This window comes from Phoenix dactylifera, chromosome 12 (genome assembly GCF_009389715.1).
Source record: "Phoenix dactylifera cultivar Barhee BC4 chromosome 12, palm_55x_up_171113_PBpolish2nd_filt_p, whole genome shotgun sequence".
Taxonomy (NCBI): Eukaryota; Viridiplantae; Streptophyta; class Magnoliopsida; order Arecales; family Arecaceae; genus Phoenix; species Phoenix dactylifera.
Window position 1 is genome coordinate 13072397 of NC_052403.1, and position 68515 is coordinate 13140911.

Here is a 68515-nt window from a genome sequence, read left to right on the forward strand (position 1 = left end):
TCGTTATTTGCTGGGTAGATCTTGAATACTTATACAGGATCAAGTAACCCAAATAATATCGTTCAACTAGTCATTTTAGATGAGGACCTCAGTTGTTACAAACCTAGTCAACGAGTTAGTTACCTTTTCGAATATATGGAATATTTGTACCTATTGAAAATGTCATCTGATTCATTAGCCCGGAGTAGAAAAGAATTATATCTGCTAGCATATCTCACATCAACCATGCAATAGCTATATTGGAGTCACCTTCTATATAAACTCTTCTCCCCATCTTCACATCTTTTTCTTATCCTCCTCTCCTCTTCCTCATGAAACTACATCCCTTCCTAGGCTATCATCATTCTATATTGGACCTTCTACCCATGTATGTTGGCCTAGAGTTGGACATTACATTCATTGCATTATGAGCCCTCTACTGCCATCTTCCTCAATTTTTCTTATCTTTTTCTTCATCAGGACACTATCCCCTTCCTTTCATGATATTCCCATCACCTCCTAGAGCTTTGGCAACTCCAATTTTTTCCCATGAAGGAGAACAAAAGAAAGAAGACACTAGCTATCGTGGTCTTAGCTCATGCACGTGGAAAGCAACCCTGTCCCATCCAACCATCGCCGAATACCTTTTCTCGAAATCCAAAATATTAAAAAGCAATCATCTCATTGTTTGGAATGTGTTGATTTCATGCACAACGAAGAGCTTATACAACAACTCAAATCTTAATTAGTGTTGTGTTGCTGGGAGTCCAAACCGAGAACGATTGGCACAGCAGTGTGAACGGGGTTCCCTTTGAATTGCTTTGGTTGCGCTCCGCCCTTCGCCGGGAAACCTGCAAGCAAGCCCCGCACCACCACCAGGGTAGTGGGGGCCCTCCGACGATCAAGTCAGGGGAGATCGAAGGAGAAGGAGAAGGAGAGGTAGCAGGTAAGATGATACTCTGGAAAATCTTTCTCCCCCTCCTCCCTTCCCCCCCCAGCCCCATATATATCAGGCTGGGGGGTTTTTCTGGGGATTGGTCATCGTGTGGCACGATGGGGTTGCCACTGACGTGGCCGTTACAGGGCGTCGTGGGGCAGCGCTGGGTACGGCCATGGCAGGGCGTAGTGGAGCTCCGCTTTGTACGGCTGTTACAGGGAATCGTGGGGCAGCGCCGGATTCGGCCGTTGCAGGGAGTAGTGGAGCAGGGGGCCGCGGCGTGCCTCAGGGGAACAGTCTGTTGTTGTCAAGAGATTGCCGACCCGAGGTCGGATTGCTGGATCAAGGGGCAACCGACTCGGGGTCGGACTGCGGAGCCGAAGATATCCGACCCGAGGTCGGATTGCTGGATCAAGGGGCAACCGACTCGGGGTCGGACTGCGGAGCCGAAGATATCCGACCCGAGGTCGGATTGCTGGATCAAGGGGCAGCCGACTCGGGGTCGGGCTGCGGAGCCGAAGATATCCGACCCGAGGTCGGATTGCTGGATCAAGGGGCAGCCGACTCGGGGTCGGGCTGCGGAGCCGAAGATATCCGACCCGAGGTCGGATTGCTGGATCAAGGGGCAGTCGTAGTCTTCCTGGGCGCGCGTGCCGGTCACGTGGGGCATGGTGGCTAAGTTCCCTCGTAACAGTAGCCCCCCACTTCCGAGCCTGGAACCAGGAGGGGAACGGGTGAAGGGAGTGACGCTTCGAGATTGCCGCCATCCCTCGGAAAGGCGCGCGCGCTCCGAGCTCCCCGCCTTCTTTATGGCGTATGGCGGTTGTCGCTGATCTGGCAGTCTGCGGATTTCGGCGGACATCCTTTCTTAATGGCGTCGATTCGCCTTTGGGGCGCGAACGATCCTTCGGCAGCCAGGCGTCCTCTGGCGTCACCGAGGCGTCACCCGCCTTTCCGCCTATTTAACCGGGGGCCCTCCCCGTCCGCCTTTCTCTCCACAGGCATCATCGAGTTTCTCCCTTGTGCTGCTGCCGTTGCTGTCGGATTGTTCGTTCGCTTCTCTTTTTAACTCTTGGTAGCGTCTCGCCGACTCCTGACTCTTGAAGTTCCTCCGGCACTAGGCCAGGCATCCGAGGGTTAGGCCTCAGGAAATTCTTCCGGCGCTAGGCCAGGCATCCGAGGGTTAGGCCTCAGGAAATTCTTCCGGCGCTAGGCCAGGCATCCGAGGGTTAGGCCTCAGGAAATTCTTCCAGCGCTAGGCCAGGCATCCGAGGGTTAGGCCTCAGGAAATTCTTCCGGCGCTAGGCCAGGCACCCGAGGGTTAGGCCTCAGGAAATTCTTCCGGCGCTAGGCCAGGCATCCGAGGGTTAGGCCTCAGGAAATTCTTCCGGCGCTAGGCCAGGCATCCGAGGGTTAGGCCTCAGGAAATTCTTCCGGTGCTAGGCCAGGCATCCGAGGGTTAGGCCTCAGGAAATTCCGCTCATTGGTCGGCCAAGGCTGGCGCAAGCCGAGGCGACCGGTCGGGGCTTCAGGCTAGTCTGCTCCCGGGATGATCATCGGGTTAGCCTGGCATCCGAGAACTGAGCCTCGGGGAATTCCGCTCGTTGGTCGGCCAAGGCTGGCGCAAGCCGAGGCGACCGGTCGGGGCTTCAGGCTAGTCTGCTCCCGGGATGATCATCGGGTTAGCCTGGCATCCGAGGGCCGAGCCTCGGGGAATTCCGCTCGTTGGTCGGCCAAGGCTGGCGCAAGCCGAGGCGACCGGTCGGGGCTTCAGGCTAGTCTGCTCCCGGGATGATCATCGGGTTAGCCTGACATCCGAGGACTGAGCCTCGGAGAATTCCGCTCGTTGGTCGGCCAAGGCTGGCGCAAGCCGAGGCGACCGGTCGGGGCTTCAGGCTAGTCTGCTCCCGGGATGATCATCGGGTTAGCCTGGCATCCGAGGACCGAGCCTCGGGGAATTCCGCTCGTTGGTCGGCCAAGGCTGGCGCAAGCCGAGGCGACCGGTCGGGGCTTCAGGCTAGTCTGCTCCCGGGATGATCATCGGGTTAGCCTGGCATCCGAGGGCCGAGCCTCGAGGAATTCCGCTCGTTGGTCGGCCAAGGCTGGCGCAAGCCGAGGCGACCGGTCGGGGCTTCAGGCTAGTCTGCTCCCGGGATGATCATCGGGTTAGCCTGGCATCCGAGGGCCGAGCCTCGGGGAATTCCGCTCGTTGGTCGGCCAAGGCTGGCGCAAGCCGAGGCGACCGGTCGGGGCTTCAGGCTAGTCTGCTCCCGGGATGATCATCGGGTTAGCCTGGCATCCGAGGGCCGAGCCTCGGGGAATTCCGCTCGTTGGTCGGCCAAGGCTGGCGCAAGCCGAGGCGACCGGTCGGGGCTTCAGGCTAGTCTGCTCCCGGGATGATCATCAGGTTAGCCTGGCATCCGAGGGCCGAGCCTCGGGGAATTCCGCTCGTTGGTCGGCCAAGGCTGGCGCAAGCCGAGGCGACCGGTCGGGGCTTCAGGCGAGTCTGCTCCCGGGATGATCATCGGGTTAGCCTGGCATCCGAGGACTGAGCCTCGGGGAATTCCGCTCGTTGGTCGGCCAAGGCTGGCGCAAGCCGAGGCGACCGGTCGGGGCTTCAGGCTAGTCTGCTCCCGGGATGATCATCGGGTTAGTCTGGCATCCGAGGGCCGAGCCTCGGGGAATTCCGCTCGTTGGTCGGCCAAGGCTGGCGCAAGCCGAGGCGACCGGTCGGGGCTTCAGGCTAGTCTGCTCCCGGGATGATCATCGGGTTAGCCTGGCATCCGAGGACTGAGCCTCGGAGAATTCCGCTCGTTGGTCGGCCAAGGCTGGCGCAAGCCGAGGCGACCGGTCGGGGCTTCAGGCTAGTCTGCTCCCGGGATGATCATCGGGTTAGCCTGGCATCCGAGGACCGAGCCTCGGGGAATTCCGCTCGTTGGTCGGCCAAGGCTGGCGCAAGCCGAGGCGACCGGTCGGGGCTTCAGGCTAGTCTGCTCCCGGGATGATCATCGGGTTAGCCTGGCATCCGAGGGCCGAGCCTCGGAGAATTCCGCTCGTTGGTCGGCCAAGGCTGGCGCAAGCCGAGGCGACCGGTCGGGGCTTCAGGCTAGTCTGCTCCCGGGATGATCATCGGGTTAGCCTGGCATCCGAGGGCCGAGCCTCGGGGAATTCCGCTCGTTGGTCGGCCAAGGCTGGCGCAAGCCGAGGCGACCGGTCGGGGCTTCAGGCTAGTCTGCTCCCGGGATGATCATCGGGTTAGCCTGGCATCCGAGGGCCGAGCCTCGGGGAATTCCGCTCGTTGGTCGGCCAAGGCTGGCGCAAGCCGAGGCGACCGGTCGGGGCTTCAGGCTAGTCTGTTCCCGGTATGATCATCGGGTTAGCCTGGCATCCGAGGGCCGAGCCTCGGAGAATTCCGCTCGTTGGTCGGCCAAGGCTGGCGCAAGCCGAGGCGACCGGTCGGGGCTTCAGGCTAGTCTGCTCCCGGGATGATCATCGGGTTAGCCTGGCATCCGAGGGCCGAGCCTCGGGGAATTCCGCTCGTTGGACGGCCAAGGCTGGCGCAAGCCGAGGCGACCGGTCGGGGCTTCAGGCTAGTCTGTTCCCGGGATGATCATCGGGTTAGCCTGGCATCCGAGGGCCGAGCCTCGGGGAATTCCACTCGTTGGTCGCGCGCCTATCACTTGCCGCTCGACGGGGTTTCTCCGTGGCCAGCTGCGATCGTATTTCTCCTCCTCTCGAAGCGTCGCCTGGGGAACACCAGAAGGCTATTAAATGCTAATTGAGGCGTTACCTGGGAAATCGGATCGGCCAGTTGCTGCTTGCGAGGAGTGCCAGTTAAGCGGCCGCGATACGCGCGTTCTTCGAGGCGGATGCGGCCTGGGCGCGTGCGGAGATACGTGGGCCGTGGGATACACGCCGCCCGAAGTGTCCGAGTTCTACTGCCCACTTCACCAGCCGTCCCGCATTCTCGGGGTTGCTGAGGATCTTGGATGGCCTTGATTTTGTCCGGGTTGGCTTCGATACCCCGCTGGTTGACAATGAAACCAAGGAACCTCCCGGCCGAAGCGCCAAAGGCGCACTTCGCTGGGTTCAGCTTTATGCGAAACTTCCGTAAGGTGATGAAAGTCTCCTCCAGATCCACGATGTGCTGGTCTGCCTGGCGGCTCTTCACCAGCATATCGTCCACGTACACCTCCATGTTCCGGCCGATTTGCTCTTTGAAGATTTTGTTGACGAGGCGCTGGTAAGTGGCGCCAGCATTCTTCAGACCGAAGGGCATTACCTTGTAGCAGTACAGCCCCCGGTCTGTTATAAAGGCAGTTTTCTCCTCGTCCTGTGGGGCCATCATTATCTGGTTGTAACCGGAGAAGGCGTCCATGAAAGACAGCAGCTGATATCCGAAAGTCGCGTCGACCAGTTGGTCTATCCGCGGAAGCGGAAAGCTATCCTTAGGGCACGCCTTGTTCAGGTCGGTATAGTCGACGCACATCCTCCACTTCCCGCTCGCCTTCCGGACAAGTACGACATTTGCCAGCCACTCGGGGTAACTCACCTCCCTTATGAATCCTGCCTCCAAGAGCTTGTCTACCTCCTGGTCGACCACCCGGATCCGATCCGGGGCACAGTGTCTCTTCTTCTATTTCACTGGCCGGTGGGTCGGGTCGACGTTGAGGGCGTGAGAAATGACCTCCGGGTCGATCCCAGGTACATCGGCCGCCGACCAGGCAAATACATCGGCATTGGCTCGGAGGAATTCCACCAACCGGGCCCGAGCTCCCGGGTCGAGATTGGCGCCGACCCGGACCGCCCGGTCCGGGCGGCCTTCCTCGAGGGGAACTTCGACCACCCCCTCGGCCGGCTCCCCCTGCCGCAAGGCCACCTCGTCTCTGGCATCCAGGGACTCGACGCTTAGGGCTTCCGCGGGCTTCTTCCCTTTGAGGGTCGCTAGGAAACATTGCCGTGCGGTCGGTTGGTCGCCTCGGACCTCTCCGATCCCGACCGCCGTGGGGAACCGCATGAGCAAGTGGTACGTGGAGACCAGCGCGCGAAGGGCGTTCAGCCCGGGTCGTCCGAGGATAGCGTTGTAGGCTGAGGGAACACGGACGACCAAGAACCCGAGTCGCACCGTGGCTTCTGCGGGTGCGACGCCCGCAGTCACAGGCAGCTCAACGACACCTTCCGCCGGGACAGCGTCACCGGTGAATCCTATGAGGGGGGTGGATATTTTGTGCAACAATTGTTTGGACAAGCCCATCTTTTGGAAGGCCTCGTAAAACAAGATATCAGCTAAGCTTCCACTATCCACAAGAACACGTCTTACATCATAGTTTGCCATAGTGAGGGAGATCACCATGGCGTCATCGTGGGGGGTCTGAACCCCCTTTACATCCTCATCACAAAAGGTGATTACATGGCCGACCCTCTGCCTCTTTGCGACGGCCGCCCCTGACGCTTCCGTCGAGCCCCCTGCGTTCCTCACGGGCCGGGGGCAGCCCCCAGTGATAGTGTGGATCACGCCCGCAACGGGTCGATTCTGCTCCCGAGGCTCCGGAGGGGCCGGGTCGGCCGGACGCGGGTCTGCGGGGGGACGTCGGTCGCTCACATATCGACCGAGACGCCCCCGGCGGATGAGAGCCTCGATCTCGTCCCGAAGCTGGAAGCAGTCCTCCGTGTCGTGGCCGTGGTCTCGGTGGTACTCACCGTACGCCCGGGAGGGCCTCTTCCCAGGGATCCTCTGCATCTGTCTCGGGGCCGGGAGGTCCTCCCGCCCCTTGATCTCCATAAGGATCTGGGCCCGGGGAGTCAGGAGAGGGGTGTACCGGTTGAAACGTCGGGGCGGAGAACGAGGGCATGGGGCGCCGTGGTTCTTCGCCGGCGACGGGCTTCTGCGCCGACGCTGAGGCGTCGGGCTCCTCCTCTGGCGTGCCTCTTTCCGCCTTTTCTTCCCAAGCTTTTGAGGGATCTCGGCGGCCTCCTTGCTCCGGTGGGCGGCCGCCTCCTCGGCGTCCGCATACTGGTTCGCCCGGGACAACAGCTCTGGGAAGCTCCGCGGCAGGCGTTTATCCAGGGAGAAGGTGAGTCTGCCCTTCCGGAAGCCACGCTTCAGGGCTGAAAGAGCTACCTCCTGACTCAGGTTCCGGACCTCCAGCGTAGCCCTGTTGAAGCGGGTAAGATAATCCCGCAGGCTTTCTCCCTCGTTTTGCCGGACATCAAAGAGGGAGTCGGAGACCAGTCGCCGCCGGCTACTGACGGCGAAATGAGTGATGAAGAGGCGAGTGAACTGGTCGAAGGACCGGATTGAGTCAGCCTCCAGCCCGGCGAACCACGCCCTCGCCGGGCCACGGAGGGTTGCCGGGAAAGCCTTGCAGAGAAGGGGATCTGATGCTCCGTGGAGGAGCATAAGGGTCCTGAAACTCTCGACGTGATCCCGCGGGTCCGCCGCCCCGTCATAGGGCTCGATCGCCGGCATTTTGAACCCCGGCGGATTCGGGGTCCGCAGGATCCTCGAGGCGAGCGCCGGCTGGGAGGAGATCTCTAAGTCGGCGAAGGGATCTTTGGAATGGCCCTTCAGGACCTGGAGTTATCGGTGGAGATCGTCCACCCGCCGGTCCAGGGAGCGCGACCGGTGGGTGGGAGACAAGGAGCGGCGAGAGGGGGATCGACTGGAGCGCGGGTTCTTCGAGGACTGGGGGGTCTGGGAACGCGCCCGGGCCCGCCTCTCGTACCCCGCGCAGCTCCGGTGGGAAGGTCCCGGCAGAATGGAGCGTGCTCGAGAATCCTCCTTGCGCCGGCGCTCCTCCCCATGGGAGAGGAAGGAGCGCGGGTTGAGGAGGACAGGCGAACGCTCAGGCAGCAGCGGCTCCTGAGCCCGCTGCGGCGCCCGGGACATCGCACCCTGCAGATTCTGCACCGCCTCCGCGAGGGTGCGAACCTGCTGGGCTAGCTGGTCGAACTGGGCGGCTTCGACCGTCTGAATGGGCGGTGGGGCGGTGGAGTGTTGCTGAGAGTGTGTTGGAGATGCAGCGGCCTCCCGGCCAGAGGCGCGAGAGGCCCCGCGACCGGAAGCATTGGAAGCTCCACGACCACCTCGCCGTGCCATTACGATCGCTCTGAGATCCGGTCCCTTCCTCTAGCGCCAACTGTTGCTGGGAGTCCAAACCGAGAACGATTGGCACAGCGGTGTGAACGGGGTTCCCTTTGAATTGCTTTGGTTGCGCTCTGCCCTCCGCCGGGAAACCTGCAAGCAAGCCCCGCACCACCACCAGGGTAGTGGGGGCCCTCCGACGATCAAGTCAGGGGAGATCGAAGGAGAAGGAGAAGGAGAGGTAGCAGGTAAGATGATACTCTGGAAAATCTTTCTCCCCCTCCTCCCTTCCCCCCCCAGCCCCATATATATCAGGCTGGGGGGTTTTTCTGGGGATTGGTCATCGTGTGGCACGATGGGGTTGCCACTGACGTGGCCGTTACAGGGCGTCGTGGGGCAGCGCTGGGTACGGCCATGGCAGGGCGTAGTGGAGCTCCGCTTTGTACGGCTGTTACAGGGAATCGTGGGGCAGCGCCGGATTCGGCCGTTGCAGGGAGTAGTGGAGCAGGGGGCCGCGGCGTGCCTCAGGGGAACAGTCTGTTGTTGTCAAGAGATTGCCGACCCGAGGTCGGATTGCTGGATCAAGGGGCAACCGACTCGGGGTCGGACTGCGGAGCCGAAGATATCCGACCCGAGGTCGGATTGCTGGATCAAGGGGCAACCGACTCGGGGTCGGACTGCGGAGCCGAAGATATCCGACCCGAGGTCGGATTGCTGGATCAAGGGGCAGCCGACTCGGGGTCGGGCTGCGGAGCCGAAGATATCCGACCCGAGGTCGGATTGCTGGATCAAGGGGCAGCCGTAGTCTTCCTGGGCGCGCGTGCCGGTCACGTGGGGCATGGTGGCTAAGTTCCCCCGTAACATGTTGTATTTTTGAATAACATTTGCACATATTCGTTAAAGTGCGATTTTAGAAGTATACTTGGTATCATGATAAGTTTGCATAGATTTTAAGTTAGCTTGTAAATTTATTAAAGTCTGATTTTTGGATTGTCTACTTAAAAAGGTTACGTAAAGTGACTAACACCATTTAACTAGCATTAAAAAAAAAAAAAAGCCTACTTGGATTGCAAAGGAAACTTGCAGTCAAATGAAAATGATGGCTTTTTTTTTTGTAAAATGTATTTATCTTGTCTATCCTTTTCATTTGTTTCACTAAAACAAATGAAAATGAAACAACCAAAAACTACAATACACTTGTTATCTAATATAAAATAAAAAAATATAACTTTGAAATCACAACCATTCATGCTACTTCTTTTACATGATTGGCATGCACTCAATTGTTAGAATTTGTAATGATGGCCGTCTAACATGCCAATTGTTCCTCATGGACACTGTAAGCTAATGTGACACACTTTCAGAGTAATGCTAGTTAAAAAACATAAATAAATTCATCACCAAAAAAAATAAATAAATTATCTCAAAAAATAAAACATCAACATAGCTTACTCATAGCATACTAAACTTGCATTTGCCAGGAATGGCCTCTATTTTTCCCTTGCTCATCCGGTCAAGAAAAAAATAATAATCAAAAAGTAGAATTTTTGTCTCTCCTTCATCCACTATAATGGAGAAAGAAATTGCTAATGCTATCAAAGTTTTAAATTCTATGGAGCAAACTATTCTATTTTTTCATAGAATTGGATGTGTTGTCATCCAAATAGAACTCGATGCGTTGTCATTCCATTGTGCTGAAGATATCTTAAGATGTGTCTACCAAGATGTTGGGATAATAATAGAATAACTCTATTCACGACGAGATGATATCTAGTTTGGATGCTTTGAAAGGTGCCTTGTCGAGACTTGAATCTTTGATTAGAAGTATTTGGGGCCTATTGGGGGCATATATTCATCGCCAATGTGGAACCCTACATTCTGTTATTATGCCACGAAGATGCCACATCATCGTATGGTTTTTTATTGGCGCCATGTCATTTTTTAGGTTTGTTTTTTTCTTTTTGGCTAGCACGAGCGCGTCATATTATACGAATACAAATACATCCAATGAAATTTAAAAATAAAATATCATAAAATATCTTAGGCAATTTCGTCCGCTTGATTTAGAGAGTACCGTCGAAAAGCTTAGTCATATAAGCAACCATCCAATCTACGGCTCTATGAGCATATGGGGGCGGAAGATTTCGTCGCTCCTCTTCTAAGGCTGCAAATGGGTCGGGTCGATCCGAGACCCGACCCAGCCCGATCCGCGTAGATCCGGCCCGATCCGAATTTTAGGACCCGCGGGTCTGGGTCGGGTTTGGGTTCACCGAACGGACCTGGTCCGATCCAAATGGATTCGAAGAGAGAAAGAAAGAGGGAGAAAAAGCAAAAGAGAGTTTTTTTTTTTTTTTTTTTTTTTTTTTGTATGGGTCGTAGCACTATTGATCCGTGAGGGTCCTCTCTCGGTCTATTACACTGTTGATACCTCTGGTGTCTAGCTTTTTTTTTTTTTTTTTTCCTTCTGTTTTTTGGTTTCTGTTTTTTTTTAACTTTTGTAGGGAGGAAGTGAGGAAACACCGAACTGAATATGGGTCATGTGCCAGTTTTCTGCAATGGAATTGGATTTTGGAAGAAGGTCTGGGATTTTTTTTTTGTCCTCGTGAGTGGGGAGCCGGGAGACACCAAGTTCCGTCCAATCAATCATATGGACAAAAAATAGTGTGATATGAAATTTGGCTTGTAGGCCGACTTAGCCAGGGGTCATCTGTTCTGACTGGAGGTCAATTGCAAGTCTTTCGAGTCATGGGCCACCCAGCACCTCATAATTGTGATATGACCAAATTAGATTTGTCCATATCCTTTCCAAAAGCACAATTTTTTGGATCCGATTTGGATCCAAATCCGATCCGACTCGGAGCCGGATCTGATTCGGACTCGACTCGGACTCGATTCAATCCAATCCGATCTTCAATCGAGTCGGATCTGAATCTAAAATTAGAATCCGAACAAAAAAACGATCCGACTCAGCCCGATCCATTTGCACCCCTATCCTCTTCGTACCCGAGATATCTCGAAACGCGTCCCACTCGGGCTTCTACATCCAACCTATCACCGGTGCTGGGTCACCATCAAAAATCTGTTTGTTCTCGACCGTCCCATGTGGTCATCTTTACGAAGGAACCGCCCCCATCGAATTTTGGATCGAGAATATAGCTTCATTTCCTCTCCGTCGCCATCTCCTCATCTATCAGCATCGGGAGGCGGAAACTCACCTGAAAAGCCCGACCTTTAGCTCCCAGCGATCAAAATTCCGAGCCCTAATCTCCTGGAGCCGCAGCGAATCGATCAATCTACCCGTTGGTAATCTCTCCACTCCATCTTATCTCCCATCGGCTTCACTTTGGCTTCTACTTTTGCTATTAATTTGCTCGTTTTCCCCCGTTTCCTCAAAAATTAAAGACTGTTTTCTCAGTTTCTTTTTTGGCTAAATGAACTTAATAAACCGATAATATATTATTTTTTTGATCGAAAGATTGGGGGGAGTTGCTTAGTTTGAAGCTAATTCCATTTATGTTCTATTGTTGTTTTTTTTTTTGGGGATATCTGTATGATTTCTCAATTTCTAGAGTGCTTTGCCCTTGCTGATACTCAAAAAAGAAAAAAAAATAATAATTTTAAAAGCAAATCGATGTGCCCCATTGATAATCAGGTTTTCAGAAAATTTGATAGGTTGTTGCTGATACTTGAAAACCCAAATTTCATGATGAAAAATCCAAATCTTCGTGTCGACACTCGAGAAACAAATTATGAGGGAAAAAAAGGACATTATTGCATTCTCTTGACACTAAACAATCTAATTGCTGTTCTCTGCAGGGTTTTGTGTAGTCTTCCAAGAAAATGAATAGGCTCAATGGTCCTGCCCGTCTCATGATTGTTTCGGATCTTGATCATACGATGGTGAGGTCTAGATTCAGCCTCATCCACTGCATGGATTCAATTGTAACGATGTCCCTTTGATGTCACCGAAGTTCTTTTCTCTTTGCAGGTTGATCATCATGATCCTGAGAATCTCTCCCTGCTAAGGTTCAATGCATTGTGGCAGTCCCTTTACCGCCACGATTCTCTGCTGGTTTTCTCGACCGGCCGATCACCTACGCTTTACAAGCAGCTAAGGAAAGAGAAGCCCATGCTGACACCAGACATAACAATCATGTCGGTTGGTACGGAGATAACATATGGTGAATCAATGGTGCCCGATGATGGCTGGGAGAATGTTTTGAATCAGAAATGGGATCGGAACATTGTTATTGAGGAAACATCAAAGTTTCCGCAACTGTCATTTCAGGTAAAATCATGTAACTTTTAGTCTTTTTATGTTGTTCTTTTGCATTATATTGTCGATGAGCTTCTGATCATATTAGAATTTGGAGGTTGATATATTTGAAAAATGCATGTGCAGTCAGAAACAGAGCAGCGCCCCCACAAGGTTAGCTTTTATGTTGACAAGGGGCATGCTCAAGAAGTGATAAAGTCTCTTTCACAACGTCTGGAGAAACGTGGGGTAATACTACTTGAGACTGGAAGATGGCAGTCTCATTTTATAGCATAAACATTTTCCTTGGACCAAAGATTTTTTTTTTTTTCCTTTGAAATGCTGCAAAATTCCTCTAACTTGACACCTACCTTTTCTTTTGCTTTTTATTTTTCATTTTTATTGTCAATCAGTTGGATGTGAAAATAATTTACAGTGGTGGAATGGATCTTGACATATTACCTCAAGGTGCTGGCAAAGGACAGGCTCTTGCTTATTTGCTTAAAAAGTTCAAGTCAGATGGCAAACCTCCTGTTAATACTCTTGTTTGTGGTGACTCTGGCAATGATGCTGAATTGTTCAGTATTCCAGATGTTTATGGTGTCATGGTGGGTCGTTTGAAAGAAATTTGCTAGATTCTTCAATAGTGTAGAGTTTGCTGCATGAACGGATGTTATATCAATTTTACAATATTTACCCTCTTAAATTTTAGGTCAAAAATGCCCAAGAGGAATTGTTGCAATGGTACGCGGAAAATGCCAAAAACAACCCTAAGATAATTCACGCAACTGAAAGATGTGCGGCTGGTATTATCCAAGCTGTTGGCCACTTTAAGCTAGGTCCCAATACATCCCCGAGAGATGTTCCAGACTTGTCGTGTTGCAAGCCAGACAATGTCAGCCCTGCTTGTGAAGTAGTCAAGTTTTACTTGTTGTATGAAAGGTGGCGTCGGGCAGAAGTTGAAAAGTCGGAAGAGCATATCCAAAATTTGAAGACTGTTTGTGTAAGTATGATAATTATCAAATTTTCTCTCCTTTCTTCTTTTCTCACTGTACTTGTAGTGTATGCCTTTCAAGGATTGTCATTTTGTGTTTTCATAAGAAGAATCTTCTCAGATACATCTTTTGATCACCTACTGACCATTTGAGGATTTGCCATTTTGACTCTTTGATAGCTTTATAAAGTTATAAGTTCATTTTTACAACATCCAATGGTTATGGCTGTCATTTCTGGCTGTTAAAACAAAATGCAATTATAGGTTTCTCCAGTGCTTTAAAGTTATGATCTTTCTGGGTATCCCATCTGCCTATCGGACAACTTGTATAAACTAATCACTGCCTATATGGGTTTGACAGCATCCAACGGCAATGGTTATTCATCCCTCTGGAGTTGAGCATTCTCTTCAACAATTCATCAATGCATTTGGACCATGCTATGGTGATAAACAAGGAAAACAGTTCCGAGTGTGGGTTGATAAAGTTTTCACTTCACAGATCAGTTCAGATGCTTGGCTGGTGAAGTTTGATAAGTGGGAGTTGGCTGGTGAGTTTTAGAAATTTAACCAACATTAATTAATTTTGTGTTACTTGATCTTTATTTTTGACAGATGACTTTTATGTAATTCTCATTTTCCATTTGAAACTATGAAGCTATATGTTTCAATTTTGTGCATAAACTATTCTTAAGCCTTTACTAAATATCTAGCATCATGAGTAGGGGTAGATGGAATTGTTGAACCTATTTGGGAAAAGGTACTTATGTTTTGCAAGTACACGCAACCGTATGCTTTCCCTTAAGATCAGCCTTTCACTGCTGAGTTGTATATTTGTGCTTTAGAAGAGGCTTATTCAATTTTTAATTCCTATTGGGAGATAATCACCTTTTTCTGTCACATATGATAGGAATAAAACAAAATAATGCATAATGTATGTAGTAAGCAAAGGAGATATCATATTATAAAAGATAAAACTAGAAATAATAGTCAGGTTTGCTCATGGAAATTTTTCTAGTATAAAATCAAATTCCCTGAGACTGGCTCAATATAATTGATGGATCACTCTAAACCAAAGCCCATCCAATATATGCAAGACAAAATTAAAGAAATAAAAGTAATAAATAATATAAAATTTAACTACAACTAAGATACGTATTTGTTAGAGACATTTATAGGAGTAGGGAAGGCAGTGAGGGACTTGTAGTAGGTGGATGGAGACCATGTCATGGTGTTGAAGGAAGGGAATTGTGGTGAGTTTGCACAGAATTTGGCACCTGCTGTGTCTTGGTGTTGAAGGAAGGGAATTGTGGTGAGTTTGCACAGAATTTGGCGCCTGCTGTACTTTAGTGTTGATGGAAGAGAAAAAGTCCATGTGGAGTGATCCAACAACTTCTATGATAGTTGTGCCATGGATTTTTTTAGGACACATGGGATGATGTGTATTTTTTGGCTTTATGAGTTGAGTGCTGATAACAATCCAATGACTTGGCAAACAATTATCATTTGAATGAGCGTGAACAGGCAGACATTTTTTTGGTAAGGAGGAGATCAATGACAATATTGGAAAAATGTTTCATGGAAATGATCTAAAGAGTCCTAGTATCAAGTCACCAGCTTGATAATATGACTTAATCAGCTACAAGTATTTATGCTGTTTCTCTTTTCATTCTTCGGGCACTCTAGTAATCCTCATGTACCTATCATATATATGCATGCATGTATGTGTTTGTGTGTGTGTGTGTGTACATGTCGCTGTATGCAAGCATGTCAGCATGCATGCACATGTGCATTAATGCATGCTTTGGCATGCTCCATACAAACATAAATGATTGCGGCCTACATAGTTGAATAAATGATTGGTCATCATTTGAAATCGACTGCTGAAAGATACTGCAACCATACAAACATAATGCAAGGAACTATTAAACAAGCACATTTACTGGATTGCGGCCTACAGAGTTGAATTTGAAAGAAATAGTAGGAGCTTTAGAAAAATTGCATGAGATCAGTTAAAAGCTAAAGGGAAAAATTTTAGGTGTTATATGACTCACCAACACAAACATACTGTATTGCACAGTTTTGCAATTAGAACCCAAATTGGTAGTAGCCATTGCCAATCTAAGCCGACTTTTAACACTGGTGCCATTTTATGGCTGTGCTAAAAGGGTTATTGGAGAATACTGCTGTTCCATCTGTTCTATTTTCTCCTTTTTTCCCCCTTTTTTTTTTTCATGTAACCATGCCTCATCAGTACTGGTCCTCTTGTCGCAGATGAAGGGCCGCAATGTTGTTTGACTAGTGTTCTTCTGAAATCAAAGGTAAGTGAATTGCAAGAATGACTTTTTACTTTATATACTGTTTTTTATAATGTGTCTTTTCACTTTGACATATTGTGCTTCTATATCTGAGATGTCTGATTTGCATTATTTGTCAGCCTGAAAACCCAGATGGCTTTGTCTGGCTGCATGTCCATCAGACATGGCTTGAAGGATATGAGGCGAAGGATCAACATGCCTGGGTGTTGTAGGTTATGCATTTTTCCCACTAACTGCGGGAGAATTTTATCTGATTAACATATAATAATTATGGACTAGAATAATGCTCTATTTTGGAGTCATTTTTTCCAGTTATGCTGTGTTGGAGCTGTTCAGAGAACTTTCTAATATTTCTTCAATTTGTGGATGTAAAGTTGCTCTTGGAATCTTATATTTTCTGAGGAATTCTGTGAGAATGGTATTAACAATACCATCTCGATTGTTTTACATCACTGTTTGAGAAGGCTTATTTTAAGAACACATTATTGTGTGCCGTTTTTAGTTAGCAATCTAAAATGTTCAAATATCAGAAATTTGATGGGGATTCTGAATCCTAGAAGGACCAAACTTTTCATTGCTTACTGTGATGGTGCTTTGTATCTTTTAACTGCACAATGGACCTAAAGCTACGCACCTGCTAAAATCTCATTTAAATCTAAATTGGTTCTGCTTGTTGGCCTAAATCCCAGCCTGGTGGTCTTTTTTTTTTGCCATAGGATTCAAGCTAGGGTGCTGTTGGGTTAATATGGCGCATGCTTAAATGAACTTTCTAATCTATAAATCTAATAGAAAATTCAGCTATAATAGAAAATTCAGCTCAATTTCTGCTAGGTTCTTTGGACAAACCTTAATTTTTTCCCGCCTTTGTCTTCCTTCGGGACGATCCTATTGCATCAATTTTTCACTTCTACATAGAATTGAGAGTTGAGCAAAGAAAAAGCATTGATTGTTTGATGTCTGCTTGCACTCTTTTGAGAGTTCACCAAGTAAGTATCCTTTCTAACTTGAGCAATGTAGGCCGTAACCAAAAATAGGAGAGAAACTAGGAGACAATTTGGATAGCAATTTTATCAAAAAGCGGTTTTTTATGGCTTTGTTTGGACAATCCAACGGGATTTGAGCTAAATTTGTTGTTGGATTAGTCGATTGCAGAGTCCATTTAAGCATGGTCCGTATCAACCCAACTCTTCTCCCTTCTCCTTTTCGCCCAAGTTGGAATCCTATAAGAAGATAAAAAGATCTCCATAGGTCCTATTCTTCCCGTAGACCAACAGGTCCACGAGTTAGGATTTAGGCTAGAACTTCTTTGGATTTTTAGAAGATGCTAGGCTAGATGAGTCAACATGCCAATATTTCTCCAAAATAAGCACCAACTATGAAGAAATTATTAGATAGGCCCAGTCCTATGGATCGAGCCAATAGTCACTCGGCACATCAATCCCTCATTGTATCTAAACCCTTCAAAATAGGGGTGGGAAGTCCATGTAAGTCTGGTCCATGTCAACCCTTCCTTCATGGGTTTTGTTTTTCTCGTAGACCAACAAACCCATAAGTTAGAATCTAGTTTGGGACTTGGGTGGATCTTTAGAGGATGGCCGGCTAGACGAAGATGATCGGGCCAAACAAGCCCTAATGTTCATTTTCCTTCTAATTTTAGGATAGAACTTCATGTGGACTCGGGCGTTCGTTCACAGTACAAGGCTCACGTCGTGTCCCGAGAATCACGTGCGTTTCACGTGTCCATCCTCGGACGCGGAATTTCGTCCGCCGCGGATATTCAAATTTGAGACGACGTCCCTGCCACGGTTCCGAGGGGCGAAATGGAATCGAGCGGGGAAGGTGGCGGAGTCGGGTTAAGGTTTACAGAGATCGAGACAGCTGCCGATGGCTTGGGAAGATCTGAAATCTTTCACATCGTCAAGGAGATCCTCGGTTTCGTCCTCTACATGCACCAACAGATCCCTTCGTAAGCCCTTCAGGCTTCAGAACCCTAACCCCCCCTCTCTCTCTCTCAATCGAGGCCCCTTTTCGTCTGATTTTGGCTCATTCTTTGTTGGATTGCTGGATCGTGGGTTTTGGAAGTCTTAATCGTTTTGACTGACGTTAGGGAAAAAAGAAATAAAAAAGAGAGTTTTTGTCGATCAATTGATGCCGAAAGCATGTTCGGTGAAAACGTTTCCATACATTCCGCTTAGTCAAAATTGTGCATTGTACGCCATTGCTGGTATGAATGTTGAGACCAGCATGCCTTATCTCTTATCATTTATTGTTTTGGATAGACGAGAATTTCGCTTTATGTGTTTATGTGGGATCTTGGAATCTGTTCTCTAACTTCTCCACTACTTGAGATGTATCTTTCTTTGAGCGTTTTCTGCAGTTTACAGGAAAGTCCTGGATTCTTTATCTTATTGAGATATTCGGTGGTTCATTGCACCTGAAAAGAAAAAAAAAGTTTTAAAGCAAGAAGAAGGAACTTTCAAAGGCCTTCTGAAGATTAAATCCTCAGGAACAATGCAAGAAGCAATATAAGACACTAAATTAGAGCGATATCTCCACATGCTAATGGATGTCCTCATCAACATAATGAAGGAAATTTTATATCTAAACCCCTACATAAACTATTGTTAAAGGAGAACTTGAGGAATAAGTAAATACACATTCTCTAAATTTAGTAGTAGCCCCCTTCTTGCATACTGTGCTGAGATGGGAATCAGATACATTATGATCACATAAAACTCGATATGGCTTAGGTTTGTTCCCATCTTTAAATCAAATTAGTAACTAAGCTATTAAGATGCAAAATTCTTAATGTTACCCTTGTCGATGATGTCTTTAAACGTTGTAAAACCTAGTGGACTGGGCCTGGTCCACTTGACTGACCCAGTTATTATTGGCCCAAGGCTTCACGTGCGACGCACATGAGGGAGGATCGGGAGGAAGACTCCGGCTGGGAGTCTTCTTCCTCCCCGATCGCAATGGTGATCGAAATCCTATTGTAATCCAAAGATCGGCCGAAAAGGGCTGGAATTGCCTATTTAAAGACCTCTTTCGAGTTCACCCGAGATCCAATCGGCAATTCCAAGCTCCTCTTCCGGATCTTCTTCCTTGATTTGTCACCGAAAGGAGCCGCTGGACTACCTCGCCAGATCGAGGTAAGTTTTCCCCATCTTTTTCTCTCCCTCTCTTGATATTTTAGCAGTGATTTGCTGTAGATTTGGACTGGTAAATTGCCGGAACTTCAATTCGAAACAAGGTGCCCTGTTTTGGCCCTGTTTTCTTCCAGGTTTTGCTGCTGCCGGGTTTGGCCGGGTTTTGGTGCCTGTTGGGACCCCCTAAGATTATGCAGCTGTTGGCCTAGGTGATCGACCGTGATCTTAGCCGAGATTCGTGTGGATTGATCTTTCTCGCTTCTTCTTCTTCTTCTTTACACCAGCCGGCCACTGTTGTCGGTGATGATTGCGACTGAGAGCTATCATGACCACCATTACCTGAGGCTAAGCCACCATGGGTTGCTACCCTCTTTGACCGAAGAGGAAAGGGAGAGACAGACTCTCCCCTCTTTTGGAAAAAAAAGAAGATAGTCTTTCTCTTCTTTCTCTCTCCTCCTCTTTCTTTCTCTTTTCTCTCTCTTTCTTTATTTTCTTTCTCTTTCTACTGGACTTTCTTTTTCTACTCTTTCTCTAGAGATGATTGATCCAGTAAGATACCTTTTTTCGTGATTTTGGATCAACCCTGATGAAGGGCCCTGATCCATAATCGACGGCAGCATGCGAATCCCCATCTTGGCATTTTCTAGACACTATTAGATTTGGTCACTTTCGATCTCTATTGAACATCTATACCCTAGTTCGAATATGATTAGATGAGTTTTGTCTTGATTAGACCAGCCGGGGTGTTGGGCACTTCTGCTTGGTCCGCCCTATGAGAGTATTGAATTAGAATTTTTATTTTTGGAATGATCATGATAAATTTTGTTAAAAATATAATTTTTAAATACCAGAATTTTAGAAAATTTTTTGAAATTGATTGGACTGATACTTTGGATTCGCTCGCAAAATAAGTAATATTTTACTTTTTCTAAATTTATGGTCTAGTCCCATTCCATTCTCCTATTCTGATCCTTTGATTGGAAAAAGGTAAATCCGGGTCTCTGCCCATTCCCTTGAAGCCAGGTATTCGTTTCTATCAGCAATCATTAACTTATTGTATTCATGACTTTTGAGTGGTATTATTTATGATGCATGAATTTGATAGATAGTATATTATTACGAAATATGTTATTTTGGAATATTATAACAATATATGATCATATTATGGATATGATCGATTAATTTTGACACTACATGATTTTAGAACTGAAATATAAAATCTAGAACTATTTGAATTTCGATCTGGCTATGTTGAGGATCCCGCCAATGAGGGATAATACGTTGGCACATGATTTGTCCTGAGGTTGTGTCCAAGATGATGAGTGACATACCGCAAGCAGATACACGATCCTAAAGAACTTTGCTGCAAGATGATGCCCAACTCGCCGTAAGAAAATTAGCCAGTGTTATGACCCTGCCACAGAGAAGATGTGGTCATAGCTCAAGATTGATAAGATGAATTGAATATTTGAAAGAATTTGAATCTATGAACTAAAATTTAATATTTTAAGAAAGATTTGATTCGTATATTAGTACGGTATATATACTTATTTTCTACAAATTATTATTCAATTGTTTGAACTTTGAATTGTCTAGCTAAAGTGATCATTGCTTACTGAGTTGTCTAGCTCATTATATGATTTCTTATTATTTTACAGATTTAGAGAACTAGCTTGATCGGGGTTTTCAATATGGGAGAGCGACTAGCAGAATTTTGGCACATATTATCTTAGATTAAAGTTCATTTAAATTGATGTATTACCTTAGAATAATATTAGAATTGTGTGATATTTAAATATTGAGTTAGTTATTGAAATAAAAGTTTGCATATTTTTATTTAAGGTTGTTCTGCTGTATGTTTATGATATCATATTGAGATGTCCTGCATGCTTGTAGGGAGGGTTCCCTATGAGTATGCGATGGTTGACACAACCCTCAGTTCATGAATTGGGGTTGGGGACATGACAAACGTGCTTCCATATTAGTTCATTGCAGTATCATAACCACTTTGTCCATGACCAGTTTTATTGGAGTCTCAACCTATATAACGACCAGGCACTGTTGATACTCTATTTTGTCTTATCCTCCAAGAGTTTCTTGAGGCTTTCCTTATTCATGTTATATGTATTTTACTTCTTGTAAAGTTTCTAGTAAGGAAAGCCACAATTGTATTGCTCCATCATTCTTAACAAAACATGTGGCTTGGTTGGTCTTCTTTGCCGAAGCACCATGGAGGCACTCTTCTGACCATACTCAAATTCTGATGATTAAATTACTTTGACTGATGCCTTAGCTGGTCACACTGGGCATCATCATGTTGCATGTCTTGCATAGTGTGCTTGATTATATGTGAGAGTATCAAATTTGTATATATATCTGAGGATGACTTGGTAGGAAGAGGTGCTTGCATTAGTGTTGGACAGTTAGAACTTGGGAAAAAGGAGAGGAAGACCTAAACCATCACACATGAATGTTATGAGACTTGTTATACCAGGGGCCTTAACATTAGAGGAGTTAAATGCAAAGAAGGATTCATATAACAAAACCCAAAAAATTAGGACAGAGCTTGTTGTTGCAGATTGATGGTTGTTATATGGTGTTTATTGGTTCAATTGATATAATGTGTGCGGTAGTTTGCTTCAGGAACATATATTTCAGGCTAAAGATAAATATGCAATATGGCATTTCTAATTTCAGATTGGAGAAGGGAATAATTTGAACAAAGTCATTTAAATTTAGCATATCTAATTACTTACATATCTAGCCTTTGATAACTCAAATGGGATAGGGTTTCTTTTTTATAGTTACTGATATACTAAAGTTTATGTAGTCAAAAATAGTTATGGTAAGCACCAATATGGCATATGCAATAATGGGGAACCAAAAAATTTTCCTTGCTGGTTTCCCAAACCTATATAAGCAAGTAAGCCATAAATGCCTGATCTTCTCAACTAAGATTTATGCGAGAGGTTGGTTCTTGAATGCTTGCTGAGTTTTTGGAGAATTCTGTACCCTATATTTTTATAACTTGATTATAAGGCGAGGATTATTTTCAAAATCAAAAAGTTTGATGTAGTTCCTTGAGCGGGGATACTTGGGAGTATGTTAGAAACTTGGAAATTGGAAATATAATATACATACTAAGGTTTCGATGTAAAGCATCTGAGTAAAGATTCATGTATTAAGTTTTTTTTTTTTAGTCCCCCTCTTACTCTTCTTTTTTCTTTTTAAAAAAAACATCCTTCCTTAACTTGGGTGTGATTTGTTTAAGTTTTCCTGCTTCATTTTGAAGAACATGTTCATCTCAATTTTAGGCTGCTTTTGAAGGCTTTCAGGATTCGATCTTTTTTCTTGATTTAAAGCTTTTGATTATATTGGATATTTTATATGAGTCAAGGGCTATAGAGGGCAGCTCTTGGCACAAGGATAAGGGTGCTCCTTCATGATCTGGGTGACACCAGTTGAAACATGGAAACAACTTCTCTGTGCATGGGGGTAAGGCTGCATATATCAAACTCTCTCCAGACCCTGTAGTGGCAGTAGCCTTGTGCATTGGGACACCCTTTATTTTTTATATGAGACAAGGGTTGAAGTGCTGGTTTGTACCAGTCCTCACTAGCTGTATCATCGAAAACTGGTATTTGGTATGCCCCTCGGTACCATATCATATCAACATATGATAGTTGGTGTAGCCTTTTATTTTGCTGGCATCCAGTACCATGTTGGTACCCAACAGAGATACAGGTACCAGGACCATACCAGTACTCAAGCTCTTGATATGAGGCGTGTGTTCGTTAGACGAAAAATGATCAAAATTGGAAACATAGAGGATGATAAGCCGAGAGAAAATTCTGTAGGAGTAGAACCTCTAATTATATGATATCAGAGAACTTTTGGATTAGCACCACATAACCAAACATATAAATCTGTAAAAGCATAATTTGTTATTTCAAATTTAAAAAGCACATAACTTTATGAATTGTTATGATCTTTAATTATGTCCAAACACGCTTATCGTTTCTAACATATAAAAGTTGTTATTCAAATAAAACTTTGCAATTTTTGAAAGAATAGTAAAAGTTTTATTAATCTGCAATCTTTGGATATCATCAGCAAATCAGCAACCAGAGCATAAAAGTTCCTTGATAGCCTCAGTTATGCTCTCCAAGATGGTTAAAGAGCTTTTTAATGTTAGCAAGCATGAAATTCTGCATCTATTTGAATATGTGTTCGTCATAATTATTCTTGTTGCCTTTCACAGAATTGCAATAGTTAAATTTGAATATGAGTTGAAATATTTTATAATGTTCCTGGTGTCACCTTTCCAGGATTTTGCAGCACCTTGAAAATGAATATGATACTCTAAAAGAAGATCATAAAAGCTTGGTATGTTAACAATCTCTCAGTATTAAAATGTTTGGGATGTAATATTCAGATCATGATAGCATCTGGTTTCAGGAGGAGACAGTTTTAGCACCTACAGAATCAAAGGCATCTTTTCAGAGGAAGCATAACTTAAGAAAAAGAGAGGTGAAACAGGGAATCAAGAGGCTGGAAAAATTGATGAATTCCATTTCTAGTTTACTTTCTGCTCTTCAAGAGGCACTTGATGAAATGCCTAACATCCAGGGAGTTACTATGGTTCTTGGAGCAAGTCCTCTACGACCTCAACATGTTTACCAGATGTTATTTTTCCATGGGAAATTTGATTCTGGAAGTGCAAAGGACAGCACCAAAAGTAAAGTTGCTGACGCTCTTGCAAGAAAGGTTGATTTCTCTTACTGCGATATTCTCTGTTCCATCATGGAAAATGGTTTTCCCTTATGTTAACTTTGAACTATGAACAGGCTATTCGGGCCCTAATAACAAGTGGTGCAGGAAGTTCTTCCTATGCAGGTTTTTTTTTTGGTGACATGTCATTTTTATTTAATGCAAAAGATTAATCAAACTCTGTTTTGAAAAGTTTTTATTATTTGTAGGCCCATCTAAATTGTTCTTGCTGGTCAAAAGTTCGAATACCTTCAACTTACCCCTGTATTTCCTGCCCAAGCGTGATTTCCGATACAGCAAGAAGGTATTATTGTTTACAAGACAATTTCTTGTGTTCTAGCATTTCTATGCTCACGTTCTCTCATAGTTGTGCATCTATAGAAGTTTCCTCATTCTGTAGCAACATTACAGATTGCACCATTCAACTTGAATATAAAGTGTAAGATTCCAGATCAAGTCATCAATGATTCACAACATACTTCAAAGGTTGCTAGTTCCCCTTGCCTCTCAGATTCCAGTCTGAATGATGCCATCTGGTATTTATCTCACTTGTGACTTTCAATTATTGTTGCATGATCTAAATGTGTTCTGTGTAGTTTGAGAATTCTTTTCCTTCCAGCAACTTGGCACAAAACAGAGAGGATGCGCCTTTTTGTACTTTGGAAGCATTGCGACATCTTTTATTTATGATAATAGATCGAATTTACATACTCTTAGGATACCAAAGGAAAAAGAAATTTGATGTCTTTTGGATATAACTTTCTCATCAGATGTGGGTGCATCTTTGCAGTTTTAAACTCAGGTTGAAGTTTAGGTTCTCAAATCACAGGAAACAAGGATGCTATAACTTCTTATGGTAGAAACCAACTAACCTGTCTTTGCTGGCAATCCTATCTGTACCCATCTATTGCAGGTTAGGATGAGATGATTTTTGAATGGAGGCAAAATCTAATTTCAAAAAGTTAGAATCTAGGCATAATACAAGTTGGATGATAAGTTCTATCTTACAGTTGCCATGTTGTCTAGTTAGACTAGTTTATCATTACCTTGTTGCTCTAAAGAATAAATATAAATAATTTCAACTATTGATGTTTGGATGTTGAACAAGAACTTACTTCATTAGTCAGGTATATATATATATATATATATTTTGTTCAGCAGTCCACTGACAGAGCTTACATCACCTGCTCCATTCACCTGCTCCATTCAAATATTATTTAAGCATAAATATTAACTTGTTTTGATTCTTATTCTAGGTTCCAGTGCAGACATATAATTAAGGGTTTGGCTTGTAAGACCCCAATAGAATGTTGAGAGGCTGGAATCGGCATGTCATATCAGATTGCTGGCGTGTTGCTTCTGTTCCTTTCCAGTTTTCCTCTTTACTAGTTTTGGATGAGCTGAAGGAAACGACTACAAAACACTTGCTTGATTGAATTCTCCAAATAGAGGTTTGTGCTTCTGTACATGTTCTTCTGGGGTAAAAAGGATTTGATGCAGCATATTGTAGTGATCGAGAATTTCATTCTCTGGTGTATCGTCGCCTTACATATGTAGGAGGATTGAGGCATTAAAGCATTGTCATAAATCCTTGGGACTTTGTAACTACTTGTTTTGAAGTAGGGACAGCATACCACATAAGCTTCTTATCATGTTAGTTGCTATATAGCTTGATTCATCTCTTATCCTTATTAGTACAAGCACCATCGAAAGGAGTTCAGATCCTCTCCGAAGAGGAGAGCATGCGATCAGGTTAAGAAAGGAAAAATAAAACTAATTAGCTGTACCAGCGAATATTTATGAGGTGAATTTATGAATTAGGGGTGTGCAAATCAGGTGGAAGGTTATTCAAGGCATAGGTAAGTTGCAGGTTTTGCTCCTTTTCTATAAGTTGCTGTCAAGTATTTGATTCCATTTTGTAACTAATCAGTAGTTACCATGGATTTCATTGAAGTTTTCTCCTCTCCATACGTTACTCGTATTGAATGTGATGATGTGTTATACTTCTCAAGCTGTAAACGAAGGAATGCCAGCTTCTGCTTGGGCTTTCTTCTGACATTAGTTTGCGGTCTGGTGTCAATGCTCCATAGATTCTCTGCTTGTCTTCTAAAGAGTGCTCCAAGGCTCACATTGTCTTATTTAATGCTCTATTTAGGTGAGATCACATTAATCTATATCGAACTAGATTGAGGTAAAAAGCCATCCATTGTGCATCTTCTCATGTCCTGATAAGCATGCCTGAGGTCAGGTGGTCCAAGACTTAGAAGTACGAGAACAATTTTGGTCTCAAATGATGCACCGTACCTATCAGCACAGTAAGTATGCAAGGAAGCACTTGAAGCCATAAGATGAATGATTCCAATGTAGTTTCTAGCTTCAGCTAATTGATGATATTTTCAATGAACCTATCAGCTGGAAGATTGACCATGTTCTATAGCATTCTAGTTCTCTCTCTCAAACCCAATCTTCATAATCTCAACTCCATTCTTAGGTCATTTCCATCTATTGTTATCCAGACTGCGACCATATGCTTTGGGATTGAAATCCCACCCAAGGACGGACCTAAATTTGGGTCCAAGCTGCATCCTAATCAGGTGAAATCCAAACTCATATCCTCCACCTCTTTTTTCGATGCTGCCCTGCTATCTCCTCTGATGTGAATTGTCTCAGTTCTGTGTGTTTTAGTGTCTTTGCATTTGTACTGATGCTGGTTTCTCTTTTTTTTTTTTTTGGTAAAAATGCTGGTTTCTCATTGGAGTCGTATGTTATCAATGATACTATGTTATTCAATCTGCATTAATGTTTTTGCTTTGATAAGGTTAGCTAAATTATACTAGTCATTTTAGAAGGGGCAGTCTTCCTGTCCTTGCTTTGACTAGTCTTCCTCGTCTAACTTTACTAGGCAACTATTTTAGCTAACCAGAGAGAGTGGGGCATTAAAAGGGAGAAAATAGGGGACAGAAGACTGCCTCCATAGAGAGGGGAAAGAGAGAGAGGTGGGGGGAAGGAGAAGGGATTCGGTGGCCAGCTGAAGCCAACTGATCTCTAAAGAGGGTGAGCTGCCATGAAAGCCTTCTCGAGAGGATCCTAGGATGTTGGTTCCTTTCAAAGTGAAATTTTCGATCTTTTTCTCTATTTCACCATCGTATTTGTATTAGGCATGTAATAGTTGGTATCGAAAGTGAAGGTTTGCGTGTCATGGATAACTAATTTTATGAAAGAAAGAGTTTGATCACTTTATTATAGGTCGTATGTTTATTAAAGCTCATGATAATGGTAATAATACAATAAGTTATTTTTATTATTTGAGTTTCAAATTTTAATGCAAATATGTAAAATATTTAAAATCAATATTCTTTCCCACCACCATCTTCTCCAAAATATGTATTTTAGAGAGACAAGGAGTTTTTTTTTTTCTTTTTCTAGAAAATTTTTCTTCTTGGGATTACATGATTAGTGGAGAATATAGGTTAACCAATAATACGATGCAATATAATTTAGGAAGATAATAATATTTAGTATTTAACATACATTTAAAAAGAACGGAAACAAAAATATAATATCTGTTTTATTTATTATTTAAAATTATTGTTATTTTAAGCAACTATTTTGTTTTAATTTTTGCAAGGAGAATGGACTTAATTTTTCTGATGTGATAAGTGCAGAACAGCTAAACTCATAATTAAGACCAAGTACAATACATGAAGATAAAAATATTTAATATTTAAAATTCAACAAAATTAGGCAAAACGAAATATAGTTTTTGTTTTTATGTCATGGTATATGTAAGGACATCAAAAAGATAAGGACATTTATTGTTAAATATAACAAAATAACTTAAAAATATATTTTTATTTGATACTATCTCCAAATTTTTAAGAAAAATGTTGATTATTTTGTTTGTTTTTATTTTTTGATTATTTTATTTTTCAAGTTTTTAAATTGTTTATTTTGTTTCAGATAAAAGTATTGTATTTTAAAAGATAATTTAAAAACAAAGTAGAAGGAAATATAAATCGCTAGAGGAAGGGCTTGAACCTTCGACCTTGTGGTTAACAGCCACACGCTCTAACCAACTGAGCTACTCCAGCAACTGTTTTCTGTATTTTCTTAATTATAGTTGTGAGTTTAGTATCTCTCTATCCCCAAATTGGGTTGAGCTCGGGCTAAACTCTACTGTAGAAATTAGGCTTGATGCCTATGCCCAGGCCTAGCTTGGCCTGAACTTCGTTCTTAAAATTTTACCCAAAACAGAGTGCTTAATTTTTCGTATTGATTGTCTTGTTCTTGGTTGAGTATCTCGATATACCAACTAGTGAAAGAATTTGATTTATACAATTCTAGGTTCGCAAAGATGGCAATCGACCTCTAGTGTTTAAATTAGAGTAGAATGAGGAAGGAGGTGGTAAAACGGAATTAGGTTGGAGTCTTTTAATTCTTTCCCAAAACAAATCCGCTTAGAGGAATAAGGGTAGTTTCATCCTTTGAGCTGTTCCTTAAAATGATGTTACAGCCAGATAGATAGCCAGTCTATGTTGATACAGAAAAAACATTTTTAAGGAACTAATAGGAAATTTTGAAGTTTTGGGGCCAAATATTTCTCAAAATAAATTCGGTAGGATCTACTTAATTTTTCCTAACCATTAGTATTAATGATTTAACAGGTGAGATTTAGGTCAGATCCAATGACTTGTGCCTTTCAACATCATTTTCTGTTGTAAGTGAGAAAAAAATTTTCTTATGTAAAATTTATTATCGCATGATACACTGCCTTAAAAGTACGTATCTGGTAACAAATTCTTACTTTAACTATGTTTGCGCCATGAGCGAATCCTCTACAAGCCTTGCTAAAGGAAAATTCTACAACAAAACTTGGGGCAAACATCGTATTAGAGACAGGTGCAAAACCTTTATAACTCAATTTTAATCTATTTCTATCTTGTTTGCTGTAATGGATTAAAAGAGGAGGTTAATTTGTTCTTAAAAAAATAAATCATCAAAAATTCACGTATTGACTATTAAAATTTTTGTAAAGGATTCAAGTCAAGCTCGTAATCACTTGTCCTTGGAGACACGCAGGAAACTGTTCGCTTGCATCCCTTCCCACCCCCAAGCCAATGTGGTTTTTGTCCGTAGCCCGCCCACCGACCCCAATACCCCCCTCTCTCTCCCCTATTCGACCCAAAAGCTCACCTCGCCGTGACGTCTCCGCCGTCCGTTCCGGCATACGCGGCGATCGACACCGCCTATCTCATCCTCGTCGGTCCTTCTCGCGGAGGCTCGAGGCTCCTCGGTAGCAATCCGGCTCTCGGGGTCGGTGGGCCTTTCGGAATCCCTCCTGTCGATTTGGTTTCCTGAGATGAGGCATGGCAAGGAGGAATCCTCGTCGAGCAAGGATCAGGTTCGTTCCGGGTCGTGACTCTATTCTTCATTCAATCTGGTCATGAATCCTCCATTTTTTTTTCTTTTTTTGGTAGAGATTATTGGTATTATGAAAAGAACCGTTTTTTTTTTTTTTGGCGATGTTAGAAGTTGGAAAATAAAACCAGATTAGATTGTCTTTTAAAAAAAGTTGCCGAAATTGTTTGCAGCACGTTCTGGTTTTGATATTATGAGTTGATAGGTTTAGTTGCCTTTGCATGAAAATTGGTGCGAACTGGAAATCTTCACCATTTGAAACATGAGGAGACGAGCTTTGCACAAGTGCAAGATAATCAGAACTCGAAGAAGTAGATGTACTAAATTCTATTAGGTTCTTCCGAGTAGGTAATTTAAATCATCAATTATTGGTGTTTACTAGCCTCGTGACAGCAGTTGCCCATGTAACTTTGAATTTTACGACCTTAATGATGCAAAATGAGCTTCACAGACATGGATTTTTTTCCTTACTTTTTTTAAACAAAAATTACGGTTGAAACTGGGGTACAAGAACCTATTTTGCGGGAACAACGATATACAACAATTTTTTAACATATCTAAAAATTCTTTGTATGCATGAATGGACCCATTCATATGATACAATGAGCCATTGGAAAATGGATCCAGGTTGGTTGGAAACAGGAAAAGCGTTCTCCTTTTTGTCTCAGAGGATGGGTTAAAGTCCATCCCAAGTTGTGACCCATAAAGCACCTGCTTTTCACAAAGTGGCAATTCAGCACAGGAGCTAGGCTGCATAAACTAGGAAAAATGTACTGGGGTTTGGCACATGATCTACCAGATTAGCATCATTAGTTTTCAGACAACTTGGAACTATTAATTGCATTTTAACTCGGTAAATTAAATTAATCATGTGATTCACATAATTGAATCATCTGAGCCATTCATTTACACATCATTCTCATTCTTCATTAAAGAAATGCAAACAGCTTATGGATGCCCTGATTTGCATTAAGTTGATTTTTAAACCACTTGTTGCTCAGAATGAGACACGTAATGAACCTAATCTAATAGGAACCCCTTTCTTCCTGTATACTGACCAATCAGATCACTCACACTTTTCCTTAACTTTGTCCTAACCATGATAAACTGCTAGGATCCATCAATTTGGCCATCTTACCTCTCTACCTTACATAACCTATCCAACTTGAATAAGCTGTTAGGGTTGATCAAATGGGCCCGTCACTTTCCCCTTACATGTCATTCCTAAGTGTTTTTCCCTTTAAAGTAAAATGGATATGTGAATAAAAACTATAATTGGATCTTGCTCCAACTGCATCCTAATTGTCTTCCATTGACTTAGAATAAACCAACTCACCATGCAACATCCCTTGGCTCAATTTCTTCTTCAATTTGCAGATTGTGTTTGAAAAATTTTGGGCGGAACCACCACGTTTCAACATTCATGCATATTCTTGTGAGCCTAAATTACCTCTTTGTGTTCACATTAAGCCAATTGACTAATTTTAATGGAAATAGTCGATTTTTTGTGAAACCAAGACTGTTGTGATGCTTGTCAGTATAGGAGGTTGTCTAGGCATCTTGGCAACCACCTGCATGATAGACATGCCTATGGATGTCTTGCAACTGTTGCTTGGTGCAGCACCTATACGTACATCAGACATATATGCGAAAATACAAAAACACATACATAAATGAGAAAATATGCATGCATATGGACATGTAAGTTTACAATGCGATTATTTATGTAAGTTTATATCAATATATGCTGATACACCCGTATAATATTTAGAAAAACATATATTTTTTGAATTTATGTATACATATATGTGCGTGTACATATAAGATATTTTGTAGTAATATCTTTTTATTCATAACGCATTGATGCTAACAAGGCAGTGATGATAAGCAAAAGTTTTATTATATTAAAAAACTAAAATAAAAATAAAAACCATGTATAAGTATTAAACAAGTGATAGTGGAAGATCTTTCATTCAGAATGTAGACCCGAACTCCAACCTCCTAGAAAGATGGATGAAACTCAGCATTCTTTGTCACTTGAGCTAATACAACAGTATGTTTTGATTTCTTTGGCGCTCAGTTATGATCTTATTATAATTTCGCAAACTGTGGTAAATCCTGAAGAGGTTCATAAATTTTAGGATCGCCATCTATTTCTCAAGGTATTTTCCGATTGCTATCTTATCACAATATTATGAAAATCTGATGACAAATGTTAGTAGGACACATGACATGGGTGTCAAGTGTCCAAAAGAAATTAACATGGGAATCTTCTAAATCTCGGACATGGGGACATGTCTATTTCTATTGGTATATGCATATAATAAATAATGAGCTTCATCCATGCTCCTTATGTTCATAAAATTTGATAAAATGATTGCCCTGATAATATAAATGAAGATGCTGAATCAAATAATGGTATATTTTTGTACCTACCCCCTACATTACTCTCCAAACCTTATCATTGAGTAACCATGGATACATCCAAGCCGCCGCATATGTTTAACCCATTAATTGGTATCTGTACTTAGAGTCTAAGTTTGTTGTATTTGCTTCTAGCCTATGGATGCCTACTTCATGGATACATTCTAAGTTTTGTTTTGAAAATCAACTGCTATATATAGGAGTCGAGAGGATTTCATTAGTACGTAGGTGGAATCCTAGATGGATTTTAAAGTTCATAACTATGTAAAAGTAACTAGAAAATTTGAAGTAAATTAGAAAAGGAAGAAAGGCACATCAAGGAAGCACTCACATTTAAAAAAGGACTTTTTTTTGTTAGTTAACAAGGACCTAGTTTTAGTTGACATAACACATCAACTAGTAAAATTTAGGCTTTTTCAACAACTTAAGCAATAATGCTAATTTTAAATTCAAGGAAAAATGCTTAATGATTCAAATAAATTTAAGGGTGTCAATGAGTCATGCTTAAGCTGGACAATAGTTGGCATGGGCCCTAAATGGACCTAGGGGTACAAATGAGCCGAACAGCTCGCGAGCTGCCCGAGTTTGACTCGGGTCCAAGCTCGACTCGACTCCACTGTTACCGAGCTCGAGTCGAGCTAGAGTAGCAAAATACTCAGCTCGAAGGCTCGCGAGCCTAGTTTAGTATATATATATTTTAACAATATTGTATTTTATTTATAATATATATTATTAATTTAATATTTTAAAATATAATATTATGTTATATTTTGTTTTAACTATATTTTTTAAGTATGACCAAGGTTCGAGTTTGAGTACGGCTTAGTTGATATTCGAGTCGAGCCGAGTCAATCTCTGAATATATATATATTTTTTTTGATCAAGTCAAGCTTGAGCTTAGATATTAAGGCTCGATCGATATCGAGTCGAGTTTCGAGCCTGGGTATTAGAATCGAGTCGATCTCGAGTCTCTAGCTACTTAACTCGACTTGGCTCGATTGCGCCCCTAAACTGATCTCATTATTAAGGATCAAGCCTAACTTAGGATCATAAATAATCATTGAAGCTAGGTCTCGCACCCCATGAACTGCCAACTTATGCATGTGCTCCACTTTTTGTGTGAGCACTTCCACTGTTTCATTATTCTGCCATAACTTTTTGGTAGATATATGGTTGCAGAAATCAGTTTAGGAGGTGTATACGTAAGGCCAATTTATATGTTATAATTATTTAAATGCTTAATATTTTTTATTTATAAGCTCATGGCCCAAGGGGCCGAGAACAAAGTCAGCACCTGGTTTATGGATTATTATACCCTGTCAAAGCCCCTATAGAGGACAATCTGTCCTTCATAAGTTACTAGGCCGGCTCAACTTATTGACACCCATACGTTAATGCAACAAGTGTCTTTGACCAATGAAGAATAATGCATACAAGTCTTTAAATTTGGAAATGGACAATTAATCTAAAATTAATATCACTTGCAAGTTGTAACTATGGCATTCATCTTGATGCCCAACCTTTTCTGAAAAAGTTCAACACCTAACCTGCCGGGCTGCCAAGGCCTAGACAAGCTGCTTGTGCACCTGATATTCAGGTAGCTCTTCTAGCTGGGGTTCCTTAGGAGGATGGCCCTATGCAGGGCAGCTGGCGGACTGTCTAACGGGTTTAGATGATCTCTTTTAAAACAATGATTCCAAGTTTCCAACTCATAAACACAAAGACACCCTTACAAAATTACCATGAAAAAATAATATGCCATCCATAAGCTACTGGTACATCACGGAACATGGTAATGAAATCTATCTCCTCAAACATGTACTTCATTACATAAAACTTCATGAGTTCTAGCCTAACTCACTACCAACCCAATTTAGGGGACAAGAAAATATCTTATCATAATATCACCATAGATGGTCCCAGTGTTTTGGAAAGGCTGCAGTGGCTGCCATGGTACTTTAGAGCCTCCACGGCCATGCCATGGCTCTTGGCTGCCGGACATGACATCCACATCCATGGTGCTGGCATGTGCTCCAAACATGTCATGGCAGCTGCCATAAGCCCATGGTAGGCTGGCCTATTTGTTTAGAAAGGATAGGCGATTTTGTTCAAGTCAAGGGTGCTGCTACTTCATAAGACCACTTTGGTCTTTTGATAATTATTCAACTACTTAATATTATTCTATGTTCTTGTTTTTTTCTAAAGCTTTTTGTTGCCTCTTTCTGTTTACTCCTCTTTTGGTTACTGAAGGAGAAGAGAGGCATTGATATCTATTGGAGAAGGCTAGTTGTCTTTTCCCCTTTATCCTATTTTTTAGTTTTCCTCCCTCTTCTAAGCTTATGTTCCCTCTTTCATCACTCCTCTCTTGGCAGCTAAAGGAAGCCCACTTTCCTGCTACCACTGTGCTTCTGCTCTTTGTTTCTTGGTAGTAGTTATATGTTGCAATGCTCTTTATTCTCTATTCTTGTATAATTATTTTTTTTTCAACATTACAAGGAAAAAACAACTGATGAAGCAATTAATTTATGGTTATGCACAGTTAAACTCTAATGATTATTGATTTATTGATTATTGACAATTTGACATTGTCATTGAATAGGTTACTTTGACAAAAAAAAACTAATATAATTTAAAGGCCTGCCTTTGGCTTATGTCACCCGCCATGGTGCGCATCATCCGCTGCGTGCCATGAACTTCCTTAACCACTATGTACTTGCTGAGCGGTTTTTGAAAACTTGGCTGCTCCTTTGTTCAATTCTGCTCTTATCTCCTGAAATCTACTTCTACTCATAGCAAACATCATGACCAACACTTTGTCCACAGGTTCAAAGCAAAAAACTAAATATTCCCCTAGCTAACTAGATCCTCTTGTCTCTCATCTTTTGTCGCCTAATTCTAACACTCGGAAAAGACTGCACACAACCCCAACTATATCATATCCTACATAACTTTTATAATGCTTTCCATATCTCCGGATTGCCTTCCTACTTGTTTATACATTTCCCTAATGAAGCACTTGTAATAAGCTTTTAGTCTGCATCTAGCTTGAGAAGTCTCTCACCCAACCCCCCGTCAATGCATGTGAAATCTTACCGCTAAATTTCATTTCTTTAAAAAAACATAAAATAATGACAAACTCGTCATTACAAGCACCATCCACAACTGTTCACCCTAGTGTATCACATACCATTGCCTAACTGCACATAGGCCAGAATTAGAACCTTAACCTTTGTGTCTGCATTTAAGATGAAACACATACTATCATTCACAAGCACAATCTTCCAACTCCATTTTAGTTAATCTTAGTTGCTCCTTGACAACCATCATGCCTTGGTAGCTCCATTCTATTAATGAACTATATTAACTTCTGACAATTAGCTAGTAAGTGTTTGTAAATTTGGAGATATATTGTGGAATATCCGAGAGTTGAAGTTTTTATCATGCACGTCAGTTTTGATTTAACAATTTGCCCCAAAAATTCTTTTTAAGTTTTTGGCATCTTGGGCTTTTATAAACATGCACTCTATTTTGGATGCTAAGGATTGTCTTCTGTGTCAGATTCTCGTATGAAGTGTCCAACTATCTACACTCTGAAAACCCTGAAGAAATATAAGCTACATGGAATTTGACAAACTCCACTATGCCCTTATTATGCTCAATTAGTCTCTTATGACTTAACATTCCAATTCGTGAAAAAAGATTGGTTTTAGAAACTGCAAGTTTTTATGGAATTCAATTATTGCATAGTCCCATAAAGGCGTACCTCCACTTTACAAGCTTAGTTTTAGACCTCTTTATGTCATTTTTTGTTTTCTTTTGTCCTTTTTGTACAATGTAATTGAGGCAGCAAAAGCAATCGGTTACGAAATTACTTGTTACTCACTCCATCTGCTTGCTAGGAATAAGCAAACCACAAAAGCTGCATTCCACTTGCTTATTTTAGTTCAACTAATTTGTTGATTGAAAATAGGTCAGAAGTGATTTTTGAGAATATATGTTTATAGTTTTGAATGATCATATTGGATCATGTGATGTATAGGGTTTACAAATTTCCAAATGGTTGTTAGATCCGCTATTATGTATATGGCCGAATAGTTTTTATGAGTTCCTAAGAGAGCATGATTCTATAACTTGACATCCACTCTTTGATTTTCTTATTAACAGTATAATCTGCTACTAATTTGCACTGAAGAGCCTAATTTATGTAATGGCAGCTAACACAAAATGTGAAAAATTTAACTTGTTGAAGGTTATCTAACTAATTGGAGGAATCACTGTGAAATCAAATCTGAAATTTGTACTCGAGCTCAAGTTCCTTTCTCATGTAGTTTGCTTTGAACTTTGTTTACCAAATGGGCTGCAAAATGGTCACTCACCTGCAAGATTGTCTTATACCAAAATAATTTGCAGGATACCCAGCTTATTATTGAAAACCATTGGCCAACCTTTCATGTTTTGGAGCTCATTGCTGCTGGGATATAAGATCTTTTTAGTACCTCAAAATTTATATATATGAGTTCTCTTTCTTCTCCCCTTTTTTCTTTGGCATCAAAGTAATTATATACGAATTCTTGTTATAAACAATGAAATATTTCTGAAACTGTGAAGGCAGGCCACTTATTTTATCATTTGGTAGTGAGTACAGTTTTTGATCATTTCACTTGAAATATAAAGGGAATATATTTATGCTTGTTGCAAAAATGCTATTACTCTGTCTCTGATAGACCTTCGTGATGGTCTAGTTAGCTGCCTGGAACAATTATTAACCTGACAACCCTCACTATTTTCTGGACAGATCTTTGACTTAATCGCAGCTGTTAGAGAGTTAAATGGACTTGCTTCTAGAGAACTCAATAAGTCGTTGAAAGAATCTGATAATTTCACCATACAATTCAAGACAGTAAAGGGATCTCTGAGGCAGGTAATTTTCTCCTCACTTTATTTCATGAAAATTTTATATTCAAACTTTTCTTCCTGACATTGCTTTTGGTTTCAGATTGATATGGAAAGACTTGCGTCTTCTCTCCCTCTGCACCTAATTGCTGTACTTTTGTCACCTGATAGGGATATGCACATGGGACATGTGCTTCGTGGTGTCAGGCTTTTGCATACATTGTCTGATCTGGCAATTCGCCATGCTAGACTTGAGCAGGTTTTCATCCTTGCATAATCTCATCCTTTCTTAAGAATTCTTACGAAAACAGATCAAACATAAGAAGTACCGTGTATATTTATTGCATGATCTGTTTATAATTTGGTTTCTTTTTGTCCGTTTATTTTGTTTTTTGAGAACAATTGTGCTTGAGAGTAATTAATTGATGTATTGCAGTCTGTTTATGCAGATGATTGTATATGTTTTACTATATGTTTTTCTTAAAGATGGATGTCATGCCTAATATGTTAAGCTCTGGATTATAAAGAACTTACTATATGGTTAAGCATTGCTAACAAATCCTACATGTCGGGAATTTTAGTATAGTACCTAACTGCATCTGTCATTGTAATTATTGGTAACCAATCACATCATAAATCTCTTTGACTGGACTTCCATTTTGATGCTTAGGATCTTCTAGGAGACATTCTCTGTATATTTTTGGGTGCTTTAGCAGTAGCCAGCATGCTATTGGACATATAAACTAGTCCAATTTTTTCCTATAATGAGGGTGGGAGTATTGTTGAAGGATGGTGTCTTCTGCTCTTTTCTTTTGCTTTCTTTTTCAGTGCTAGGAAAAGGCCCATAGGTATTTATAACTAATGGTTCAAAAATTTTACAACACAGTCAGCTCTAGTGAGTCTGTTAAGCTTAAAGGAAGCGGATCAAAAGGATATTGTACACATTGCCATCTCTTCTCTCTTGCTGCATTTGCCAACCAATTAGCTGGTTCGTGGTTATATATTCTGATGTGGCAAGCTTTAGAGTCTGCAAGCTGTCCCAGTAGTAGTGTTATATTGAAGAGTAGAGTCTCCAAATGCATTGGTGGTGTCTGCATTCAGTTAATTTGAAAGAGATGATCCTGCAGAAAAAGGCTTTTTGGAATACCATTTAGTAATACTCCTATAAATACAAATGGTTTTAATAGATGGTGAGCATTTGTGGAAAGCATGGGGAACAATATTGGAGTCAACCATCAGATTAGAATTATATAGTAATTGTCTAGATAACTGGTTTCCCATGTTCTTTAGCTGGTTTGCTAATTCTTACACATTAATAAATTAATATGGAGAGACAAACCAGTTTAGCAACTCTCATCAGAAGATGGGGAACCAAACTTAGATAAGTTTGAAACCCAATTATCAGAAATTAATCCAATTAGGTATGAATCTGGACCGTTGGAAAAATATTATTACAAAAGACCTTCACCATTAGATATTTTGGATGAAGAAAAGGAACCATTTTAGAACTCTTATTCTGGAAAACACATCTATGAATGGAACATAGATGGAATGAGTGATAAACAAATTTTGGATATAATACATAGAATAATGATGTATTCAACCATATGCCGTCAAAATGGTAATACGGACCATGAAATTGCCAAATTTATTGTAACAGGATTTATAGGGCAATTACAAGGATGGTGGCAAAAATATCTTACTGAGGACCAAAGAAATGAAATCTTAGGTCATATAAAAACAATAAAAATAGAGATAGATCGACTAACTTCCAGTGCTGTTTCAGGAACAGATACTGAGCAAGATGCAGTATATACACTGTGTGTTGCAATTATAAAACACTTTGTAGGAATAAAATTAAAAGATGGAGAAGGAATAAAAACTCTCCTATTAAATTTAAGGTGTCGAACTTTGACACATTTTAGATGGTGTAAAGATACCTTCTTAACTAGGGTAATGCAAATACCAAACCCTAGTAGTGAAATATGGAAATCTAAATTCATAGATGGATTGCCATATTTATTTGTTGAAAAAGTTAGGAAGGTCCTAAGATAGAGAAGATGGAATCTCTATCAAATATGATAAACTCACATATGGAGAAATAATAGCCACATGTGTCCAAGAAGGATTAAATCTATATAATGATTTAAAATTAAACAGAAGAACTCTTAATGAAGAGTTCTAGTCTGAAGGAAATAAACCTTTTAGACTTTGGTATTTTGAGAAATTTTCTCCATTAGAAATAATGTATTATAAAAATAAATATTATGAAGAATTAGAAGCCTATCAAAAGATAGAATATTTTACTCCTTGGTTTTTAGAATTTTATGCAAAAGAGAAAGACCAAGAAACGCATCGGGCCTATTCGCTTCGTTGTCCGAATATAGCAGTTATTCAAAGAATATGGAAAACTACTCAAAATGAGGAAATAAATTCACCTTTTCCTCCACAAGAATTGTTTAAGCTTCAGCAAACCGAAGCAATGGCTTACTCTAATCTGAGTAAGATGGAAAATGCTCATATAATAATTAGAGAACTTAATACTCTAATTAGAGCACAAAACTATACAAATGCATATCTATATTGCATAGGAACAAACTTAATTCAATTAGAATTAAAATTATCAGAAATGCAAAAGGACCTAAAAAAAGAAATTCAGACTCTATCAAACATTAGAGAAAAATCTGAGGAAAAGAATAAGGAAGTAATAGCTCCTGTTATTCAGCCTCCACCAGAAGTAAAAAAACTTCAAATTAGAAAACCCAATGAAGAGTTCATAAAAATATTAGAAGAAAAATTAAAAAGAATGCATATCGGAGTAGTCAGTGGAAATTCTAGGACTAACCCTGATAGCGAAGAATATGAGGAAAGTACCCTAGAAGACATATATAACATAGTCAAAATGCTTGGTGAAAATCTTCAAATTGAGCCTGATGAAGAATCATTAGATAAGTATGGTGGAACCAAACTTAGATAAGTTTGAAACCCAATTATCAAAAATTAATCCAATTAGGTATGAACCTAGACCATTGGAAAAATATTATTACGAAAGACCTTCACCATTAGATATTTTGGATGAAGAAAAGGAACCATTTCAGAACTCTTATTCTGGAAAACACATCTATGAATGGAACATAGATAGAATGAGTGATAAACAAATTTTGGATATAATACATAGAATAATGATGTATTCAACCATATGCCGTCAAAATGGTAATACGGACCATAAAATTGCCAAATTTATTGTAACAGGATTTATAGGGCAATTACAAGGATGGTGGCAAAAATATCTTACCGAGGACCAAAGAAATGAAATCTTAGGTCATATAAAAACAATAAAAATAGAGATAGATCGACCAACTTCCAGTGTTGTTTCAAGAACAGATACTGAGCAAGATGTAGTATATACACTGTGTGTTGTAATTATAAAACACTTTGTATGAATAAAATTAAAAGATGGAGAAAGAATAAAAACTCTCCTATTAAATTTAAGGTGTCCAACTTTGACACATTTTAGATGGTATAAAGATATATTCTTAACCAGGGTAATGCAAATACCAAACCCTAGTAGTGAAATATGGAAATCTAAATTCATAGATGGATTACCATATTTATTTGCTGAAAAAGTTAGGAAAGTCCTAAGAGATAGAGAAGATGGAATCTTTATCAAATATGATAAACTCACATATGGAGAAATAATAGCCACGTGTCCAAGAAGGATTAAACCTATGTAATGATTTAAACTTAGAAAAACAATTAAAAAAGTAAAAGTTAACAGAAAAACAGCAACTAGGTGAATTCTGTCATCAGTTTGCATATGACATGCAAGATAAACCAGAAGGTTTAGTATAAAAGAAGAGAAGGTACAAAAAATATGTACACAAAACACCTCGTAAAGAGTATAAAAAATATAAACAAAGAAGATATCTTAAAAGAAGACAACAACAAGAAAAATATGCTGTTAAAAAGAAGAAAAAGAAAAGAATAATAAGAGAAGATCCAAAATGTTACAGATGTGGTAGGTTTGGGCACTATGCGAATAGATGCTCAATGAGAAGAAAGATCAACGAATTACAAGTTGATTATCAGTTGAAAGAACAACTGATGAAGTTAATGTTGACTTCATCTTCGGAAGAAGAATCTGAATACCCAGATTCATCAGAGGAAGAAATAAATGAAATCATTTCTTCAACTTCATCTGAATCCGAAGCAGATTCAGATCAGTATTAATGTAACACTGTACAAGGTAACAAAGATTACTGGAAATCTTTAGTTAAAATGAAATCATTAAATGTCTTGACAAACAGTCAAGAAGAAATATTAAAAATCTTAGATAATATTACAGATAAACATACTAAAAAACAATTGTTAGAGTTCTTACTAGAAAAGAACCCAAACAACATTGAGTCACCTAGACTAGTACTACCTAGTCCAGGATATCAATTTAGTGAAGTAATAAATAGGGTTCACAATTCTCAAATAAAAGAGAAACCAGCTTCACTAACAGACCTGAAGTATGAAACAAATCAATTAAAGATAGAAATATCTATGTTAAAACAAGAGAATAGAAAATTTAGTGCTAGAATAACCAGCCTAGAAACTAGTCAAAAAGAGTCTAAGGAATTTCCTATAGACCAGAAAGACAAAGAAAAAATCATAATTCAGAAAACAGATGGTCTTCCTGAATACCTAAATATATTAAACCAAGTAACATACCAAAAGTGGTATATAAAAATCACCCTAGTAATAAACAAAACTTTTGTACTAGAAAATGCAATAGCATTGATAGATAGCGGTGCTGATTTAAACTGCATTCAAGAGGGAATGATCCCTACAACATATTTTGAGAAAACAGTGCAGACATTAACTGCAGCTGGAGGTAATAAACTTGCAATCAAGTATAAAATACCTGAAGCATATATATGCAACCAAGATGTTTGCATTAAAACATCTTTTATCTTAGTTAAAAATTTAACACAAAATATCATTTTAGGAACTCCATTCCTTAATGATATAATGCTAAGATAGATAGCTCTGGAATCTATACAGAGAAACAAGGAAAACAATTAGTATTCCTATTTATAACAGATCTGCAAACCAAGCTGATCAATGAGATCAAAGATATCCTTATAAAAAAGAAAAATCAATTAAACTTCAAGAAGTAAATATCTATGATATTGAGGAAAAAAAACTAAAAGAACCTAATAATCTAGAAAAAATAAAAAGCTTAGAAAAATAATGTAAAGAAGAAGTTTGTGATGACCTCCCCAATGCTTTTTGGAATAGAAAAAGCATCAGCTTAGCCTACCATACGAAGAGTCGTTTGATGAGAAAAATATTCCCACTAAGGCTAGACCAACACAAATGAATCAAAAGTATCTTAAACTCTGCAAAAATGAAATAGAAACACTCCTGAATAGAGGATTGATAAGAAAATCTTATTCTCCCTGGAGTTGTACTGCTTTTTATGTTAACAAAAATGCAGAAAAAGAAAGAGGAAATCCAAGATTAGTAATCAACTATAAACCTTTGAATAAAGTATTAAAATGGATAAGATATCCATTACCAAATAAAAAAGATTTGTTAGATAGACTAAATAAAACAAGAATCTTTTTAAAATTTGATTTAAAGTCAGGATACTGGCAAATTCAGATTAAAGAATCTGGTAGATATAAGACTACTTTCACAGTACCATTTGGACATTACGAATGGAATGTAATACCTTTTGGACTTAAAAATGCACCCTCTGAATTTCAGAAAATAATGAATGAAATTTTCAATGACACAGAAAACATAATTGTTGATATAGATGATGTTTTAGTATTTTCTAAAACAATAGATGACCATATAAAACAGCTTAAGCATTTTAAGATGCTAGCACATAAAAATGGATTGGTTATCTCAGCCAAGAAAATGAGTTTGTTTCAAACCAAAATAAGGTTTTTGGGACACTACATATCCCAAGAAAAAATGATCCCAATTGAAAGAAGCATAGAATTTGCATCCAAATTTCCGGATGAAATAACAGATACTAAACAACTTTAAAGTTTTTTTGGAAAGTTTAAATTATGTATCTGACTATTATAAAAATTTAGCAGAAGATACTGCAATATTGTATGAGAGACTGAATAAAATTCCAGCTCCGTGGAGTAATCTACACACCAATCAGGTGAAGAAAATCAAATCAAAGGTAAGGTGTTTGCCTTGTTTAGCATTAGCTAACCCTAATTGGTTTAAAATAGTCGAAATCGATGAATCTGACATTGGATTCGGTGGTATTTTAAAGCAATTAGACCTAAATCTCAATAAAGAGATTTTGGTAAGATACACTTCTGGAAAATGGAATCCCACACAGAGTAAGTACTCAACAATAAAGAAGAAAATGCTTTCAATAGTTAAATGCATTTTAAAGTTTCAGAGTGATTTGTTGAATCAGCGATTTTTGCTGAGGATAGACTGCACAGCAGCAAAACAAATCATCGAAAAAGATATTAAAAATTTAGTATCCAAGCAAATATTTGCAAGATGGCAGGCACAATTGTCTGTATTTGATTTTGATATTGAATATCTTAAATCTGAAGAAAATTCTCTTTCAGACTTTCTAACACGAGAATTTTTGCAGGGATGATTCCTCTTCGAGGAACATATACTCGAGGAAGAAATTCTTCTCGAGGAATCAGAGGACGCGGTTCCAATGCACTTCCATGAATACAGCGAATTTGCTGTTTGATACACAAAAAGAAAGGGTACCACAAATAGTGGACCTAGCAACCTACCTCAATCAGCAAAAACAAAGGAGGTTGAACAGCAAATTGCTGCAAGAGAAAATCTCTCTTCCACATCATCGTCGAAACCGACAATGAAAAAAGTGCTTCAAGAAAATACTATTGACACTTCGTTTTTGCAAAATAGTTGCGAGTAAATTATTATGCACTTGGGTCAAAGTGATATACAGCAAATGGACGACCCATGGTTCATACGTCAAAAATATTTTGACGAAGAAGGATATCCTTTCATGGATGGAAAGAACAAACAGATGATGGAGAAATTATTGCTCCTCACTGATTCTGTAGAAATTAATCATAATTTCCATAACAATAATATGAATAATTATATAAATTATGGTAAATGTATTATTTGCAGGATCATTCAACCGTAGGAGTGGGGACTTGACCCCAACAAGCCAACAATGATAAAAAAATATGGCCATGTAGTCACACCAACATACTGGGACTACGTGAGCGTATTTACTAACATGTTTTATTATGAAAATCCCAAGAGAAAACACTCTTGGTTTTTGCAGGTACATCCTGATGTCTTGGCCAATCCTATTCCAGGCTGGTTCAACCAATGGTGGACGTTCTTCGGCCCCGACATAAAAATACTACCTAAAGAATTAATTAATCTATTTGAAAAATGGGTGGATAACCATCCAACCATTAACAAAATAACAGATGACCAAATCTGTTCTGGCACTTGCCCAATGCTCTACTTCATCGAGAATAGAATTCCATGGATATGGAAATGGACTTTCTCCACTGGATTTGACAGGAACAATATTCCTGTATTGAAAAGAAATCCTCTCTACAAATGGTGGGTTGGTATGCCTAAAGAGAAATTAGATGGTATAATTACTACCATAAAAGACAATCTTACTATTTATAAAGAGAAAAAAGTGTTTGGTTCTCCTCAACAATCAAGCACCAATGATGACAATTTATTTATGTCAATTAAACATAAATTGAGCAGGAGATATCCAAACATCTCTAAAGAAGAAGTCAAGGCAAAATGCCTAGAAAAAATTAAGAAAGAGTTCTTTGAAGCTTTTGAAGATCAATTCATGAAATCAACCTCATCAAGACATTCGTCTTCTGATACTCTTGAAGATGCAAGCAACACTTATGTATGCCCAGCAGGAGAATCACAGGATCCATATGAAGAAGAGGTCCAGAATACTCCAACTCCAATGAAAGAAATGTGGCAGATAGTTCTTGCCACTAGACCTCGAAATGGTGCAATAAAAACTGTCGCTGGTAAAGGCAAAGAACTAGCAACATCAGAGTAAAGAATCTTATTGTTTCTGACAAGATAATCCACTTGCCAGAGGAAAAAACATTCCCGTGAAGTAATGTCACTTCACAGACAGAAGGAATCTACTTTTCAAAAGTGACCCAATCAGCAGAAGGAATCTTCTTTAAGTTACTTTCAGCTTTTATAAAGCAGCTTTAGTCACTTTCAGCTTTTATAAAGTTACTTTAGTCATTTTCAGCTTTTTGTAAAGTAGCTTTAGCTTTATGTCATGTCATGTCTAAAGTAGCTTTGTGTCAGATCATGCTATGTCTGCCATGATCGACTGATATTTTCGGACTCCACAATAGATTGGAATCCACTTCTTTGTGTTGTGTCTATAAAAGGGAAGCCCCTCACCCTTGTTGAGGCATGCTTTTGAAAACCGAAAAATAAGTAGTTTCCATGGGTGTGGCTTGGATGATGACTTAGGTATATGAATTTATAATGTTATCGGTCTTAGATGTTTTCATTTTATAATTTTCCATCAACTATTAGACTCTAAATATTTATCCTATTACAGGACTCTGTCTTACGATCCTATCTATCTTGCCAGACTCTATACTATTTCTGAGCTTTAATCTATAAGTCCCTCACAGATGCGGCCTAAATGCCCTTTCTCGCCCTCCCGGCATTAACGGGCAAGCATGGCCTTCCTACGGACCATTGCTCAGCCATAGTATATTATCGACATGAGATTAAATTCTCAAGACATTGTAAATATCTGAAGTCTAATAATTGAAAGGAAAATATAAAATAAGAACTTCTAAGGTCTAAACATTATACCTCCATATACTTCCGTCACCAGCAGCTTAGCCAGCCATTCTGGCTATGCTCAGTTCCCTACTACTGTAAGGTTGGCTTACCAAGGCTTTTCCTCGGCGCTTATGCCTTGGCCTAATACCCTTACAGATAGTAGTTGCGTACAAACTGGCCTAGGAGTGGGAGAGAGAGAGCAGAGGATCTTGAGCGGAAAGTATGAACAAGAGAGAATGGGAGAAACAAAGGATTTTATTTTTCGGTTTTCAAAAGCATGCCTCAACAAGGGTGAGGGCCTTCCCTTTTATAGATAGAACACAAAGAAGTGGATTCCAATCTATTTTGGAGTCCGAAAACATCAGTCGATCATGGCAGACATAGCATGATCGGACACAAAGCTACTTTAGACATGACATGACATAAAGCTAAAACTACTTTATAAAAAGTTGAAAGTGACTAAAGTAACTTTACAAAAGCTGAAAGTGACTAAAGCTGCTTTATAAAAGCTGAAAGTGACTTAAAGGAGATTCCTTCTGCTGATTGGGTCACTTTTGAAAAGTAGATTTCTTCTGTCTGTGAAGTGACATTTCCTTCATGGGGATGTCTTTTCTTCTGGCAAGTGGATTATCTTGTCAGTACCAGTAAGATTCTTTACTCTGATGTTGCTGGTTCTTTGCCTTTACCAGGGACAATTTGTACTGCACCTTTTCTAGATCTGGTGGCAAAAACTGTTTACCACATTTTTTCCATTGGAGTTGGAGTATTCTGGACCTCTTCTTCATATGGATCCTGTAATTCTCCTGTTGGGCATACATAAGTGTTGCTTGCATCTTCAGGAGTATCAGAAGACGAATGTCTTGATGAGGTTGATTTTATGGATTGATCTTCAAAAGCTTCAAAGAACTCATTCTTAATTTTTTCTAGGCATTTTGGATATCTCCTACTCAATTTATGTTTAATTGACATAAAGAAATTGTCATCATTGGTGCTTGATTGTTGAGGAGAACTAAACACTTTTTTCTTCTTGTAAACAGTAAGATTGTCTTTTATGGTAGTAATTATACCATCTATTTTTTCTTTAGGCATACCAATCCACCATTTGTAGAGGGCATTTCTTTTCAATACAGGAATATTGTTCCTGCCAAATCCAGTGGAGAGAGTCCATTTCCATATCTATGGAATTCTGTTCTCGATGAAGTAGAGCATTGGGCAAGTGCCAGAACAGATTTGGTCATCTGTCATTTTGTTGATGGTTGGATGGTTATTTACCCATTCTTCAAATAGATTAATTAATTCTTTAGGTAGTATTTTTATGTCGGGGCCGAAGAACGTCCACCATTGGTTGAACCAGCCTAGAATAGGCTTGGCCAAGACATCAGGATGTACCTCTAAAAATCAAGAGTGTTTTCTCTTGGATTTTCATAATAAAACATGTTAGTAAATGCGCTCACATAGTCCCAGTATCTTGCTGTGACTACATGGCTATATTTTTTGATCATTGTTGGCTTGTTGTGGTTAAGTCCCCACTCCTGCGGTTGGATGATCCTGCAAATAGTAGATTTACTATAATTTATATAATTATTCATATTATTGTTATGGAAATTATGATTAATTTCTACAGAATCAGTGAGTAGCAATAATTTCTCCATCATCTGTCTGTTTTTCCATCCATGGAAGGATATTCTTCTTCGTCAAAATATTTTTGACGTATGAACCATGGGTCGTCCATTTGCTGAATATCACTTTGACCCAGGTGCATAATAATTTGCTCGCAACTATTTTGCAAGAACGAAGTGTCAATAGTATTTTCTTGAAGCACTTCTTTCATTGTCGGTTTCGACGATGATGTGGAAGAGAGATTTTCTCTTGCAGCAATTTGCTGTTCAACCTCCTTTTGTTTTTGTTGATTGAGGTAGGTTGCTAGGTCCACCATTTGTGGTACCCTTTCTTTTTATGTATGAAACAGCAAATTCGCTGTATTCATGGGAAGTGCAACATTTTCCATGATTATTCTGTTGCTCCCAATCCTTGAACAAGGGTTTTGCGCTGTTTGATTGTCATATTGTTAAAAATAGGTTTCCTTGGTCCGGCATTATCCACAATCCAAAAATATTCTCTGTTACTACCAGCTGAATAGAAGGTCTACTGATTAGACATTTTTGTTTGATGATTCTGCAAGAGATGGGCCATAGCAGAGCACACTAAGCTTACTATATATATATATATATATATATATATATATATATATATATATATATATATATATATATATAATCACCAGAACTGAAGTTGTTATAATTATTGTATGACCTACATGTTTATCTCTAAATATAGGTCAAAATTAGGAGCTTTGTGTTTTACTTTTAGCAATTTGGATATTCTGCAGCCATCTAATGGGTTCCTGCTGCTGTGGAGTGGGGCTACTAGATGTTTTGCAATCTAACGCTTATATTGGTGTTTACATTTCCTTTAATTAATTTTATCATGCTTAAATAAAATTTCTTGGAAAAAATGATCTTTTCTAATATCTGTTCTTCCAGATTCTACTTGATGATGTAAAGCTGTCTGAACAAATACTGGATCTGGTATTCTATATCTTAATTGTTCTTGCTCATCGCAAGCAGGTTCAGCTTTCTCCACTCGCCTCCTCACCACTACTGCCAATTGCAGTGGTTTTTTTGTAACTTTTTTCTGTGATTTTTTGAACTAGGACAAACATATCGGAAGTTCCCCTGTTCTGCATTCCGCGCTTGTTGCCTGTAGTCTTCATCTTTTGACAGGTTATTTTTTCATCCAGTGCCGTGAACTTGTGTTTATTCTGAATGCACATCCCAAGGTACGACATCTTCCCACAATTCATGCATTATAGTTTCTTTTTGACAGGTTATTTTTCATCCCAGTGGCATGAACTTGTGCTTATTCTGAATGCACATCCCAAGGTTCAAGATCTTCCCATAACTTGTGGTTCTTACTTTATTATTCGTTAGCAATTTCCATACTCTTTGAGTTTGAGTGCTTATAACATATTCTTACGCAGTTCCTCTCATTGTTTCGAGCTTATTTTGCAATCACCAATAGGCTACTTCCTTGATGAGCCACATTACCAATACCGAAAACTGTATCAGTATATGCTACGGATTCAGTATGGGACGGTCATACGATATGATATGCATCTTGTACCGAGTCAGACTTTCAACACTTCTTTTACTCCTAGTTATGGTACTTCTCGAAACTAGGCAGTATGGGTTGGTTCTGTTAGGTTCGGAGTGGTATGAACTGGTTCGGCTTATATATTGAACCAAACCTCAATACCATGCTGGTACCTTACTAATACGATGTGGTTCAGTCGGTATGGCAGACCTTGTATATCCATAGGCATTCATAATAACAATAACCTTTTAAATGCGCACATTGAACCATATCTCCTCGTTGCTAATATTTTTTTGGATCTATTTCATGAGTTAGGAGATGCATAAGTCGATGTGATCTTTTGTGCATTTACTTTTATTTTTTTTCGCTCAATCGTTTTCATCATCTATAAGCTTCTTTCAACAATGGGTTCATGTTCGCCCTATAGGTATTGTAATTGACCTTGTAGTTAGGAATTTGTATGCAACCTGAATTTTTTTCAGGCATGCTGCATATTTCATTTCAGAGCTAAAGCAAAACTTGAGATTAATTGGATTTGGAAACTAGAAACTGTTTGATATTACCTTGTTGTAATAGCATCATGGTCAGGTTCAGGATAACTAGATCCATGTTCTGTGATATGGCAATAAATATGTACTATGATGTTTCAACATGTTGCAGAACTGGTCAAAGATTGCAATTTGATGAGGAAACAAAGTGCATAGACGACCTACTGGTAAGGTTTGATGATCTCATCACTTATTTAAAGGAAAAGGACAACAAAAAATTAAATTTTGACTTTTTCTGATTTTGAGAAAGAAAAGTGGCTTCAATTCATTTTGGGAGTTGGACGAGCGGCCTATTCCTACCTTTTTTGAAAACGTACTGATTTTTCAGACAAAGGAGTGCAGTTTTCTGATATGTAAAAGCATATGTTGCAACTTGATGATGGCACATTCTGTGGAGTTGGTAGGCAATTAAGTGCTGATTTTCTTGTCCATGGGGTGTCAATATGTAAAAAGTTCATGCCCTGGACAACATAACAGTGGTTTGATGAAGAGGACAGCAACCAAGAGGATTAATGTCCATGGAGAGTGAGGCAGTGGATTTAAAGGGCACTGATAGCGATCTGCATCCTTCCAAAAATTTTGGACAGCAAACAGGTCTTTTGGGGTGAATCCTTTTGTTGCAGTTTTTTCATTAAAATAGTAGTTTGCAACTGAAAAGAATGTGGATTTAAAGGGGCCAAAGTTCAATGGTGAGATAAACTTGGAATTTCCTTTATTTGGTTTTCCATTTTTCCTAACTATTTCTTCTCTTGTCATTAGTTATCAGAATAACAAATTGTGCAGTCTTCAATTACTAACTTGAAGAAGACTGCACATTTGGTGGAATTATATGAAGGCCTTACAAACTGGGAGGCTCTTCACATGGTTACTCGGAGATCCTATTTACAAGATTCGATCAGCTTTATCAGGGAAATGACGACATGGAGGGGTAACTCGGGAAAAAAAGCTTTTATGAATTATCTAGGAGACTTGGTGGGTTTATGAAGTGGATGACATGTTAGTTAACCAAAATATGAAGTTGGGTTCAAGGCCCCATTCAGGGTGCTAAAGGAACAGGCAAAGCTAGATCGAATATACCAATTCAAGAGATGGCAAGCTTTAGGCTAGAGATAATTGAGGAGTTTTTATAGGTTGATCCACATTTCGAGAAGTTAAAGAGATGTGCATGGCCTGCTGGCATTTGTAATGCACCTCTTGAAATTAATTCACTGCATAAGCCTATGGGACAGCTGGAATGTATCAATTGGGAAGATGGCAAATATCGGTCCAGGGGTAGTTAAGGAATTTTTTTAGGCATCTCTATGTATTGGGAACCTCAAGGGATGTGCTAGCATTTGTAAGGCACCTACGAAGTTTCTAATTTACTGCATACTCCTCTGGGGAAATGACGTGACCATCTAGATGCTGACAATTTTTGGGGCATGTGGCAGATCTCAAGTTTCATATCCGTTCTGAAATATTTAATAAAGCTGATTGCAGCAATAAGGGAAACTGTGGAGAAGAAGTAGAATTTTGAGGATAAGAAGGAAAGTGCAGAATATATTGGTGGCTGCAATATTTTTTAAAAAAATTCTGCTTCTATTCTAAAGCAAGGAGTTGAAGACTACTGTTATTTGTTTAAAATTTGGTCTGATTTTGACCAAAAAATTTAGTGGTGCCAGCTTTAAAGAATTTGATGTCAAGTTAATTATGATAAATATCTCCAAACCAACTGGAGGGAGATTTTTATAAGTGGTTTCATCTAATATAATGGACCAATCATCGTGCAAAGACTGATTTATAATTCTTTTATAAACTTTTTACTATTAAACTGCCAGCCACATTTATCTGATATAAGCAAATACTACTGCAAGATTAATCATTCCCAACAGAGTTTCTTTCTCTCCTTTCTTTTCTATTATTTCTTCACTTACTTTTAGTTAGAATTTTGTTTCAAGTTTGGTTTTATTTGGGTAGAATAGAATTTTCTTTAGTAATTACTGTGGGGATCTTGGTCTAGGTTGGGCTGAAAAGCAGTGTTAACTTCTTAATTAAATATATAACCATATTCATCAGGCTTTTTCCTAACTAATTGGTGTCAGCTTTCCGAATGCCCATTTCCCAATCATTCTTATTAAGTGCTACCTTTATTGGTATTGCAAACTTCTCCAAATCCTTTCTCATAAGTTCCATCCATGTTACCTTGATTCTCCCCATCTTATTAACTCTTCAACAAAGATTCTGAATACCTCTCCTATTCAAGCCTCCTCAGATTTTTATTGTATGCGTCTATACAGTCTTCATCAAATTAAAAGAATACTAAGAAAAGGAAAAGAACAAGTCAATCAAAGTATACTGTACAGATTATGACCTTTTGTAGTATTTTTTTTTTTCTTCTGATTTCAGGTTGAAGCTATAAGAATATTATAAAAATCAAGAAACAGATTTTTTTTAATTAATGATTCGCATCATGTTAGGAATGCATTACATCATTCTATAGTTTGTGACAATTTAACTCCTATAGTTCCAATTTTCTATGATCTTAACTCAACCTTTGCAAACTGACCACAAATCTTGCAAATATAGGCTCTGAGAAGCTCAATTTAATCCATAAATCTTTCTTCTTTTGCTTTTCCAAAAGTCCCCTTACAAATCTCAAAAAGTCAGTCACATTGTGAAAATTTACCTTTTTCTTGAACTTCTTGGAACTAAGGCTGCTAACAGGCTTGTTTTAGTTCAAGTCAAACCAATTTTTTTATAAAAGCCTGGACCTGTAATAATAAAACTAGAGCTGCAGACTAGCCCATAGTTAGGGTTACTGGGACAGAATACTCAAATACAACCATATACCCATATATTTCCACTTCTTAGAACTTGCAAAATCCAAGCTTAATCTTATGAATATATTCTTGGAGGTTCGATTATCATTTGTAAATAATTTCCTCCTCTTTTTCCATAGATATCAATCTTATTTAAGATGGTAGTGTGTTAATGATTCAGTTGTCATCCCAGGCGATTATTTGAAGTCTCGTAGCACGTACTTTGGAGTTTGGGTATGATTTTTTTATATAATTTGAAGAGCAATCGATCTACAATGGCTCAAAATATTACTTTTTGGAGATTTAAGTTTGTCAGACAGGAAAGTATTTTGATGCTTGGATGTTGAATCATATTAGGTTATGCTCCAATATTGTTTACTTGAAAAAGGGGCAAGGTGAGGGTCAATGTCAACTGTTGAAATAAGAATTCGCATATTTCACTATAGTATTTTTATTGAGAAGGCGTTAATAGAAAACGAACACTTTATTTCAATATTTAGATAACTTATTGTCTTACCGTATATTCGTGGGTATTTGATGTCTTAGAGAGAAAAATGTTTTCCTTGGTTCAATAGGTAAAAAATATTTTAAAATATTGCTATTAAATGTAATTGAAAAATAAAAAAGAAAAGGAAAAATTGCTAAAGGGGAAGGTTGGACTTGTTGAGCTTGTAGTGGTGTAATATTGCAAGTGTAACAAACATGTGCTTTGGCAAGCATTAGGTGTAGTAGTTGACTTTCTAATACCTATAGGATTTGCATTTGACTTCTAAGATGATATGAAGAATGGCGGCTAACATTCTACCTCTACTAAGACTTAATGATTCATCTTATAATGTAATTCCTTGATAAAGAGCATGCTTCTAAAAGACTAACTGGCTTAAGCCATTGCTTATGTTTCAATGATCTTACATTGAGAAGGAATTCTTTTGCAACTCTCAAAATGTATCTTTTTCAGCTTATAAGTTTGCATGCAGGTATACAAATCTATGTTTACAAAATATTTGCCTCTACTGTTATTCAAAGATCTGCTTCAACTCCAATGCATCTCTCTGTGTCATGTATTGCAACAGTGTTGTCTCACTACCATTGCTTTATAATTTCAGGTTGATATATTCATGGATGTAGTTTTTGATGCCATGCAAGAAGACATTAGGATATTATGTAACAAGCTATCTGAATTAAACAATGAAGTCCTATGCGAAAAATTCAGTCTCCGTGCCGCTGAAAGAACTGCCCACTATATTAGCCAACAGTGTGAGGCTTCTTTGCAGTTCCTTTTATCCTTGTGCCAGCAAAAGGTGATCCGGGATCGTGTGCTTAAACACAAGGTGGAATATCTTAACAGAATGCATATTTCTTATAAGAATGCAACTCCATTACTCCACTCATGAGCTGGTATGTATAACATATATCTACTCGGGCTGCATGGCTGTCCATGTTGCAAATGGTGGCACCATCATTTCCACCAATATATTGCTTGTCGCAGAATGCTAGTGGCAAGGGTAGGCCCTACCGCCCTAGAATTCCATGATCACCTGGTGGCACACTGCTAATGAAGTGTGTGCTACATGCACTAGATGAGATCTTACTCATTGGATCAAGTTCAGAGAGTAACATCTGATCCTTTTCATCATATGCAGCCCTTTAAGTGTTGCTTGGACTTTTGTAATATTTATTGACCAATTCCTTAACCAACTACTGAAGTCTCTAAACTTATGACAGGAACTGTGTAAAAATGGGGGCATTCTTTTACTGGCTTGTATGATTCTAAAGTTAAATGTTCCAGATTGTTTTAAGGAGTCTTTTGACATTGTGGCTACTGTGTCTAGGTTGAAGGCAAAAATTCTGTCTATTGTAAGTCCAGAACCACCACATTACTTTAACTCTCTTTAACACCTTGCCATATTTTGGAGTCAGAATTGATGTCAATCATCAATGTTTCTATATGCAGTTGCTGCAGTTATGTGAGGCAGAGAGTATTTCTTACCTTGATGAGGTAGCTGGATCCCAAAAGACCATGCATCTGGCAAATTCTGTTGCATTAGAGGTAGGTTCCCTGGAAGGGAGAGCAGGTGCCATATTTTGTTGTGTTTATTTTTAACTTTGAGCTGTTATTCATCAGTTTATATGTCACTATTGCAGTTCCTTGATTCACTGAAGAATGCATTCAGACAAGAAGCCAAACAACTTGGTGATTCTCATGACAAGAGTAGCCGGATGGGCCTCGTGCTTCTTAATGCATTGCGCCTAGCTGATATATTTTCTGATGATTCAAATTTCCGGTCTTTCTTTATGACCAATACAGTATGCTATCTGAAATTCAATATCTTAGTCCTTAACTGATATATTATATGCTTTATGTCACAACTCCATCTTCTTTTTTACCAGATTCCAGTCCTGGCCGAAATTTTAGCAACTCCCCATGATGAGTTCCTATCAAGTTGGTGCTCTGTCAATATACCAATGATAGAGGAAGATGCTAATCTTGAGTATGACCCATTTACTGCAGCTGGTGTGGCATTGTGTACTCTAAGCGATGGCTGTGAGAGTGCTCAATCAACACCTGTTTTTCTGACTGAAACTAATTATGCATGCCCAAGCAGTTTCAGTGGCATACCTTCAGTTGTATATGCACAGCAAAGAACATCGTATTTGGTTAAAATAATAGCAAATTTGCACGTTTTTGTTCCTAATATATGTGAAGGTGACATCTTTTATCCATTATTTTCATGTATGTCAACTGGAATTTTATTAATTGTGAAAATATCTAGTCCCTCTAATTGAGTTCTATGCTGTAACCAACAGAAGAAGAAAAGGATTTATTCCTCAACAAATTTCACAAGTATATGCTTATGGAGATCCTTCAATTATCCAGATACCCCTCGAGTTCTGGTATACAGAAGGCTACCACAATTTGTAAAAACTTAAGTATATTTCTTCTCCTGATGCTTTGGTTATGTTTGTGGAATTTGAGATTCCTAGGTAAGAGAATAATTTCTGAACCCTTGGAAAACATTGACACGGATGTGCAGGTTCGTTAGCTGAGTATGCGAGATCTTTGACTGCCAACCTATTAAATGATGAGGATGTGCATCTTTTAAGGTGATTGAACGCACTTCCTTTGAGAAGTAATAGTAGTTATCTGCAAGTATCTTCATACTTTAACTCGCTAAAAAACCAGGACTCATATGGAAGGCAACACACAAAAACATTCATAGTTGTGATTAGATTGCAAATTCAGTTTAAAGTTTTCAAATGCATCAGAGTAAATAAGTTGGAACTAGAGTGGTCAAATGTGCTTGCTAATGTCCAGTAGCATGCATGAATATGACAAGTTGTAGATTTATTTATGTTTTGTCAGACTTGTTGGAAGGTCAGTGTCATAGCTTCTTGTATCATACATTATAGCCTATTGATTCATGATTGCACTTTTTCTAGGAATTTGTACATGGACTGTACATTTTGCAAACTATGCTTATTTTGTACTTGTAGCCCTTGATATATTCCCAGTACCTTTTGAGACCACTGGGATGCATGATTTGGTTGGATGGAACAACAAAAGATGACACTTCTTCATTATGAAAACATGAAAAATAATCTGGATTAATGTTTGAATAGTTTTCTACAAGCTTAGTTGTGTGCATTCTTTGTCTAAATGTTGTGTATCAACCTGTACCAATGTGAGTACTTGGCATGGCTTGGTGTGATGCATTAGCTATTTACTGGCCCAGAAATTGGAATGACGGCCAATACTTTGTTCTCATCGCCAAGATAATTTCTACCTTCCAGATAGAAGGTACCACATACGTTATCTTCCTCATCCATCCAACTCTTAAATAAAAGCATGGTGCTATAACGTGAATTTGTTCCTTTATTGCATTTTTATGATACAGTGTATATGAGTCTCCAAGCATATAATTGGCCTTATGTTTATCCTAATACCAGGCCAACTTATGTTATCTGTATCTGCCTCAAGGGCTTTCTTTGTCATCGAGTGACTGGAAAGGGAATGCACTAGCCCAATTAAAGAAAGGAGGCGTAATGGTAAAGTAGTCCATGCGCCTCTGCATCGTCTCTCTTCTTTGTGTCATCTCTCTTCTATCTTCTTCTCTTGTATCTTCTATCTTCAGTCTTCTTATTTCAGTTTATCATCAATGCATCTTTGTGTAATTGGCTGCTAGATGGGATCTACATCATAGTGGTTGGCCTTCATTATTCTGATTTGAGTTCTAGAAATCCTTTATAGTGATAAACAATGAAATTCAGATTTACATTTCTAAATCCAGGTTATTGACTACTTGCATTACTAGCTTTCCCATAGAAAGTTCTCTTTTCTAGTTCCATATTTTGATTCACCTGAAATTTATTTCACAAGGAATCCTATTGTTTTGTAGGGAGCCAAAAAATAGAAATAATTTGGCTTTTATACACCATGTTGATAGTTGTTCTTTGGCTCATTATGTTATTACCATTGTTCCATCTCTTTCCCGCTAAATAAGGGTCAATTATGGAGCCACTTGTACTCGGACAGATGTAGTACTTTAAGACAAACTGTCAACTTGATATCAATGCTCTAAGAACTGCTTTGAAATTCATATCTAAGGAAAATTTAGGCAAGTGATAGGCCTGCCATGAAACTTAGGAGGCTAGATAGTTTGTAGGTAAACCAACCTTGTTGCTTGCAGTTAGTTCTCATGCAAATGGGGAGCAACCTGTTAAAATATCAGTAGATCTGGAAAGGGTGTAGACAAGGTGGGGTGGATGATTAAGGTTTTGTATGGTGGAATTTGGTATATTCCTCAGGCACAAAATGTAAGCCAAGAATCAAATTGAAATCTAAATCTCATCGCAGAAACTGTTGTGTGTGTGTGTGTGTGTGTACATGCATGCGTATATCTATAGATATATGCACAGATAGGAATTCAGATGAACATGTACCTTTTATTAGGAGAAGGATATTTAGTGAAAGTATTCTGGGCTAGTTAGATTTATTGCATTTTCTTCCTATTATATTTTGTTTGTTAAAAATGACTTGTTAGTGTGTTTTCATTGCTTAAATTTTCTTTGCAGTGTATTCTCTGACCAACTGAAAAAATTAGCTGAACCACAAATTGGAAACAATTTGGTTCAGGTAGGTAATAACACCCACCCTCGCCCTTATATATACAAATTTGTAACATAATAACACTCAATTAACCATATTATGAAATTATTTTATTGTTTAGATAAATGTTTTTGTTTCATTTTGTCAGTTCATTTGATTTTTCACATCTGTCCCTATTTGAATGATGGGTTAGGCACTGCTTGTCAAAGATGAAGGTACATCAGACAACAAGGATGGATATGTCATGCAGCAGGTAATCTTTCAAACTTCATTTGCAAAATAATCAGATAAGATCGATATTGTTCCCTAATAATGTAAATTGAAAATCAATTGTTAACAGGATACTCAAAATAACGGGAGGACTGCACCATCTTTACCGAGAAAACTAGATGCAAATGCTCAAGATGAGGCTCCAATCTTCAATACTAATGATGTTGATGCAAAAGGGAGAACTCCAGAAGGTTCACTGCAAGAGCTGGACCAGCTCAAAGTTACAAGTGATCCTACCGAGAACTTTGAAACAAGAGGTATGTAGAATTGAATTCCAGCAAAATCAATCTTGACCTGTTATCTGATAATGGGGAGTTTTCTAAATCAGCAGAGCATGCGAAAGAAAGTGGCTTCCAAGAAGATGAGAAAGCAGAGAGTGCTCAGGGTGAAGAAAAGCAACCAAGAAAGAGAAAGCGAAATATTATGAATGAGAGACAGATCTTTTTAATTGAGAAGGCCCTCCTTGAGGAACCTGAAATGCAGAGAAATGCAGCTTCATTGCAGTCATGGGCAGATAAGCTGAGTTGTCAGGTGTTCATTATTGTTTAGGATTTTGTTTCATCTTTTTTTTTTTTTGACACTACCTTTTAGTGTTAGTTCTGAGCTGTTATGTTTTTCCAGGGCTCAGAAATTACATCCTCTCAACTAAAGAACTGGTAAGAGAGCACCCTGCTTATGTTAGTATTTTCTTAAAAGCACACCAGCATTATTGTGGTAATTTAACAAGTCATTTTCCTCCTTGGCTCTGAGCTCTTAGTAGGAATCTCTCTCTCTCTCTCTCTCTCTCTCATGGATGCTTGGTTTTTACTCTACCTATTCCTCTTGCAACCATTTTCATTGTGCTGCAATGTTTCTTTGTATTTTGTTGTCTAGCAACATCAAGGAGAGCTCTCTGATATCAAGGCCTACTTTTTCTTTTTCTTTTCCTACCAATTACTAATTAATAATTACTAATTAATTGTTACATTAAGCAAATTCATGAAGTTTTCTTGCAGTATCATGAAAGAACTTGAATACAGCAATCTTGAGTAAATGATTTTCATGGATCATGTTGTCTTCCATAGTCACTTGCATTAAGATCTTTTCCCCATAAAAAAGAGATAGTTAATGGTTTCTACAAAGTCATCTGTTAGTATAATTCTCTGGCTATTATTTCTTTTTTAATAACTGATGCACGTGCCTTCCATTAAATATTGCCATAAGTTAGCATTTTATCTCAGTTTCTTTTCCCCCTTTTATTTTGTTGTTCTTCAGCAATTCCTCTGATGCATGTGTAACATAATTCATCGGAATTGCAGGCTAAACAATAGGAAAGCGAGGCTTGCTCGTGCTGCCAGGGAAGCCCGAGCTCCATCTGAAGGAGAAAATGTCTATCCTGACAAATCCGGTGGCACGAGCGTATCCCATTTCTATGATTCCCCAGAGAGTGCTGGCGAAGAATTCTATGTTCCACCTACCAGAGGAAGCACTCACCAAGCCATTACCAGATCTGGTAGCATGATGACAAGGGCATCAAGCAATGAGGATAATGAGATGATGATCCCTCCGTCTGATTTTGTTCATGGGATGCAGCTAAACCGCCCCTCTGCAAGATCTGTTTCATTTGAACCAGGCCAGTTTGTTATGCTAGTAGATGTAGAAGGAAAGGAAGTTGGGAAGGGTAAGGTGTTTCAGGTAGAAGGTAGATGGCATGGGAAGAACTTGGATGATAGCAGCTTGTGCATTGTTGAGGTCACAGAGCTCAAAACTGATAAGTGGAAAGAGGTTCAACACCCTTCAGAAGCTGCTGGAAGGACATTTGAGGAGGCTGCTGCAAGGAATGGTGGTGTTATGAGGGTAGCATGGGACGTCATCAGAATCGTCTTGTTGTCTCGATAAACCATCTTTTCAAATGCGAGGCTTCTGACTTCTGATGGTGGAGGAAGCTAGCTGATGCACCGTGATCCTCAGGATTGAGTTGTGTTTACCTAGAGGTCCTGATGTGGTTTGAGAGCAGCAGAAATTTCAGTAGATAGATTTTGAACTTTGTGACACAGCTGTATCAGTATAAAGTCATTGTGAGAAGTAGTTGTCATCGTTGTTTTCTCTCTCTTTTTTCTTTTTTCGAATTGACATTCTAAATTATATGCACTTAAGCTCTCCTTGTTAATGATGGAATTTCAAGTAATCTGCAGTATGGAGAAACTCAGAAAAGCCACTCTTTTTTCACCAGTGAACAAAGAGATGGATAGTAGATTTGGGATTTTGTTAAATTTCTTGTGACATCAAAGTATGCAATACTTTGTGAGTTTCTTTAAAGAAATTCAGGTTGGTATACTCTCTAGTTCATAGAATAACTGGAGACTTCGGTTGGTACAAATGGGATCGTACCTGCATGGCAAGTTGGCAACTTATTCACCCGCATGCAAGTTTTAAAGTTCCAAAACATAATGAGCCGTTTTTTGTAGTTATTTTGTTTTCCCAAATAACATAGTTTTATTTAAACAAATTTCAAATTTTGAACAAATCTTCCCTCAAAAAAAAAGTTTGTACCATCTAAAAAACAATGTTTGTTTAGTAAAAATATCATTATTTTTCTGTTACTGTTTGTTATTCTTATTATACTACTGTGACAATAGCTATTATAATATTTTAATTTTAACACTTAAAAATTGAAATAGTATATTTTGGGTGAAAGAATAGCTGTTAACCAAGACAAGGGTTAATGATGATGGTCTTGCGAGAGGTCATCAAAGAATAAATTTATAGAGACCGTCCACTAACTCATTTTATAGAGACTTCTCTTACTAAATGCCATGTAAGTGATTGTACGACTCTCGAGGCACAACACAAGCGCGGTGGCGAGGAGCTAACGGAGCCACGATGGGCATAAGTCAAGTCGTCACCCTCCTTTCCTTCTTCTCTTGAAGCCGGCAACCGCCCGACCAACGCCGGAGTGACCTCCGGCCACCGGCGTCGATTGCCTCGGCCTTTTTGATGGTCCGTCCTCCTCTATACAAGAAATTTTATATATGCCGGCATTGAGGTGTATTTAAACACTATTTTTAAAATAATGGTTGCTCCCACTGGAATGAGTGTGTTACCATAGAGGAGAGAAGGTTTTGAAAATTCTCTCTCCCTTCCTCTGTCTTTTTCTCTCCACCGCCCTCTACTTCCCTCCTCCCTCTCTCTCCCTCTTTTTTTTTTTTTTTTTTTTTTTTTTTTTTTTTTTTTTTTTTTTTTGCTTAGATAGGTAATTCATACAATATGTGTACGAATACATTCAATAAAATTAAAAAACAGAATATCGCGGAGCTCCCGAGGCAGCTCTCCATTCTCAGTCCACAAGGTGCTACCGGCATGGTTAGCCACAAAGGCGGCCATCCAGTCTGCAGCCCCGTTGGCTTCTCTAAATACATGCTTAGTCTGGACGGCCCCTTCATCCATCATCATCATCCAAATATCTCTCCCTCCTTCCTTACCAGTTTCTCGAACTTAAAGGCAGAACCATACCGATTTGATTTGCCTCCAGCATAGCTCGGTAAGTTCCAAATCAAACGGTTCGAGATGGTATAACCGAACGGTTTGAGATAGTACCATTAACCTTGGTTGAGTCAATGCAATTCTCAATCCAATCCAACAAATATCTTATGCTTCATAAACAGCTGCAATCAATGCCCATGATTTTATTACACTTTCTTTGGCAAGGGGCAAAGATTTTGCTGGATTGATACTGTTGCTGGAAATTGGACCCGGGGGCCGCCGCGAAGCCGGGGAAGGAGGAGCTTCGCTGCAGGGACGGTGGTCGGCGGCGCGCCGACTGGTGACGTCCTCCTGGAGGGGTGTAAGTCCTGCAAAAAGCCGGTGGCCGGGCTCCCCGGCGCCGGCCCTCCGATGCTTAAGTCAGAGGGGGCAGATATGTGGAGAGAGCAAGGAAGAGAGTATATGGAGAAGACAGCAGGAATATATGGATAAGATGAAGAAGATGAAGAGGGTGATATCCTCCATTGTGTCTGTGCTGTTTGCTTCTTTTCACCCGGTCCAGGAGGGTTCTGTCCGGGGGTCCCCCTCCTTTTCTCCCCAGGTTTCCTTTTATAGAAGGATTTTTGTTACCTGGGAGGTGACAGGAGGTTTGTCCTCTTTTGTAATAATTGGGCACGATTTGGCCCATTAATGGCGTAGTGGAGAACGGGACCGAATCGGACCGGAATCAGGGAGTTGTCACGGTCGATCGGACCTGTTGGAGTGGTTGAACCGCCGGCTGTGGTGGGCCTGGGGTCCGTGGATGGTAAGTGCATTTATTACCGAATGAACCGGCGGTTAGGGAGAGCCATACGCTCTGATGGTTCAGTGATCCGGAGATCGTCTTGGGCCGTGCTCATTAAATGACTGGGTGCATCGGAGACTTGAGGGAGTCTCATGCATTAATGGCAGGTCGTGCCGAATACCTGCAGAGATCTTATGCCTTGGTGGCTTGGAGATAGTGGCAGGCTATAGTAGAGTCGCGTGTATAGCCGCCGGACCTTTCGAGAAAGCTTGGCGGGGAGGAGTATTAGTTAAGGCATCGGCTCGGCAAGGGTGCCGAGCCGAGCTGGTCGCCCAGAGGGGCGCCCTGTGGCGGGGTTGCTTCAAGTACTCCTGGTCGGCGCCCTTTGGGCGAGCACCTTCTAGCCGAGCGCCTCTATTTGGCGCTCTCTCTAGTCAGCGCTTTCTAGTTGAGCGCTTCTCTGGTCGGCGTCCGCTGGTCGGCTCTTCCTATCCGAGCATCTCTACTTGGTTATTTTGATTGGGCGCCTCTTGGCGCTCTCTCCGGTCGGCGCCCTTTAGTCGAGCGCCTTCCTGGTCGGCGCTCTTTGGCCGAGCGCCTCCGTGGCGGTATGACTTGGGATTTTTCCCCCAACACTACCCCCCGACTTCCGAGTTCCAGTTGGCTACCAGCTGGAGCGCGGGAAGTAGCTTTAGTTGGGGCATTACGAGTTCCGAAAATTTTAATTTGTTGCGCGTTTTGAATTATCGAGCGCTTTGAGGTGCCTTTAATAGGCAGCGTCTCTCTTTTCCCGAAGAGTCTCATTATTGGGACACTTTTTGCGAAGCGTCCTCGCGTCGTGGCGACTAAAACATTCTGCTTAGAGTCCACTCTTTGAGGACGTCGGCAGAGAAATCCAAAACATAATGTAGAAACATTAAATGAATGGGTACCTTGTACCGTGTGCGTCCTTGCGCCGAGGCGACTGAAGACGCTTCTCTGCTCGGACTCCGTTCTTTGGGGACGTCGGCAGAGATCCAAGAATGGATGAGATAATGTAAAAATATTAAATAAATGGGTACCTTGTACCGTGTGCGTCCTTGCGCCGAGGCGACTGAAGACGCTTCTCTGCTCGGACTCCGTTCTTTGGGGACGTCGGCAGAGAAATCCAAAAGCAGAATAGATAATGTAAAAATATTAAATAAATGGGTACCTTGTACCGTGTGCGTCCTTGCGCCGAGGCGACTGAAGACGCTTCTCTGCTCGGACTCCGTTCTTTGGGGACGTCGGCAGAGAAATCCAAAAGCAGAATAGATAATGTAAAAACATTAAGTAAATGGGTACCTTGTACCGTGTGCGTCCTTGCGCCGAGGCGACTAAAGACGCTTCTCTGCTCGGACTCCGTTCTTTGGGGACGTCAGCAGAGAAATCCGGCGATGGAGAACGAGCCGAGCTCGTCGGCTGAAGCCGGCGGACAGCGAGCCGAGCTCGTCTTGGTCAATAAGACCGCATCCCAACGCATCGGGGCATCTCGATAAACCGGGGCATCTCGACGTCTCGAGGCATCCCGGCTGAGGTCGGGGTAGGAGCACGAGCCGAGCTCGTCCGGTCAGAGAGGACCGCTACTCAATAGTCGATGGAGCACGAGCCGAGCTCGTCCGGTCAGAGAGGACCGCTACTCAATAGTCGATGGAGCACGAGCCGAGCTCGTCCGGTCAGAGAAGACCGCTACTCATAGTCGATGGAGCATGAGCCGAGCTCGTCCGGTCAGAGAGGACCGCTACTCATAGTCGATGGAGTACGAGCCGAGCTCGTCCGGTCAGAGAGGACCGTTACTCATATCTCGACGTCTCGAGCTTCCCGGTAACCGGGGCATCCCGACGTCTCGGGGCATCCTGACCGTGGTCGGGGTAGGAGCACGAGCCGAGCTCGTCCGGTCAGAGAGGACCGCTACTCATAGTCGATGGAGCACAAGCCGAGCTCGTCCGGTCAGAGAGGACCGCTACTCAATAGTCGATGGAGCACGAGCCGAGCTCGTCCGGTCAGAGAGGGCCGCTACTCATATCTCGACGTCTCGAGCTTCCCGGTAACCGGGGCATCCCGACGTCTCGGGGCATCCTGACCGTGGTCGGGGTAGGAGCACGAGCCGAGCTCGTCCGGTCAGAGAGGACCGCTACTCATAGTCGATGGAGCACGAGCCGAGCTCGTCCGGTCAGAGAGGGCCGCTACTCATATCTCGACGTCTCGAGCTTCCCGGTAACCGGGGCATCCCGACGTCTCGGGGCATCCCGACGTCTCGGGGCATCCTGACCGTGGTCGGGGTAGGAGCACGAGCCGAGCTCGTCCGGTCAGAGAGGACCGCTACTCATAGTCGATGGAGCACGAGCCGAGCTCGTCCGGTCAGAGAAGACCGCTACTCAATAGTCGATGGAGCACGAGCCGGGCTCGTCCGGTCAGAGAGGACCGCTACTCATATCTCGACGTCTCGAGCTTCCCGGTAACCGGGGCATCCCGATGTCTCGGGGCATCCTGACCGTGGCCAGGGTAGGAGAACGAGCCGAGCTCGTTGGTTGATGGAGAGCGCACCACGAACTCACGGACATCTTCAGGGAGTCCACGCAGGTACTCCATCATCCCGAGGCATCGGGGCATCCCAACCGTGGTCAGGGAAGAGGAATAAACCTGATGCCATGAGATAATCAGGAAAATTGGTGAGCTCGGAATAAGTTCGCAAACCATCAGTTTATTGTGAAATGAAATTCATAGAATGAAATTCAATGGTTGAATAATGGGGAACCCCTTAGGGTTCTACTGGTGGTACACGCGGAGATTTTCAGAGCTCCAGCTCCGCAGAATGGGAGTCCCATCTAGAGACTCCAATTGATAAGTTCCGGGTCGGCGAATGCGCGTGACTCGGTATGGTCCTTCCCAATTCGGGGCCAGCTTCCCTCGTTCAGTTGGTCGGGAGGTTTCAGCTCTTCTTAGGACAAGGTCCCCTGGTCTGAAAGATTTGACTTTGACCCTGGCGTTGTAGTACTGAGCTGTCTTTTGCTGGTACCTCGCCATACGCACTCGGGCGACCTCCCTTGTTTCCTCGATCAGGTCGAGGTTGCCTCTGAGCTGCGAAGAGTTGGAGCTGGCATCGTGGTGCTCGACTCTTGGAGAGGGGAGCCCAATCTCTAGTGGAATGACGGCCTCCGTCCCATATGTTAGGTTGAAGGGAGTCTCGCCGGTGGGGACGCGGAACGTAGTCCGGTAAGCCCACAGGACATTGTATAGGTCTTCGACCCATTGTCCTTTAGATTTGTCGAGCCTGGCTTTGAGACCCTGCAAAATAGTACGATTTGTTACCTCGGTTTCTCCGTTCGTTTGAGGGTGCGCGACCGAGGTGAAGCGATGGTCAATGCCAAGCTCGGAGCAGAACTCTCTGAAATGGATGTTGTCGAACTGGCGACCGTTGTCAGAGATAAGGATGCGGGGAAGCCCGAATCTGCAAATGATGGACTTCCAGACGAAATCCCGCATCTTCTGCTCGGTGATCCGGGCGAGGAGCTCGGCTTCTACCCACTTCGTGAAGTAGTCGATGGAGACGACCAGGAACTTCCTTTGCCCGGTGGCCAGTGGAAATGGCCCTAAAATGTCAATTCCCCACTGGGCAAAGGGCCAAGGGGAGCTGATAGAAGTCAAAGGAGCCGAGGGCCGGCGCTGAACATTGGCGTTCCTTTGGCACCGGTCGCATCTTTGGACGAAATCCATAGCATCCTTCTGGAGTGTCGGCCAATAATATCCTTGGCGCAGAATTTTATGGGCCAATGCTCGCCCTCCCAGATGGTTTCCACAAATTCCTTCGTGGACTTCGCGCAGGGCATAATTAGCTTCCGTTGGGCGAAGGCATCTGAGGAGGGGAGAGGTGAAGGATCTCCGATAGAGCTTTTCCTCGTATAGTATGTACCGGGTGGCGAGGCGCTTGATTCGGCGAGCCTCTCGTTCATCAGCGGGGAGGGTTTCGTCTTGCAGATAGCTGATGAGTTCATCCATCCAGCTTGGCTCGAGCTCGGTGCAGAGGGTCTGCTCGGGCTCGTCTGTGCTGGGCTTTTGGAGATATTCCAGTACTGCCTCTTTGGGAAGCTCGCTCATGCGAGAGGACGCCAGCTTTGATAGCTGGTCGGCCCTGAGATTCTCCGACCTGGCAATATGTTGAATGTGGAAAGAGTCCAAGGTCGAGGCGAGATCCCGTACCTTCTGGAGATACTTCTGCATGGTCGGGTCTCTGGCTTCGAAGTCGCCCACAATTTGGTTGACGACGAGCTGAGAATCACTGAAGGCCTTCAAGTCCTTCACTCCTAGCTCTTTGGCTAGCTTAAGCCCGGCGACGAGCGCTTCATACTCCGCCATGTTATTGGAAGCAGGAAATTCGAGGCGCAAGGCTTGCTCGGCAACCACCCCTTCCGGTCTGGTGAGGATAAGTCCGGCTCCGCTACCCCCCGAGTTTGAAGAGCCATCGACATGCAGAGTCCATGTCAAACTCGGGGTCAGCTCCACCGGTGGCTCAGGTTCAGGTACCAGGTTCAGGTTCAGGTTCAGGTGTCAAACTCGAGTTCAGCCGCTGGGGCTGGCTGGCGGCAAAGTTGCCAGCAAATTGTCTGCCGAGCTGCTCAAAGGAAGAGACAGTACTCGGCTTCAGCCCGGTGAACCAAAGCCGGGCTGGCCCTCGGAGTGTCGCCGGAAAAGCTTTGCACATCATGGCCTCCGAGGCTCCTTGTAGGGCCATTAAGACCCGGTAACTCTCCAGGTGGTCAAGGGGATCAGCCTTGCCGTTGTAAGGCTCCACCTGGGGCATCTTGAACCGTAGTGGGACCGGTTCATCTTCGATCTCCGGGGAGAAGGGTGACTTCGTAGTGAACTCGAAGTCGTTATCACGTCCTGATTTTCTCTCGTGGAGTGCCTGGATTTGGCGCTCCAGCTTCTCGACCTTCTTGTCGAGTTCATCATTCTGGAGGATCGCTGCAGCGGTTCGTTCGAGCGCAGGTTGCCCTGGAACCGACTCAGCTTCTGAAGGCTGTGGCCAGCCTCCGTAGCCTCTAGCTGGGTGCTCTCTCCAGAGGGAGGCCTGGACTTGGGAGTCCTGACCTCGAAGGGGAAGTCCGCTTGTAGGAGGCTCCGGTTGAGCTGGAGCCGGAGGAGGCGGTGCCGTTGGGATGCCCCTGGGTTGCAGGCTTTGGACAGCGGTAGCCAAGGCCTGCGCCTGTTGCACCAGGGCATCGAATTGCTCCGGCCGAACTTGATGAACTGACTCAGCCGGAGGTGGTGAGTTCCGGACGGAATGCTCAGGACTGGGTGGAGGACGTCGAGAGGCGTTGGAAGCCCCTTTGCTTCTTAGCTTCATGACAGCGAACTCGGGCCCTTCCTCTAGCGCCAACTGTTGCTGAAAATTGGACCCGGGGGCCGCCGCGAAGCCGGGGAAGGAGGAGCTTCGCTACAGGGACGGTGGTCGGCGGCACGCCGACTGGTGACGTCCTCCTGGAGGGGTGTAAGTCCTGCAAAAAGCCGGTGGCCGGGCTCCCCGGCGCCGGCCCTCCGATGCTTAAGTCAGAGGGGGCAGATATGTGGAGAGAGCAAGGAAGAGAGTATATGGAGAAGACAGCAGGAATATATGGATAAGATGAAGAAGATGAAGAGGGTGATATCCTCCATTGTGTCTGTGCTGTTTGCTTCTTTTCACCCGGTCCAGGAGGGTTCTGTCCGGGGGTCCCCCTCCTTTTCCCCCCAGGTTTCCTTTTATAGAAGGATTTTTGTTACCTGGGAGGTGACAGGAGGTTTGTCCTCTTTTGTAATAATTGGGCACGATTTGGCCCATTAATGGCATAGTGGAGAACGGGACCGAATCGGACCGGAATCAGGGAATTGTCACGGTCGATCGGACCTGTTGGAGTGGTTGAACCGCCGGCTGTGGTGGGCCTGGGGTCCGTGGATGGTAAGTGCATTTATTACCGAATGAACCGGCGGTCAGGGAGAGCCATACGCTCTGATGGTTCAGTGATCCGGAGATCGTCTTGGGCCGTGCTCATTAAATGACTGGGTGCATCGGAGACTTGAGGGAGTCTCATGCATTAATGGCAGGTCGTGCCGAATACCTGCAGAGATCTTATGCCTTGGTGGCTTGGAGATAGTGGCAGGCTATAGTAGAGTCGCGTGTATAGCCGCCGGACCTTTCGAGAAAGCTTGGCGGGGAGGAGTATTAGTTAAGGCATCGGCTCGGCAAGGGTGCCGAGCCGAGCTGGTCGCCCAGAGGGGCGCCCTGTGGCGGGGTTGCTTCAAGTACTCCTGGTCGGCGCCCTTTGGGCGAGCACCTTCTAGCCGAGCGCCTCTATTTGGCGCTCTCTTTAGTCAGCGCTTCTTGTTGAGCGCTTCTCTGGTCGGCGTCCGCTGGTCGGCTCTTCCTATCCGAGCATCTCTACTTGGTTATTTTGATTGGGCGCCTCTTGGCGCTCTCTCCGGTCGGCGCCCTTTAGTCGAGCGCCTTTCTGGTCGGCGCTCTTTGGCCGAGCGCCTCCGTGGCGGTATGACTTGGGGTTTTTCCCCCAACAGATACAAAACGTAAGCCCGTAGATCATGCTTCTGTCTCATGGCTTCTCACATTGTCTCCCATTTCTATCCTCTGTTTTGGCCCTACGCCAATATGACAAGAAACCACCACCTTCAAAATAACTCAAGCCAGAGAAGGCCCGCTTTTCATACAGAGAATATAGAGGTCATATTCAAGGTCTGATAGGGCATCGATATCAAGTCAGCAACCGCAGAAAATTTCTACGCAAATGTAATCCGCAAAGAATATATTATGCGAACAAATACGAGTCCCGCATAGAATTACTATGAAGTTTTACCAGCATAGAACTTAATATGCGACATTAAAGAACAAGCGCATAAAGTTTCTATGCAGATGAATGCCCGCATAGAAGTTCTATACGGACTAACTCGTGTGGATGCAAAAAATTTATGTGCAAATGCATAAAATTTCTATGCGGATTTGATCCGCACAGAAAATATTTGCGGTCACGCGGGTAAACACATAACTTTACTATAAGGATACGACTTGCATAGAAATTAATATGCGGACAGCATAAACATGCATAGAATTTCTGTGCAAATGCACTCCCTCATACAAGTTATATGCGGACACATAGGTGTGATTGCATATAATTTCTATGCTACATAAAGTCGCATGAAAATTTACATGCTGACACAACTCAATCTTCGGCAGGAACACATAAAATTCTATGCAGATTTAATTTCCATTTTAAGAAAAGGTTCAATCAATATGCGCATAAAACTTTTACTATTTTTTATAAAGATTCAAAATTTTAAAAACTCAG

The 68515-nt window shown here is 41.6% G+C and overlaps 3 protein-coding genes and 1 non-coding gene across 12 annotated transcripts; 3 read left to right on the forward strand and 1 right to left on the reverse strand.

Moving 5' to 3' along the window:
- The first annotated feature begins 11077 nt into the window (after nt 1-11077).
- Nucleotides 11078-16090, forward strand: LOC103719698 (sucrose-phosphatase 2-like). Its single transcript, XM_008809064.4, has 9 exons — nt 11078-11303; nt 11817-11900; nt 11989-12288; nt 12403-12504; nt 12669-12863; nt 12968-13258; nt 13611-13797; nt 15521-15567; nt 15684-16090. Exons 2-9 carry the CDS (start codon nt 11841-11843, stop codon nt 15774-15776), a joined length of 1275 nt encoding a protein of 424 aa, XP_008807286.1. The 5' UTR covers nt 11078-11303; nt 11817-11840; the 3' UTR covers nt 15777-16090.
- An 844-nt stretch (nt 16091-16934) lies between these two features.
- LOC103719697 lies at nt 16935-25148 on the forward strand. 3 transcript variants are annotated; one of them, XM_026809471.2, is made up of 8 exons: nt 16935-17530; nt 23042-23099; nt 23172-23243; nt 23343-23480; nt 23561-23609; nt 23693-23787; nt 23895-24019; nt 24274-24678. In XM_026809471.2, the coding sequence occupies exons 1-8, from the start codon at nt 17385-17387 to the stop codon at nt 24341-24343; spliced, it is 753 nt and encodes a 250-aa protein (XP_026665272.2). In that variant the 5' UTR covers nt 16935-17384; the 3' UTR covers nt 24344-24678. The 3 variants fall into 3 exon arrangements, with proteins under 3 accessions (XP_026665272.2, XP_026665271.2, XP_008807285.2); XM_026809470.2 differs by having other exon boundaries at nt 16965-17530; nt 23172-23480; nt 24274-24673; XM_008809063.4 differs by lacking the exon at nt 24274-24678 and adding an exon at nt 24740-25148 and having other exon boundaries at nt 16989-17530; nt 23172-23480.
- A 2352-nt stretch (nt 25149-27500) lies between these two features.
- TRNAN-GUU lies at nt 27501-27574 on the reverse strand. Its single transcript has one exon. It is a non-coding gene; the product is annotated as a tRNA-Asn (tRNA).
- A 986-nt stretch (nt 27575-28560) lies between these two features.
- On the forward strand, nt 28561-59126 carry LOC103719696 (nodulin homeobox-like). Of its 7 annotated transcripts, XM_008809057.4 has the most exons (19): nt 28567-28884; nt 36121-36246; nt 36322-36477; nt 47585-47668; nt 47755-47824; nt 47928-47983; nt 52647-52871; nt 53266-53397; nt 53495-53590; nt 53686-53847; nt 53932-54247; nt 54349-54471; nt 54576-54645; nt 56614-56674; nt 56841-56900; nt 56988-57174; nt 57246-57448; nt 57539-57573; nt 58216-59126. In XM_008809057.4, exons 1-19 carry the CDS (start codon nt 28843-28845, stop codon nt 58793-58795), a joined length of 2784 nt encoding a protein of 927 aa, XP_008807279.2. In that variant the 5' UTR covers nt 28567-28842; the 3' UTR covers nt 58796-59126. The 7 variants fall into 7 exon arrangements, with proteins under 7 accessions (XP_038988554.1, XP_008807279.2, XP_008807280.2 ...); XM_008809058.4 differs by lacking the exon at nt 47928-47983 and having other exon boundaries at nt 47755-47880; XM_026809469.2 differs by lacking the exon at nt 47928-47983 and having other exon boundaries at nt 36390-36477; nt 47755-47880.
- The last annotated feature ends 9389 nt before the right edge of the window (nt 59127-68515 follow it).

What these genes read in the sequence shown, in the direction of transcription:
- LOC103719698 (XM_008809064.4), top strand. Translation starts at nt 11,841, where the DNA reads ATGAATAGGCTCAATGGTCCTGCCCGTCTCATGATTGTTTCGGATCTT. An exon ending in CGGATCTTGATCATACGATG is followed by an intron (nt 11,901 to 11,988) that starts GTGAGGTCTAGA and finishes TTCTCTTTGCAG; the next exon opens with GTTGATCATCATGATCCTGA. An exon ending in GTGTTCTTCTGAAATCAAAG is followed by an intron (nt 15,568 to 15,683) that starts GTAAGTGAATTG and finishes ATTATTTGTCAG; the next exon opens with CCTGAAAACCCAGATGGCTT.
- LOC103719697 (XM_026809470.2), top strand. Translation starts at nt 17,385, where the DNA reads ATGGAATCGAGCGGGGAAGGTGGCGGAGTCGGGTTAAGGTTTACAGAG. An exon ending in ATGCACCAACAGATCCCTTC is followed by an intron (nt 17,531 to 23,041) that starts GTAAGCCCTTCA and finishes TCACCTTTCCAG; the next exon opens with GATTTTGCAGCACCTTGAAA. An exon ending in ATTTCCGATACAGCAAGAAG is followed by an intron (nt 23,788 to 23,894) that starts GTATTATTGTTT and finishes GCAACATTACAG; the next exon opens with ATTGCACCATTCAACTTGAA.
- LOC103719696 (XM_008809058.4), top strand. Translation starts at nt 28,843, where the DNA reads ATGAGGCATGGCAAGGAGGAATCCTCGTCGAGCAAGGATCAG. An exon ending in AGGCAAAAATTCTGTCTATT is followed by an intron (nt 53,398 to 53,494) that starts GTAAGTCCAGAA and finishes TTCTATATGCAG; the next exon opens with TTGCTGCAGTTATGTGAGGC. An exon ending in CACAATTTGTAAAAACTTAA is followed by an intron (nt 54,472 to 54,575) that starts GTATATTTCTTC and finishes ACGGATGTGCAG; the next exon opens with GTTCGTTAGCTGAGTATGCG.